The sequence below is a fragment of the Juglans microcarpa x Juglans regia genome, chromosome 1D (genome assembly GCF_004785595.1).
Source record: "Juglans microcarpa x Juglans regia isolate MS1-56 chromosome 1D, Jm3101_v1.0, whole genome shotgun sequence".
Classification (NCBI taxonomy): domain Eukaryota; kingdom Viridiplantae; phylum Streptophyta; class Magnoliopsida; order Fagales; family Juglandaceae; genus Juglans; species Juglans microcarpa x Juglans regia.
Genome location: NC_054594.1, coordinates 16,286,889 through 16,358,977, shown reverse-complemented (window position 1 = coordinate 16,358,977; position 72,089 = coordinate 16,286,889). Strand labels below are relative to the sequence as shown.

General features: G+C 36.5%; 4 protein-coding genes across 4 annotated transcripts; 2 read left to right on the top strand and 2 right to left on the bottom strand.

The window, feature by feature from the left end:
• The first annotated feature begins 15,391 nt into the window (after positions 1-15,391).
• Positions 15,392-17,876, top strand: LOC121248946 (putative F-box protein PP2-B12). Its single transcript, XM_041147576.1, has 3 exons — positions 15,392-15,793; positions 16,988-17,127; positions 17,270-17,876. The coding sequence occupies exons 1-3, from the start codon at positions 15,407-15,409 to the stop codon at positions 17,733-17,735; spliced, it is 993 nt and encodes a 330-aa protein (XP_041003510.1). The 5' UTR covers positions 15,392-15,406; the 3' UTR covers positions 17,736-17,876.
• A 26,158-nt stretch (positions 17,877-44,034) lies between these two features.
• On the bottom strand, positions 44,035-45,259 carry LOC121234711 (F-box protein At2g02240-like). Its single transcript, XM_041130813.1, has 3 exons — positions 44,897-45,259; positions 44,553-44,689; positions 44,035-44,458 (listed from the first exon to the last, which is right to left on the bottom strand). Exons 1-3 carry the CDS (start codon positions 45,164-45,166, stop codon positions 44,035-44,037), a joined length of 831 nt encoding a protein of 276 aa, XP_040986747.1. The 5' UTR covers positions 45,167-45,259.
• Positions 45,260-55,716: 10,457 nt separating this feature from the next.
• On the top strand, positions 55,717-58,823 carry LOC121234639 (phospho-2-dehydro-3-deoxyheptonate aldolase 2, chloroplastic-like). Its single transcript, XM_041130691.1, has 3 exons — positions 55,717-55,803; positions 57,563-58,168; positions 58,332-58,823. Exons 1-3 carry the CDS (start codon positions 55,717-55,719, stop codon positions 58,821-58,823), a joined length of 1,185 nt encoding a protein of 394 aa, XP_040986625.1.
• Positions 58,824-64,963: 6,140 nt separating this feature from the next.
• LOC121240878 (F-box protein At2g02240-like) lies at positions 64,964-66,429 on the bottom strand. The gene is made up of 3 exons (XM_041138404.1): positions 66,014-66,429; positions 65,670-65,806; positions 64,964-65,593 (listed from the first exon to the last, which is right to left on the bottom strand). Exons 1-3 carry the CDS (start codon positions 66,284-66,286, stop codon positions 65,170-65,172), a joined length of 834 nt encoding a protein of 277 aa, XP_040994338.1. The 5' UTR covers positions 66,287-66,429; the 3' UTR covers positions 64,964-65,169.
• Positions 66,430-72,089: the final 5,660 nt, after the last annotated feature.

Below are 72,089 nucleotides of genomic sequence, written 5' to 3'. Positions count from 1 at the left end.
CATTAAAAAAACTTACATTTATGAGCGGATATATTTTTAGATGTACCCTTATCAAACATGACATCATAAACTAAAATAATGCATTTGGAGCTCCACCAATACACTATTTTCTTTTGTGATTAGTTTGGTCGTCAATATTGCTAATAATCTCTACAAACAAACGTCCAAGAGACAATACTCTCTACCTAAATAGAGACTCAACCTCAACCTTCATAGAAAGAGAGGATTCAACCTCTACAGAAAAACATCTGAGAGACAAACTTTTTTTTTTAAATTAACAATAAGGAAACAAAAAAGGAAAGCAATAAGATAGATGCGAAAAAGAACGGATTACAGTCTAGACAAACTCTAGTAGACTTCAGAATCTGTGACGGCCTGTGAAGGCAACACACTTATCTCTTTTCAGCCACAAAGGTCATATCTGAAAGCACTGGTGGTGGCGAGTTCGGTGATGATTTAGTGCGTGTGTCGAGAAGAGCTGTCGGAAGGAATGGTACGTGGAGACCATGCGTGGTGATTTTTACAAAACCACCACTTTTCTCCGAACGTCTTTCGACTTATGAATTTGCTTATGCCGCTCATGTCTCTCGAGAGTTGCCGGAAAGGTATAGATATATCTTTTTCGATCTTGAAGAAAGTAAAATAAATTAAACAAAAGAAATCTTGATAGACAAGGTGGATGAATGGAGGAAGTAGGGAATGAGAGGGAGGAAGCCTCCTCCTCCGGCGAAAATCATATCTAAAACCCTTGATTTTTTATGAGAGAGAAAGAAGGGAAAGGAGGCACTTAAGGTTTTTTCACCGGAGGGGGAGGAGGCCTCCTATGATAGAAAATTTGTTTGTGTTTCTTTTTGCTTACAGTTTCACGTACCTACGATTTGGATTCTTCATGACCATATATACCCCACTCTGCATGCAGCATGCATTGCCTAGTTAGGGCTCTGGTGGGTTATCTTGCGCGGTTGCACCACCGCTAGCTTCTAGATCAGTTAAATTTGATGCTTTTGACTTCCAAACAAAGATATGTATTAGAGTGAATATCCTAATTAATTACCAACCGCTAGCTTTAAGTCCTCTTACATACATATAGTACTATCCTTAATTCCTGATTTGCCATGACTTTCAAGTTTACCTTTATTAACTATTCTTGGCAATCCTCTGATCATGGTGTTGCTAATCAAACCAATCCTTGCTATGTACCCCTTTCTTCATTACAAAAATAATAAGACTGGGACAACTAAATTAGTATTAATATACACATGCACACATTATATATGTGTATGTATTTTGTTAAAGTATATTCAGGAGGATTCAGATTGCTCAAATGGAGGCTTAACTAAAGGAGGACAACTCAACAATGCCTCAGATGGAGGCTTAATTAGTGGCTCGACTAAAGGCCAATTATAAGTTTGGAAAGACAAATCAAGATAACAAAGTGTCAACTGTCCTGCTGTATTAGTTAATCTATTCTTTAATTCTTTTCTTAATTTTAGATTGTATACTTTCCTTTTCAATGTAAAGCAACCCTGTCAATTAATCTTGTAATCCCATCAATTATGGGTGCACTTGTATATATACACAATGATGTAATGTAATGCACTGTCTGAGTGAATACAACATCTTTTGTTCAATTTATATTTTTGCATGGTATCAAAGCCCCTCGGGGGCTAACACCTACTTTATGTTCTTTCTTTCCAGTAACTATGTCAAACTCTAGTCAGTTCTCTAACACATCTTCATCCTCCTCCACACTATCTCTCCCAAGTATCACTCATTTCATTTCTATCAAACTTGACAACAACAAGTATCTCAATTGGGTATCACAGTTTCTACATGTGCCACGCAACCATGATCTCATGGGGATAGTTGATGGCATTGAGCAATGTCCACCAAAATTCCTCTTTGATGACTTAGGAAATTTAAGAACTGAGATCAATCCCAACTTTTTCTTATGGCAAAAGAAGGATCAATATCTTCTTAGTTGGTTCAATACTACTTTGTTTGACAGTGTGTTATCATCTGTCTATGGCCTACACACTTCTAGGCAAGTGTGGAATTCATTGGCCACAGGTCCAAAGTGGCTTATCTGAAGGGTACTTCAGTCCTTGAGTCAGGGTTCACAAACCTCCACTCAATACTTAGGGCAAGCTAAACTTCTAGCTTACCAACTCATGACAGCAGGAAAGGCTGTAGATAATGATGATCTGATTTCATATATTTTGGGAGGACTCAATCCAAATTACACTTCTTTTATTACCTCCTTTCATTTTGTTACTCGAAAGTCAGTCATGTCCTTTGAAGATTTTCAAGTTCAATTACTAAATCAAAATTCTTCTTGGAAATCAATATCATCAACAGAGCAATGAATCTGGTAATTTGGCTCTCTATACTCAAAAGCCTAAATCCTCTAATTACGAAGGGAGGAACTCTGGACAACAAAGGCATACTTTTCAATCTAAGAAACCAGAAGGACTGAAACCCAAAAGTGAGAATAATCAGATAGGACCTTGTCAAATCTATGGAAAAATGGGACACCAAGCTTTGGACTGCTATCATAGGATGAACGACTCCTATCAAGGGAGGCATCTTCCAGCTCAACTAGCTGCCATGGCTACTAGAATAAACTCAGTAGAATTTGAAGACCATCCTTGGTTTGTTGACAGTGGTGCAAACAACCATATCACTGCAGACCTGAACAACCTCACTATTCAAGAACCTTTCAAAGGAGATGAAGAAGTGGCTGTGGGAAATGGTGCAGGTTTACCTATTCTAAACACAGGCTCCTCAACCTCGTTTCATTCTCAAAAGTCTTTTAAGTTTAAAAATGTCCTTCACTATCCTAATGCTATAGCAAACTTGCTTTCCATTCAAAGATTTTGTGCTAATAATAGTTGTTGGTTTAAACTAACTGCCACTCATTTCTTTGTGAAGGACAACCTAACAGGGAGGACACTTATGTAAGGATAAAGTAAAGATGGCCTATATCTAATCCAACTTTCCAAGACAAATACTGTCAAGCACTTCATTAACTTTCTTGAAATCTCAGCCAATACAACTGTTTGGCATCGTAGATTAGGGCATCCGGCACCTCCTATCTTAGATAAAATTAGAAAATATGCTCATATTCCTGTACTTAAGTCTACTGAACATGTAGCAATGTGTGACGCATGCCAGTTAGCTAAGGCAAAAACTCTTCCATTTTCTGATTCTGTCAATGTAACCAAGGAACCTTTGGAAATAATTCACTCTGATTTATGGACCTCTCCTATCCTTTCTACAGCTGGGTTTAAATACTATGTTGTTTTCATTGACAATTCCTCTGGGTTCACTTGGATTTACCCTCTCAAGATAAAATCTGAAACATTTGACTGTTTGGTCAAGTTCAAATATTTGGTAGAAAATTTGCTCAGCAAGAAAATCAAGTCTTTTCAATCTGATGGTGGAGGTGAATTTCTCTCCAGCAAATTCAAAGAATTTCTCACTTCTAATGGAATAATTGATCAAATCTCATGTCCCTACACTGCTTAGTAAAATGGCCTTGCTGAGAGGAAACATAGGCACATAGTTGAGATGGGTCTTGCTCTTCTAGCACAGTCCAAACTCCCAACTACTTATTGTGTAGATGCCTTTAACACTTCTATCTATCTTATAAACAGACTCCCTAGTCCTATGTTGAATAATACTTGTCCTAACATTAAGCTACTTAATAAGGCACCTGACTACTCTTTCCTCAAAGTCTTTGGGTATACTTGTTATCCACTCCTCAAGCCATACAACACTCACAAACTCATTTACAAGTCCAAAAAGTGCGTCTTCCTAGGTTATTGTTCAAACTGTAGAGGTTATAGGTGTCTTGAACCTATAATTGGCAGAATTTTCATCAGTAGGAATGTTGTGTTTGATGAACATTCCTTCCCTGCTCGAGACTGGAAACCATCTCTACTGAAGTCCACTGCACAAAAGCCTCCTCTACATGTTAGTTCATCACTTTCAAATGATGTCATGTTACCTTTACACCACATTGCACCCACACAAGATTTTGAAAATTCTATCACTGATGTACCACAACACCATATCCATCCCACATCTCCTTTAGAACCTTTCCAAGTAGAACCAATGGATTCCACTGCATCCTCTCTACCTAAAATATCTCAAGCAGAGGGAACAACAACTTCTGCTGCACCTAATCCTGAACCCACAATAGTCCCTACTCATTGTATGATCACCAAATCAATGGATGGTTCCAGGAAAGCCAAAACCTTTTTAGATTACAAGGTGTACACAACCACCAAACATCCACTTATGGCCTTGCATACCACAAGCTCAAACGTTACACTTCCACCTACACCGCACATCTTCTCTCAGGCCATTAAGTCACCTCATTGGACTCGAGCCATGTAAGAGAAGTTTAAGGCTCTTGTAATCAACCATACCTGGATTTGTGCCCAAGGCCTCCTAACTAGAATGTTATTCCCAACAAATGGTTCTTCAAAGTTAAACAAAAAGCAGATGGTTCACTGGATAGATTTAAGGTTAGACTTCTAGCCAAGGGGTATGAGCAAAAAGATGGAATATACTACACTAAAACATTCAGTCCAGTAGTCAAGACTTCAACAATCAGAATTGTTCTGGCTCTTGCAGTTCACTACAACTAGCACTTGAGATACCTTGATGTCTCCAATGCCTTTCTACATGGGACACTCGAAGAGGAAGTCTATATGGAACAACAAACGGGTTTTAAAGATCAGAAGCATCCTGACTATGTTTGCAAACTTCAAAAATCTATCTATGGTCTTAAGTAGGCTCATCGAGCCTGGTTTAACAAGCTGGCCACAACTCTACTTGCATTTGGCTTCCAAGAATCCAAAGCGGATTACTCACTCTTTGTATTTCATCATGCTGACATTCACATGTTTCTATTGGTTTATATAGATGACATAATCCTCACAAGTAATCATGTGCCAACTACGAAAAATTTGATTCACTGCCTCAAGCACCACTTTGCCATATAGGACCTAGGCTCTGTCAGTTTCTTTGTTGGAATACATGCTCAACAATTGTCTAATGGCATGCTGCTCGCTCAGTCAAGTATACTCTGGATCTACTCTCTTGATTCAAGATGACTGAAGCAAAACTAGTAAAGACACCACTCCCAACAGGCTCTCAATTATCTCAAAATCATGGTGATGCTTTGGAAAATGCAACTGAGTATAGACAACTTGTTGGAGCCTTGCAATACCTCACTCTAACAAGGCCAGATATCAGCTTCCTTGTCAATCAATTGTGTCACTTCATGCTCAATCCTACATCTGCTCACTGGACATCAGCCAAAAGGGTATTAAGATACCTCAAAGGATCACTCAATCATGGCCTGTTGTTCACTAAAGAATCACTCACATTGAATGCATATAGTGACTCAGATTTGGCTGGGAGTCTAGATGATAGGAGGTCAACAACTGGTTATGCAATCTACCTAGGAGGCCCTTGTCTCATTAGTTGGTGTGTCAAGAAGCAAACTGTCGTGTCTAAATCCAGCATAGAGGCAGAGTCACTTGCAATCACCACAACTGAATTATACTAGCTTAGAATGCTAATAAAAGAACTTCAAGTGTCCTTAAATGCAGCTCCTATCCTCTGGTGTGACAATCTAGGAGCACTATCAGTGACAACTAATCTAGTTTTCCATGCGAGGAAAAAACACATAAAACTTGACTATTACTTCATCCGAGAGAAGGTTTTCAATGGGGAGATCATCACCAAGTACCTTCCCACTATTGATCAAGTAGCTAATATTTTCACAAAGGGGCTTACTTCAACACGTTTCTTTCTGTTAAGAGACACGCTAAAAGTGACTACCTCACCCATTAGCTTAGGGGGGATGTTAGAGTATATTTAGATGAGGATTCAGACTGCTCAAATGGAGGCTTAACTAAAGGAAGAAAACTCAACAATGCCTCAGATGGAGGCTTAATTAGTGGCTCTACTGAAGGCCAACTACAAGTTTTGAAGACAGATCAAGATAACAAAGTGTCAAGTGTCCTACTGTATTAGTCAATCTATTCTTTAATTCTTTTCTTAATTTTAGATTGTATACTTTCCTTTTCAATGTAAAGCAACCCTTTCAATTAATCTTGTAATCCCATCAATTATGGGTGCACTTGTATATATACACAATGCTGGAATGTAACGCATTATCTGAGTGAATACAACATCTTTTCTTCAATTTATATATTTGCATATTTATTATATAACTTTGGTTTTTTACAAGTTTGATATGCAACACATCATGATTGATTGATTACATACATAAAAAAGAGTTAAAAAGTACCAATACATTTTATGACTCTTTTTTATGCAAGCTGACATGACAGACTTCTACATCAACGGTGTTTGATGTTTTAATAATGAAATTTGCAAATTACACTACAATAGGAAAAGCTTTTTGCCACCACTATTTGCAATGATTTTTTTACCTTGCTAATAATAGTATTTTTTGCAATGAAAATGCCTTTCTCTTTGCAAATATATACAATTGCGACAAAATAATTTCCTTGCAAAATAATCATTGCAACTAACCTCAGATCTGGTATGCAAACTTAGTTAGCAACGATTACAAGAAAACAGCAATGAAATTTATGCTTTTCAAAAAGTTTTGTAATGCCAACGACTGACTACTCACTACGAAAAATGACAAATACCCAATTTCGTTGCAAATGTATCTTTCCTCATTAGCAATGGTATAATTTTGTTGCAAAAATATGTATTATATATCATTACCAATGAAAATGAATAGTAGCAAAAATTTCGGTTCCCTCATTAGCAATGATTTGAAATTCATGATTGCTAATTAAAATTTAATTCTCTCTCTCTATATATATCATTACCAACAATATAGTTTCATTGCAAATATATCTTTCATCATTAGCAATGATTTGAAATTCATTGCTAATTAAAAATTAATTTTATATAAATTTGGTACAATTACCAATGATTTGGACTCCTTTGCAAATATATATTCCCTTATTAGCAAAGATTTGAAATTCGTTGCTAATTAAAATTTATTTTTATATAAATATTTCTTTGATTACCAATGATTTGAACTCCGTTCAAATTATTACCAACGATATTGTTTCGTTGTAGAAAAACTTTCCTACCAATGATTTGAAATTTGTTGCAAACTACAAATTATATTTATATAAATTCCTTCGATTACCACCGATTTTGAATCATTGCAAATCGTAAAACTATGTTGCCAACGATATATATCTTCGTTGCAAATAAGCAAAACAAAAATAACAACTATTACCAAGGATGATGTTCTTGAGGAGTACTTAAAAGGTAGGATTGTTTGGATGAGGGATCGTTCTGACATACCGTTCGAACAACTCTGATTGATGGTCGGTTGAACATGTGTAACTTGGAATCATTCCGTTTGAAACTCAAATTTAAGAAAAAGTCACACCGTTTGGACAAAATACTGTTCGAAAGTCCATTTGAGTGTTTGTGTCGTTGAGGCATGAGAAACCACAACCATTTAAGTGTTCATTCATTTGCAACGATAGAAAACTCATTGCAAATAAATACAACGATAGATCTTTGTTGCGAATAATTATTTGCAACGAGATTGATAAATCGTTGCAAATAGGAGAAAATTACTACAACGACTTAGAATTTTGTTGCAAATAATTTTCTGATTCGTTACAAATGAATGAAATCTTATTTCTGCCCTTGGGTTAAAGTGGGAAATACATTTAAGGCTAGGATTACATTGCACAAACCATAAATTCCCTTCTCTCCTTCTGCTTCTTTCTCTCCCTTTCTCCCTCCTAGGGCCTTTTCCTTTTTCCTTAGATTTCTCTCTTGCCCTCCCCTGTGCCACACCGTCGTCGGTAACCCCACCTCCACTGTTGTGCCTCGCCTGCGATTACCCCTTCTCCTTCTTAGCCTCACCCTCATCCTCCCGCTCTCTATCCTCCCCATCTCGATTCCTTTTCTTCCTCCCCCAACCCTGCTTGCGGCAAGCAGTAGCAGCATCAACTCCTGCCACCGGTGTAAACACCCATAGCTGCACCACCTCTAGAATCAACCCCAAACCACCGAAACCCCAAAGCCTTTCTCCCTCTCTGTTTATCTCATCTCGAGCCTCAACCCCAAACTCATCGTCATTTTTCAGTGAGATGGTTCAAATACTAGATTCAAAGTCCCTTGAGATGCTATGCTGTTGCAAAGTTAAGAAATATTCAACTACCAAAGAAGTAAGTATCTCTAGCTCCAATATCAGTATGTTTTCTTGTTATTGCCATTCATAATTACAAACATGCTATTTTTTTCAAGTCAGTGAACATGCTTTCCTAATACCTTCATATCATAATCATGAACTTAGGAAACTGTAATATATTCATATGCAAGTATATTCATCCTAATTTTAGATTATGTTACCACTTATCTCTCTCTTTTTCTCTCTGTTTTTGCTTGTCAAGGCTGCTTCAATGTTGCTACCTTTTCCATCCATTAAACCTCCATTCTTGTAGGTCAAACCATTAATTGAATCGTATTTTTTTCTTATATGTAAAACTATTTCAAGCGGCATACATACATTCGTTGCAAATAGTTTCTTCCATTGAAGTATTTCATTGCAAATAATTATTTGCAACGAATGTAATTCATTGGTTTAGTACATTTGCACGAATATAATTCGTTGGTGAAGTATATTTACAATGGATGCAATTCGTTGCTTCAAAACATTTGCAACGTAGGGAATTAATTTGTTGGTCAATTACATTTGTAATGGATCAAATTCGTTGGAACTGTACATTTGCAACGAATAGAAATTGTTGTAAATGTATATGCAATGCGTCAAATTTGTTGCAAATATATATTTGCAACAACGAAATTCATTGCAAAAATGAAATATTTTGTTGGTGAAAAGCCAAGTGCATGGTTGCTCATATCAACTATATGGATATTAGCAACGAGAACGAAACAATCTCGTTGCTAAAAGTCATCATTTGCAAAGAATAAAATATTCATTTTTGTTGGTACCAATGCGGCAATTCTGAAAGTATGACAACGAATAATGTTTGTTGCAAATAGTTAGTTGCAACGAAATATTAGTTTTTGCAACTATATATGTTCCTTGCAACAAGCCTTTCCTTTCCTTTCCTGTTGTAGTGTATATATATATATATATATATTCTTCTAATATTAATATTCTTGATCACTGCCTTGCATTGTGTTTAGCTTGGTTAATTTTTGGTGGTGTACAAACACTACTTTCTCCTTCTGCACCCTGCTGGTTAATATTATATAAGACATCTCAAACTTGAAAGAAATTAATCTTAGGCATTCTACTCTTCCATAATTCATACGGTGGCTTGTCAGATCCCTTGAATAGTACTCTATTCCAGATAAAATAATATGCAAGTATTGCTTCCCCCTATCTCTGCTGAAGTAGGCCGGAACTAGAGAGCATACATGGGTGATATCCACCAAGTTTCTATTTTTCCTTTTAGCAACATCATTGGATTGAGGAGAATATGGAAGGTATTGTTTCCAACAGAATCGGGGAAAGCACCATATGAGCCTTTGGGTTAGTCGATTGTGGTTCTTCGTTTCTTCGGTTTCTTTTTCCTCTTTTTGTAGCGACAATTTTTAGCCAAGTAACCTAGTTTATGACAATTAAAATAGATGGGTCTCTTATCATCATTGTTGGTATGGGAATTTGGTTTCAAATTGTCCTACTCGTTTTACCCTTATTGAATTTGGACTTCTGGTGTAATGGGTTCCTAAGTGATCTTTAGTCTTCTACAATATTTGACTTAAACTAGAACTTAGAAACCAAAGATGGGATAGGATCATTTTCCAATTGTTGTTCTTGGATACTAATGGTGGAGATCAAGTGTTGTTCTTCAATCTTATATTTGAGAGATAGACCAAAATCTTTTCATAAAGGAGGCAACTTGTCTATTGTACTAGCAACTTAGGGACATTCAGTAATACTTATTTCCCATTGACTCAATTCATGGCAAATGATAGTTAACAAATGGGTTTGCACTACAATGGATTTGGAATCATCCATCTTAAAGTTGAGAAATTGGCTTATGGTGTACTTATTCATTCCGTTAGATACTATATTTCTTATCAAGAGCATTCCAAATTTCTTTGGCAAATTTAATGTGTAGGTAAACATCAAAAAGTGTATCACTTATATGATTTAAAATTCTGTATCTATACAAATTATCTTTTTCAATATAGACTTTCAGATCAACAAAATATGCGGGTTCATGCAAATCATTAGAAGGAGGATCATTTTCAATAATAAAATATAACGTAAGCATTGTAGTAAATATTTTCATATTTCCTTACCAACGCTTAAAATTGACTTCTCCAAATTTGTCAGGTGCAATAGGTTCGTTAAAAGTCATGATAATAACCAATTAATTAACATACAACTCTAGTTTAACAAAATGAGAAAATATTCTACACCAAGATTGTTGGAAAATATAGATATAAAATATATGTGCATACGCTTTGTAAAATAGAGAATAAATAAAAAAATAAGAACAATTTAGAAAGAGAACCCGATGTTGACGCATGTTGTGATGGGCTATTTTCAAGGCTTCTTGATAATCTACTTCCAAGATACGACAACGTAGGTTTCCGTTAATCTCATTTTCTAATGTACACAAAAGAAGATTTTTAAACTTGATATAAAATAGCCAAAACCCAAACAAAGAAAGACGCAAAATGAAGGAGAAAATGTTTCTCTTATTTTCTAGAGAATTTTTGGAGTATTATTCTTGGGTGGGGTTTCCTAATTATAGACAATGAAATGACACTTGTAAAAAGTCTCAACTTTACAATTCGTAGAAAACACATTTAAAAGATTTCTAATTCACCAAATGGCACAACCCTTCGTTTGGTGGCCTAACAGTTAAGGCTCCTATCCCCAATAGACATACATTGGTTCAAGTTGCCAATATCTATTGGCTCTTCCGATTAGCAATGCATCCTTTCATTTAAAATTTTGACCATCGAACCAACACATTGAACCATGACAATGGTTTGTATTATTTTTACTTTGCACTAAAAAATTTTAAGAGTACTGCTATTGAACCATTTGAAACTTACTGTTCAAAAGACCCTTTTGATGTTGCACTATGGCGTGGCACCACACGTGCTTTATTATAAAAAACCAAGGGCATCAAAAAACACAAAAAGATGAAAAGTACTGAGACTTAGGTTTATTCTACCACTTTTGTGTTTGTATTTTTTTTTTAATAAATCACGCGATGTCAAGACCAACTGAATAGTAAATTTCAAATCCTAAATAGTATTATTCATATTTTAATCATCCTAACTTGAAAAACCAATTGTTTTCATTGCCCACCATGCATCACATGCAGCAAAAAGTCTAATTTGTGGTGAATTTTACTGTCGCCTCAATGAAAAACAGCTATAGTAAAAAAAAAAATGCCAACTCTGACTAGTTTGGATCCCAAACCCATCTTAACTCATCATTACAACTTTTTCAAATTTCAACATAAAATATAATAAACAATTCAATTTTTTCAAATCTCAAAATAATAATAACATTAAAAAATAATAGTCTAACAATATTTTATCCTCTCAACTCAACTCAACTAAGTTCAATATCCAAACTTTCCTTGTCTAACAGCACAACTCAGTTCAATATTCTATTAATTCATTGTCTAACAGCACAACTTTCCTTGCTAGTTAAGGAGCAACACCATTTAACTCTCTCTTCACCTGCTGAATTTTCCAAGTAGAATTACCAAGAAGAGTTCTTATGTCTGAACAAAAGAAGTTAAGCTTCCCTACCCTAGCCTCCAACGATGAAGCTGCTTGGACCACCTGACTATAATCACCTTAAAAAATTAAGTAATCTAGACTTGATAGAATAAAATAGTAGTGATTAAGCTCTGGACTTCAGCAATTGTAGGATCAACACAATTAAACATACGCTTCATCAGACTTGCAAGAATCGAACCAAAACAATCACTTAGCACCACACCAACTCCAATTTTATTATGGTCAGCACAGATAGCCACATCCCAATTCACCTTAACCCAATTGGGAGGAGGAACTTCCTAATGTAATGTAGCACGTTCTATATTACTTCTAGTTACAGGTTGATGGTGCATTGCACCCCTAAGATCCTCAATAGCTTGGACCATTAGTTGATAAACAAAAGCAAGAGATTGAAAACAACATTCATGTATAAAAGTATTCCTTCATAACCATATACATCGAGCCAAGACAACAAACAATACCAGGTCCTGTTGCATCAGTTTATCATACATCTGTTCAAACACATTAAAAAGTCTATTGCTGTGATAGCAGCTTTTTGGAAAGCTTGTGAGCCTAGAAGCCACACATCCCTTCTGGAGGGATATATCCATAAAATATGGCCTGGGTCTCATCTTCAGCTAAACATATAGGGCATACTAAGTCAGTAACCACATTTCTCTTGTATAAATTGACTTTAGTAGGCAAAACCTCAGCATGCACACCAAAGGAACATCCTACAACATTAGTGGTTTGCAAGGACCAAAGCTTTCTCCATAGACTCCCATCCTGCCCTTGCTTAGAGGATTCACCAATAGACAACTTTAATGTTTGCCTATGCAAGTGATAGGCACTCCTTATAGAAAAAGAGCCAGTAACAATTCCCCTCGACATCAATTTGCCAGCAGAAGGCTATATTCTACCACCTAGTATGAGGATCAATTAGGTTAGCAAGCACAACATTCTTAGGAAGCACAGATACAGGAGATTGAATTTTGCAAGACAAATCCCTTGCAGCCACTTTTCCATCCAAACTCTGATATGAGTACCATCACCCACTCTCTAGATAAGACCCTCATTTAATAGAGGAATGGCTTGAACAATACTTCTCCATATGTAAGAGGTTTTAGAACCTAAAATAACCTACAAAAGGGTAGTGTGTGGGAAATATTTTGCTTTAAAAATCTTGGTTGGAAGGGAATCAGGCTCCATAAGAAATTTCCATGCTTGCTTGGCTAGAAGAGCTATGTTAATGCCATGCAAGTCTCTGAAACCATATCCTCCACAGGTTTTTCCAACACTTAATAGCTTCCAACCTTTCTAATGGATCTTAGATTGATTATCCTGATGACCCCACCAAAACTTAGCAAAAAGATAGTGTAATTGTGTACAGAAAGATTTAGGCAGCACGAACACACTTGTGTATTAGTTGGAATAGCTTGTAACACAGATTCAATTTGAATTTCTTTTCCAGATTGTGATAGAAACTTATTTTTCTAATTATCAAGGTTCTTACCCACCCTCTCCATAATATCTTTGAAAGCACTCAAACGAGATCTGCCGATAAGAGAGGGAAGGCCTAAGTTTTTCTCAAGGTTTGAACAGACAAATCTTGGCAGAGAAGTAATTTATTTTGCCGAGGAAAGTTCAAAATCGTTCGAACAGCAATTGTGGTATTTGAACGAGATAGATTTGGTGGCAAGATCTAGCGGGAAGGTCTCTAGACTGTTCGAACGGCACATATTTAGTTCAAACGTATAGTATTAATCTTTGTACTTAACTTAAAATATATAAAATATATATTATATATTATGATTTACTGTAAAATAAAATTTTTACGAATTCATAAATTAATTTTATGTAATTAATTTAAAAATATTTTAGTGATTTCTTTTATATTAAATAAGATTTTTAATTAAATAAATATTATCATCCATACACCACATAATATAAATCAAAAACTAATACAGAAAAGACAAAAAAAATTTAATTCATAACTAAAGCAAATCATTAAAACACCAGATATTGTCTTTAACAAAAACAAAAAACTATAAATAAAAGATAGAAATTACTGTGATGCGAGATCTCTACACACATCCTCGACTACAGTTAATCATCTTTCTACCTGTATTAATCGAGTACTGAGCGTGAGCTGAGTTGCATTACTGTCATGAATCTCTGTACGTAACTCAGAGATGCTAGCATTAATCTCTGTACGCAACTCAGAGATGCTAATAGTAATCTCTGTACGCAACTTAGACATAGTAGTATTCATTGCATCGATCGTCGCTGATGTGTGTATGTCGATCTTAGCACGTAGTATGTCGGCCATCTCCCCGCGAGTAGATGTGCGTGATGCCTCAGCATGTCTAAATGCCTCAGCATGTCTAAATGCCTCATCAGTTGATACTCCAGGATCTCTCTTAACTGTGCATCTCTCTGAATATCAATCTGGTCAGGATCAGGTCTACGAAAACGAAGTCTCGAGTGTCCCCTACTCCGTGACAGAATGGTACTATTGATCAGTCCAATCGGCTCCCCTCCTTGCTTGCACTTTTGACTCTCTCTTTTGACCCTACTTTTCAGTTTGGTCTTGTGGATGAAACTTTCCCTTCAAAACCGGGGTGGCACGCTTCCTGTTGAACACCTTTGGGCAGTTCAGTCGAATTCCATTCATGTGTGACCTTGCAATGTACAAAGAGAATTCTCCCGGGCGACACCTTTCCATCGATCACTTTCGTATTTTGATCAACGTGTGGGCAACACTAACCAATATCGGCAATGCGCGTGGCTCCCAGCCCGCTAGCTATGACCCACAGTCATGACATGAACTGGAGGAATTATTTTCCAGTCAGGAAAAAAAATAATGGAATCGTAATCATCAAATTTTTGTGACGAAAATGACAATTTTTACAAAAACTTGCCTAGAAAAAGTATATTTGTTGTACTGTGCAGAGTTTGGGTAAACAGACAAAGTCCATGTATATAGCAGTGAGGTTAGCGGCCCAGCTGCAAAGGAAAGCTTTACAAATTATTAATTAAATTGTATACATGATGCTAAATCGTTAAATCAAGAGTGCGGCCCCGTAGCATAGCTGGGCGTGCCCTTTAAGCCAAATTTTTCTTTTTAATTTTTTTTTATTTATATTTTTTTAATATTTTTAAGTAATATATAAAAAAATATTAATACATTAATAATCAGTTTCTTAATCAATAAGAAAAATTAAAAAATTAAATACGTAAGAGGTTAAAATGAGGGAGAGAAATGGGACGGTATAGTAACATTTTTTCTTATGTTAAATTCAAGGGTCATATTAATTTATTAAAAAAAAACCGTTTGTATAATCAATTTGCATGGAATTATGTGTTGGTGCTCGATCGGAAAAAAGAAAGAAAAGGAAAAAACAGATCATCAGGAGTAATTAATATTGTCTAAGCTATTCTTATCATGTATGGGTCGTTCATATATAGGACATTCTCGGACTTGCCTTGCATGTGTGCACACGTACGGAAACTTTTCAAGTCTTTCCTATAAACAGGATCCCATTCATTCAATTCGCCTTGAAATTATCGAAGGTGCTTCTATTATATATATGTAATGCCCGTTCGAGTCTTCCTCACACATTTTCCGTCGATACAACGTCTTTCATCCACACAGAAAACTTGCAAGAGAGGAATTAGGAAGGGAGAAATGGAAACGGATATGACAAGGATTCTGCCCGAAGAGTGCATCGCCAACATTATCTCCAACACAAGTCCTCGCGATGCATGTAGAGTGTCGCTGGTTTCTCGAGCCTTCAAAACAGCTGCGGCTTCCAATCTCGTGTGGGAGAGGTTTCTGCCACCGGATTATCGTAACATCATTTTCCCATCAGTTTCGTCAGAGGCGGCGTCATCGTCATCATCATCCTTGAATATGTTGCCCAAGAAGGATCTTTATTTCCATCTCTGCAACAATCCCACCCTCATTGGCAACGGCAACAGGGTGAGCAAAACACGCTACCTAGTACTTATTTAATTATGTTTACTTCGTCTTATTTAGTTAGGAAAGGATGCGTTTCTTATATTCAATCAGAGGGGAGTAACCCCTTCTGCAAAATTAGAGGCTTAGCGGTATGGGTCCTTATTACATTGATTGATATTTTCCGAAACAGAAAAGATTATTTTGGAAAATAACATGCAACATATCATATATAGCTATGACGAAGAGCTCTCGAGAAAATGATTAACGGACACGTCGATGTTTGATGTTTGAAAAATCGTACACATAACTTGTTGGAATATTCTCTGAACTAGATATATAGAGCACAGATCAGGAATTAAGCAATATGTAGATCAGGAGGGACTTCCCATTAAAGAGAGATTAATATGTAACTCCTGGAAAGGCCAGGATTATTTTCCCACTAACAAGTGTGGGGGGAAATACACTAATTACTACAATGACGATCGATTAATGGTTCCAGATAAGATTGGATGAGTTTTGATACATGTTTAGTTGCATGCATATATTATATATATATATATATAGTCTAATGCGTATCCAGCATGAATATGCAAAAGTGACACAGCTAATTATATTAGTAGAGTGCGTAAAGAGTATGCAAAAAGTGACTGCACATAGAATTTTTATTTCGAGAATTACTATTCTAATCTGGAAATGTGAGAAAAATTGATTCTCCTATTGAAAGTCACTATCCAATCTATCTTTACGAGCTGGCTTGATATTTCTGACATGAGATTTTTCTATCATATGTGAATTTTAAACCCTCTATATATAATTGTCTTTATTCTTAATATGTTATTAAATCTAAACTTAATTTAGTGGTATCGGATATTTGGGGAGATAAAATGCATTACTCTTGTCAAAATTATATTCGCAAGCTTGTGCGAATGACATATATTTCACACTGTTAACATGATAATATTTAATTTTTAAGATAATTTAATTTTATACTATTCATGCAAATAAAATCATAGTTCATCAACAGTGTGGAGAGTACTGCATATGTTTGTCAATTTTGAAAGCTTTGGGTGCAGAATATATGAAATTGTTTTGAAGATTTTTCAACTTTTCAACCCTCTTTTTGTTCTTGAAGTTCCAAATGTATAGTTTCTCTATTCTTCCGTCCATACTCTGTTTTGGTGGTTTGCATGACGGGCATAGTGATTCAACGCACAGACTTTTGCAATAAACAAGTGGAGTGGGAAAAAATGTTATATGCTGGGAGCGAGGGAGTTATCCATATCATGGGGAGATACTGAATATTACTGGCAATGGATTTCTTCAGCTGATCAGTCGCCAGATTTACCCAAGTCCAGGTCTCTCTCTCTCTCTCTCTCTCTCTGCGCGCGCTAGCTTGTGCACACCTGCTTCTTTATAAATTACCCTTTTTTATAGCAATGATATACATATGCATACACACACCCATAGGGTGTTATTATGAGTTTATAAAATGTGCAGATTCTCAGAGGTTGCTCATCTTTGGCTTGTGTGGTGGCTTGAGATAAGAGGCAGTGTCGAGACTAAAATCCTATCCCCAAATACAACATATGGCGCATACTTTATTTACACCATTGCACCGATGCCCAAAAACAGTATGCACTACCGTGCGATCACAAGTCCCCTAGGGCTTTCCCACCCAGTGAAGGTGTCTCTTAGCATTGAAAACGAGATTGAAGGTGAAACTACGAATATTGCTTATCTGCAACCAAGAACATCGAGAGACAGACCTCCTGGACATGATGATGGACGGCTTCCATGCAAGAGGGAGGACATGTGGATGGAGATTGAGATTGGGGAGTTCTTCAATGGAGATGAGAATAACGTGTTACAGATGCACTTGTGGGAGACTGAAGCCGGTCAATGTAAATCTGGCCTTGTTGTCCATGGCATTGAGCTTCGGCCAAAAGAAGAAAAAAATTATTAGTAGAATTAATTAATTTTGTTATGGATTCCTAATTCTTCCTTTTTATCATCTAGAGTACTCTAGAATCTTGAAGTTGGTAACGGGAAGTTTTGCATGCATGAATTAAACATTTTAATTTATTGCTCAATTGATTTGAAGATTTGAATCTTTCATTCAAGACACTCTTCGCGATTTTAAGGCTTTAGAATGAAGTTTACTAATGGAAATGATGCATATGCTTGATTTCAGTTGAGATATGCGTGCATGGTATTAATTTCCAAAAATAAATCTCCTTTATTTGTTTGTTTGTTTTTTAGTCTTTTTCCATTCACAAAATAATATAAAATGGGGAAAGCACGCCAGGTTATTATGTAAAATTAAAATACAGCACATCCAAATCTGTATTATAATTTATCGTGATCGTAGAATATCTATAACCTGATTATCTAATACCACATATTAAATATTTTAATATGAAATTTTAATTTCTAAAAAGATTTTCGATCTTCTATGATCCACGATATTAAATACAATGATATAAGTTAGAAATGTACCTCTTTCCATTGCAGCTGGATGAAAAATTTGACATGACAATGAGAGAATGATTATCCCAACAACTTTGCCTTTGAATGTATTCCGATGTCTAAAAACAAAATTATATTATAGGTAAGAACTCTTAACTCTCTTCGTGCTTAAACAGACTTCAGAAGTGTTATTTTTCCAAAAAAGCGAACGATCCATTGGGAGAAAATGAAGAAAATGATTTTCAAATTCAGTTGAGTTTTTTCTTTAATCAAAAAAATGCCATCTTGATATTAATCACAATGTTTTCCATCATCCATTACAATAGATTGAATACAATTAGCCACAATCTATATGTATTAATTCATAATTGTCTAATAGCACAGCTTTCCTTGCTAGTTGATGAGCAACACCAATTAACTCACTCCTCACTTGCTGAATTTTCCAAGTAGAATTACCAAGAAAAGTTTTTATGTCTGAACAAAAGAAGTTAAACTTCCCTGCCCTGGCCTCCAACGATGAAGCTGCTTGGACCACTTGACTATAATCACCTTAAAAAATTAAGTAATCTAGGCTTGACAGAATAAAATAGCAGTGATTAAACTTTGGGCTTCAACAATCGTAGTATCAACACAATTAAACATATGCTTCATCAAACTTGCAAGAATCAAACCAGAATAATCACTTAACACCACACCAACTACAATTTTATTATAGTCAGCACAAATAGCCACATCCCAATTCACCTTAACCCAACTGGGAGGAGGAACTTCCCAATGTAATGCAGTAGGTTCTGTATTACTTTTAGTCACAGCTTGATGGTGCATTGCATCCCTAAGATCCTCAATAGCTTGGACAACTTGTTGATAAAGAAAAACAGGAGATTGAAAATGACCTTCATGTATAAAAGTATTCCTTCAGAACCATATACATCGAGCCAAGACAACAAACAATACCAGGTCCTGTTGCATCAGTTTATCATACATTTGTTCAAACACATTAAAAAAGTCTACTGCTATGACAGTAGCTTTTTGGAGAGCTCATGAGCCCAGAAGCCTCACATCCCTTCTGGAGGGGTATGTCCATAAAATATGGCTTGGGATCTTATCTTCAGCTAAACAGATATGGCATACAGAGTTAGTAACCACATGTCTCTTGTATAAATTGACTTTAGTAGGCAAAGCATCAATGCATGCACGCCATAGGAACATCCTACAACATTAGTGGTTTGCAAGGACCAAAGCTTTCTCCAAAAACTCCCATCTTGCCCTTGCTTAGAAGATTCACCAATAGACAATTTTAATGTTTGTCTATGCAAGTGACAGGCACTTCGTACAGAAAAGGAGCCAGTAGCAGTTTCCCTCGACATCAATTTGTCAGCGGAAGGCTATATTCAACCACCTAGTATGGGGATCAATGAGGTCAGCAACCATAGCATTCTCAGGAAGCACAGATACAAAAGACTGAATTTTGCAAGAAAAATCCCTTGCAGCCACTTGTCCTTCCAAGCGCTGATTTGAGTACCATCACCCACTCTCCGAATAAGGCCCTCATTTAATAGTGGAATGGCTTGGAAAATACTTCTCCATATGTAAGAGGGCTTAGAACCTAACTCGGCCTACAAAAGGGTAGTGCGTGGGGAATATTTTGCTTTATAAATCTTGCTTGGAAGGGAATCAGAGTCCATAAGAAATCTCCAAGCTTGCTTGGCCAGAAGAGCTATGTTAATGCCATGCAAGTCTTTGAAACCAAGTCCACCACAGGTTATTCCAACACTTAATAGCTCCCAACGTTTCTAATGGATCTTAGATTGATTATCCTGATGACCCCACTAGAACTTAGCAAAAAGATAGTGTAATTGTCTATAGAAAGATTTAGGCAGCAAGAACACTCTCATGTATAAGTTGGAATAGCTTGTAACACAAATTTAATACGAATTTCTTTTCTAGATTGTGATAGAAACTTATTTTTCCAATTACCAAGCCTCTTACCCACCCTCTCCATAATACCTTTGAAAGCACTCAAACGAGATCTACCAATAAGAAAGGGAAGGCCTAAGTATTTCTCATGGTTAAAAGAAGCTTTTAATCCTGCCACCTCCATAATGTACTGCTTGGTTATTGGCTTAGTGTTTCTACTGAAAAACAAAGAAGTCTTGTCTCTATTAAGTTGTTGTCTTGATGCTTCTTCATAGGCAACAAGAATCTGGTTTAAATTGGTCCATTCCTGCATAATAGTTTGACAAAATAGGAGGCTATCATTTGCACAAAAATAGATGACTCATTCTAATCTTTCCCTTAGCAATTGGAACACCAGTGAGAAGTTTTTCTTGTTCTGCAGCACTTAGTTGAGAGCTCAATACTTTAACACAGAGAATAAATAGGTATGGTGATAAAGGACAGTTTTGCCTTAATCCCCTTTGAGGTTTTGAACCTTTGCTGAGGAACACCATTCAACATAATAGAAAATGAAGAAGTAGTAACACAGTTTAAGATCATATCAATCCACTTGGATGCAAAACGCAATTTAGCCATCACAGCTCTTAGAAATTCTCATTCTACCCTGTCATATGCATTACTCATATCCAATTTCAAAGTCATATACCCCTTGTTACCATGAAGTTGCATGTGCATAGTGTGCAAAGTTTCATAGGCAGCCAAAATGTTATCTGTAATTAATCTACCAGGGACAAAAGCACACTAATTTGGTAGAATGAGTGAAGGCAAAATTAATTTCAGTCTGTTAGTAAGCATCTTTCTAATGATTTTGTATGTAACATTACATAGACTAAACACTCCTTGGATTTTTGGTTTTTGGAATCAGCACCAAATATGTGAAGTTGATGGCCTCAATATTAACATTGGAGTTTAAGAATGAAAATACAGTATGAAAGACCACACTACCAACCACAAATCAATGATTTTGGTAGAAACATGGACCAAACCCATCAAGATTATGAGCTTTGTGGGGTCCCATTTGAAAGATAGCAACTTTAACTTCTTCCATAGTGAATTCCTATTGCAATCATTCATTTCTATAGATACTTTTTGGGTTAAAGCATTTAAACAAGCATCAATAGTATCAGTATGAGTGTCCCCATGTTCATTAACCACTTGCAAAATCTTGTTCCTCCTTGTTCTTTGACAAACACACAGATGGTAGAACTTTGTGTGCATTTTAGCACACTGTTTCTATTTCAGATGTAACCTTTCATGAAGACAGCTTATTTCTCTTTGAAGTTGCTCTGCTTCAAATTAGTCTGAATGGCCTCTAACTTTGTGAATTTTTCTTGCAGGGTTTGATCAGTAATTGGAGCTCTATTACGGACCCACCTTTTTTAAGGATTTCATACAACTACCAAGTTTTTCAGAAATAGTAGTAAGACTACTAGAAGATGAACCTACCTGCTGCCAAGCATTTTGAACTACTTATGTGCAATCATAAGTGGACCCATGGGCTTCATATCTACTTGCTCTACAAGTAGGAGTAGAGCGACAAAGTCTTTGTTCCACAGTCAATAAGATAGGAGAGTGATCAGAAGTCACTAAAGTACGCACCATAATCTCCCCATCCCCAAATTCATCACACCATGCAGTAGAGGCCACTGCTCTATCAAGCTTTTCTTTGGTAAAATTACCATTTGTCCTATTATTTGACTAGGTCAATTTCCTTTTAGAAAACCCCAGAATATTAGGTTGACAATCATGCAAGACATCACTAAACATTGCAATATGTTTATCACTTCTTCTAGAAACCACCATACTTCTCACTATGAAATAATATTTCATTGAAATTACCAAGACAAAGCCACATCTAAGGTTGCAAAGAATGCAGATGGTGCAATATATTATAGCCTTCCTCTCTCTTTTTAGTGATTGGGTGCCCATAAAAGCATGCGAGCATCCATATGGGTTTGGAGGATGTAGTTGCCATCCAACAGTTAATGTGAAAAATTGTGTATCTCAAGTGGAATGTCATCTTTCCACAATAATGCTAGACCACCACCATGACCAACACCATCTATAGTAAATAGACAATGAAACTCCAAGAAATGTTTCAATTTTCCAAGCTTAGTTTTGTGTACCTTAGTTTCCGTTAAAAATAAAATCCTAGGCTTTTTATCCTTAACCATAAGTTTAAGGTCATGAATTGTTTGAGGGTTTTCAAGCCCTCGACAGTGGCAACCCTCGGATAGTTTCAACATAAAAGTCTCGTTTCTCCCGACGAGGCTGGGTACCAGCCTCCACCAATACATTCAAGGATGAGCAAAGGAAACTTTGTTGTCTTGTCATTCTCAGTTTATTAGTATTAAGAGGGGCACCAACAAGTAAAGAGTTCTTCTTACGATTAGCAATAATAGATGCATGAAAAGGTACAATCTCAATAGCAACAGAATTTTGAAACTTGGCTTTCAACTTTTGCAGGAAACTATGTGGCATTGAAGCCTCCTGATTTAATTAATTCAACCAATGTCTCATATTTGAACCCCTCATCAGTGATGAGGATAGCATTAGGATTTGGAGCATCTTCCATGGCAAGTGGCAAACCAATGTGCAGAGTAGGGATAATCAAATCAGATGGAGCAAGTACATCAGTTGCAGTTATGACAGTTTCCTTATAAGAGGAGCAACCAATCATATTCACTTGTGTAGGAATATCACCATGCCACATGTTATTAACCAATGAGGCAATCACATAACTGTCATGATAGTTTCTGAATAATTGAATGGGGATAACTCCTCACTAGAAGGGAGATTGGATGGTTGTTCGGATCGACCACCAAGATGTTTACCCACACCTCCACGTGTAGCAGAAGTCGCAACCCTCAACTAGGAGCCATATTGTGGATTAGAAGTGGTAAAAGTAGAAGAAGGACCAAATTTAACCAAACATCCATAATCACCATGCATGATAACACCACAAAAGAAACAAAAATGTGGCAAATGTTCATATTGAAAAGACACAAAAACTTGGTGTTCCTTTAGAGATAGCATAGTCCCTCGTACAAAAGGTTTCAGTAGATCAACATCAACAAGAACCCGCAGATACTTGTTCCAACCATTACTAGTTTCATCCACATCCACATTCACATGTACATCTTTACCAATCATGTTGCCAATCCGAGTCTCAATAATAGAATTCATACAACCAAAAGGCAAATTGCATAATTGGACCCAGAAATGAGAACGAGTAAATACCAAACCATAGGGAAAAGTAAAGCCATCAAAGAATTTCAAATAAATCAAATTTTGATAAAATAGCCATGGTTGACCCTCCCAAATATTGTGACAATCTTGATCAGAACAAAATTCAAAGAGAAACGTATTGGCCCCAACTTCAATGATGTTAACTTCTGGTAGAAATTTTCATGTTTTATGCATAGTATATTTAAAGGTCTCTCTGACAATCTTCTTTTTAACCATAATCTTACCCACCAAACAAAAGAGGCCTTTGGACATAGTATGTTCAACATCATTCTCGACTACTACAACGCCCTCTTTCTCTGTGTCAGTAAGACATAGTTTAGTCCACAAATTTGTAAGTTTTTCAGCCATTAAGACAACCAAATAGAAAGACAAACTACATAAGCAAGGGAAGACAAAAATTTTGCACAAAACAGCATTGCCTATGGCAAGAAAAACACCTTCAACTCAAGAGTGAAGGCAGGAGAATTCCTCCTCAAAGAACCAGGGGAGAGCCTTGAGAGGAAATGAAGACACCCTACTAGACTTCTACAAATTCAGTTGAGTTGAAGTGAATAAAATTGTTGAGGAAGTGTTAGTTTTTATAGTGGAAGAATATCATCGTTAAAGAAATATAGCTGTTAAGAAAATATATCCATCGGAAGAATATGTTGGAAAAATATGACCGATGGAAAAAAAATATCCGTTGGAAGAATATGACCATTTGAAAAATAAGACTGTTAAGAAAATTATATCCATTGGAATAATTTGAACATTAGAAAACATGACTGTTAAAAAAATATATCCATTAGAAAAATATGACATTTAAAAGAATATATCCGTTGGAAGAATATGTTAGAAAAATATGACCATTGCAAAAATATATCCGTTGGAAAAATGTGTTGGAAAAATATGACTGTTGAAAAAATATATCTGTTGAAAGAATATGTTAAAAAAATATGACAAAATATATCCGTTGGAAGAATAAGACCGTTAGAAAAATATATCCATTGGATGAATAAAGCAGTTGGAAAAATAAGACCGTTAGAAAATTATATCCAATGGAATAATTTGCACGCTCGAAAATTAATATGAACTTTTTTAAAAACGAATAAATATTTTAATTACCATTAGAAATAAACAAAGGAAAAAATAAAAATCAATATTTTAATAGAATAATGATAGATTTAAAGAGTTTGTTATTTGATATTGTTGAAAATTAAAGTGACAAGCTAAATTAGAAAAAGTGAATCTACTAGTCAAATTTTGGTTAAAGAATGGCTAGACCACTACTAATGCTCTAAGAGGACCTATTTAAAGGCAAAAAATAAATGAAATAAGAAATTAAATAAATATAAGATCTCCTAATCAATGCACTATTCTAATAAGAGAAGTGTACATGTCTGTTAACAAAACCCAAAACTTTCAATTCGGTGTACGATGGATGCGTTAATTCATGGAGGGTCCATGGTGGAAATTAAACCTTGTTTTTGGTAAAATATTGTTTTGGAATTAACCCAGTACTACGGGTGGGACTAATCACAATGTTAAGTTTTCTTAAAATTATGAGGTCAGGTTGTAATCTGATTATTTAAAATTGAATTTTGGTTTGCTTGCCCAGCTTCTTGAATCGAAATTTTGCTAGTATATATGTACATGGTTCAAGGATGGGGTTCAAAATTCCATCTAGGCTATGCTTAGGTCCTGATTGTATGTTGACCTGACTTGAGATAAGTTGAGTTCGTTATAAATAGTAATGAGTTAAAATAGTGGAGTGAGTTTTATGGAACCCACCTAAGATGAGTTTAGATGTGTTTGAATGTTAAGATGAGTTTAGATATATTTATAGAAAATTGAAAAAGGTTATCGGTCCCGTGTGTAAAAAAGTGTTGAGTTAAAAAATGTTGTGAGCTCCACCTGTAAATAGGTTTTGAGTTGAGATGAGTTTAGTGATTTAAGAGTTGGATGTTTAAATATTACACTTAACTAAAAAGGAAAACTTCCAAACGGCCTTAGAGCACTAGCATTAGCTTAGCCAAATGCCAGTGAAAGTTAAAATTTAACTAATGTCCCTCAAATTTCATCTACATTGGATTAGTCAAACAAAAGTTATCTACCATATTAGCTATAGTATATCTATCCCTCAAGTCATATATGACAACAACTATAGCTAAGTCAAATGAATTGTTTATGATTTCCTACCAACCCAGTCCCACACGGCTCATTCCCCTTCTCCTCCCCTCTGCTCGTTCTCCTTCTTCCCACCCTCTCTCCCGCATGGTTGTCTTTTTCTCTTCTACACGTCTCTTTTCGATGGCCACTGCTTCACCTTAGCAATTTCTCGCAACTCCATCTCCGTCGCTTTCTCCAGATCTAATCCCAACAACAGGGTAAAATTACCTACCGTAGCACTCGATCTTTGTTCCTTTTTGCTCGATTTGTTTGGGTTCCAATCACATTTTTTTATTTTGGTCATATCTAATTTCTTCTCCTCTATTGTTTTTGGACTATGGTAGAGTGTGATCAGAAATTTTTCTTACTTTCGTTTAGTTGGTGTTGCTTCATTGTGGAATTATGTTACGAGCATAAAGGAAATGGAAAGCAAGTGGAATGGAAGGAGAAGCTGGTGGCAGTGAAGGAAGTAGATGCAGAAATGGGAAATGAAAAAGGGTTGTTATTTTGTTATGTGTAATATTAGTTTGTTAGTTGAATCTGGTGAAATGTTGTCGTTAAGAGTAGTCTAGATTAGTGAGGAAAGGAATAAAACAATACGGTGTCATTTGAGTTAGTAAGAGATTCACTAAAACTTTGACGTTATAAGTTATGAATGTTTGCATTCAAAGACGATACGGTGCATTTAATACATTGCTATAAAAAGAAATGTAAGAGCTGGGCAAAACCAACTCTGAAATTCAATTAACTTTCCCTCCTGTTCTCTTCCTTTCTCTTCTCGAATTCTCCTCTCTTTCCTTCTCTAGGTCTTCATTTCTGGAGGTCGACTTCCTCAAAACAGTCAGGTTACAAGGGCTCATTATAATTGGTATTAGTTGTTAGTGTGCCATGGCAGAAGGTACATGATCCTATGCTCAAGTGGTGGATGCTATTACTCATTTGAGGCAACAACATGAATGGCATCAAAAGCAATTAGAGGGTACAAGCGTATCTTGATTCAACAACAAGAAGCGGCTCGGCATGACAGGGAGGATCAGGACAAGAGATTTTTTAAATTAGTGCAACAAATCTCGAGCCTTTCTGCTAGTAGTTTTGACGGCCATGTTCAATTGCCTCAAAAATTTCAAGAGGAGTGTCCTAAAGGTGATAATAATGAAGTCGTGAATGAAGTGCAGCATCAGGAGTTTGGCGATCGAAGTTTTCATAGAGGCATTAAACTAGATTTTCCATGGTTTGGGAGAAAAATCCTTCTCCATGGATTTATAAGGCGAATCAATATTTCCTTTATCATCAAGGTCCTCCTGGTCAGAGAATTTTCTTCGCCTCTTTTCACATGGATGAGGAGGCTTTGATCTAGTTCTAGGATGCGAGTGATGCTGGGCTTTCCATTCATGGGAGGAGTTTGCTAGACAAGTGTAGGTGCGATTTGGATCATCTGCTTATAGTGATCCAATGGAGGCTTTAACAGGATTAGGGTAGGTCAGTTCTGTAACAACTTATAAATCAGAATTTGAATTGTTATCCAATCAAATTAAAGGTGTGTCCAAAAGAAACAAATTAAGTTGTTTCTTGAGTGGCTTACGGGATGACATTAGATTATCAGGGAGGATGTTGAATCTTCCTTCTCTCAATGATGCTTTTGGATTGGCAAAAATCCAATAGCAGTATATTTGGAGTACAAACGAGTCCTGGAAGGGTGGGTTTATCAATTCACACCAAAGTTCTGTTAAGGGATCTTGTTCTAGAAGTGGTCCTATGGGATCCATCTTGGGCACACCTAAGTCTTTACCTACAACAAAACTTCCTTATCAAAAATTTCTCAGGTGAAAATGAAGGAAGGAAGGAAGGAAGGTTTTTGTTATTTTTGTGATGATAAGTGGCAACCAAGCCACAAATGTGCCAAACCTAGGTTGTATTTAATGGAAGGTATGGAGCTTTTTAGCAGCCTAGAAAATGAAGAAGTGGAGGATGTGGTTAATTTGGATGATATTGTGGAGGAGGTTGTAGTTGATATTACCTCTATTTCCTTACAAGCCATGGTTGGTGCACCAAATCCTAAGACCATGCGGGTATTGGGGCATATTAATAAGAGAAGAGTGGTCATTTTGATTGACACTAGTAGTACCCACAATTTTATGGATACTGCACTTCTATCTTGTTGTAATTTGTCTGTAATAACAGAAAAAACTATTCATGTGAGAGTGGCTAATGGAGAATTATTAACTAGTAAGGGCACAATTTCAAGAGTTGGGGTTACAACACAAGGCACTGTATTTTCAGTTGATTTCTTTGCCTTGAAATTTGGAGGATGTGATGTAGTTGGGCATTCAATGGCTACTTTCCTTGGGCGCTGTGCTTTGGGATTTTGTGGCATTAAAAATGAGTCTTTCTTATAGTGGGAAGCAGATGTGTCTCCAAAGTCTTATGTGTGCTATTGATTTGGTGGATAATAAAGAGCTTTCAGCCATTACTAAAGTGGGTAGTAAAGAAGTTTGGTTACAATTGTTAGCTTCTAAAAATAGTTTACCTTAACCTATTATGGCAGAGGAAGTCCTTGAGCTTTTAAAGAGGTATAACAAGGTTTTTAAGGAGCCTAAAGGGCTGCCTCCACAAAGATCTAAGGATCATCAGATTGTCCTTAATGAAGAATCAATGACAGTCAGTGTTCAACCTTATAGGCATCCAAACTTTCAAAAGACAGAAATAGAAAGGATAGTTGCTGAGTTGCTGCAGTCTAGAGTGATTAGGCCAAGTCAATCCCCATTTTCATCTCTAGTTTTGTTGGTTAGAAAGTCTGATGGGTCGTGGAGAATGTGCATTGATTACAAGGTTCTAAATGAGGTCACCATAAATGATAAGTACCTTATTCCAGTTGTGGATGAACTTTTAGATGAGTTGTTTGGTTTTACTGTGTTCTCCAAGCTTGACCTCAGATCAGGCTACCATCAAATTAGAATGAAAGCTCCAGATGTTCATAAAATAGCTTTTAGAACACATGAGGGCCATTATGAGTTCTTTTTTTTTTATGCAATTTGGACTTCAAATTACCTAAGTACCCCTGTAGTTAGATCACACGCTTCACCACACAAATAATTAAATTGATTAGTCTCTTTGTTATATGATAATCTGATAAATACTCAAATACATATAGTAATAAAAGTGCTTAAGATCAATTTTGATTTCGAAGGGAAACCCTTTGAAGAACTCTTCAAAGGTAAAATCCTATAGGGCAGCCAAACCCAGGAAAGTCAATCTTATTATTTGAAAATCATTTACAAGTAACTCTCAATTACAAAACTTTTGTAATTTGACTCTCTTACTTGACCAGACAAACGACCCGTTTGTTTTCTATCGCAGTAGCAGTCAGAACCTCTGGCGATCTTCTAACTATTAACTTCCCTCCTGAAACTCCAGTGGCTGAACTTGATCACCTTAACTCCAACCCGGAGTATGCACGCACTTCAAAGAGACAAAAAACACTGAAAAATTCTCAAGAGAATTTTTCTCACACTAAAACTCTTGGATCTCATGTGAATCACCAAACACATTCAAAATTCACTGCACAAGCAAGTTACGTCCTCAGCCGAAGATCATCAATTAAATAAACTACCCTGCATTTGATCTGTACTAGAACTTTATTGGTGGGCTGAGTATGTTAGGAATTTCAGGTGCTATAGAATCTGTTGGAGAGATAATTGTGCGGACAGTTTGCTAACAGCTAGCGCTGAAACTTCATTAGATAATTGCTTTAGATAACTTTTAGACAGTTCGAAATTCTTACTTGCTCGATATCTTCTTTCTGAGTCTTCTATCCAAATCACTTGATATCTCCTATCTTTTCGAACCTTCAATTAAAATCAAAAAGTCTTTTGAGTCTTTATCTATTCAACCACTTATCTTCGAATTCAATTTTTCATAGATAAAGATAAAGACAAATCGTTATCTATTAATATACTTTATCTTTGAATTTAGATATTCATAGGTAAAGATGAATGCAAATTACATTCATCCAATAAATCAAATAGATCATAGTCATCTAATCCTAGCCAACAAACTTTTACATCAACAATCTCCCCCTTTGCCGAATTGATGACAAAACTCTTGTTTGATGAATGAAGTATGTACCTGAAACATAAACAGCCAGTAGACCAAGATCTCATGAAGCATCATAAATTAAAGTTCAACGTTCAGTTCACACCATTCACTTTAACCTTTATATTGTTTGATTATAGGTTACTCCAAATATAAGAAAACAACTAAATTAGTCTTGTATATGAGTTAACCACATTTAACAAATCATGAAAAATATTTAGCCAAAAAATTTCAGTTGCACTTCTTTACTAGTGCTGCCCCCCCCCCCCCTCTAGTCTTCTACTGCTGTTGTGCTGATCTCCCCCTTTTTGTCAACAATGTGTCAAAGAGTTGTTATTCAGCATTAGAATCCAAAACACACCCCATGACCTGCTGCACATCCAAAGATAATTGTACTAATCTGTCACTAATTTGCATCCCATCTATTCGTAGTGCTGTTATTAGCTACTCCATCTTGGTTTGTCCAACTTCCACTTTCTCTGCAAATGAATCAATATTTTGAGAGAGAAGATTGATTTGTTCTAGCACCCTAGAGAGAGGAACTATAGGCTCGGGAGGAGAAGAGGTTAACTCAGTATGTGGTCTTTTCTTGCTCAGGACAGCTTCTGATTTGATCACAGTAAGAGCCGAAATAGACCCATGCAGTTTCATGGTGGGTTCATTGGTCTTAATGTGGCTCTCATAGCCAGCTTGGTAATTAGACCACCAAATAGGAGACTTAACTCTTTTTCCACATGTGAACGATGAATAATATCAATCACATGCCAAGAAAAATCTATGGATACACCTGTAGCCAAAGCAAACATAAATTGGGCCCTCTCTAAAGGTAGTTCAGTGTGTTGACTGATTGGCCATAAATTTGTCAACGCTATTTTGGCCAACATCCTGTAGGGTGGAAGAATTACATGCATAGGCAGCCTATGAACCCTTGGATTCCATTTTGGCCCTTGAGGCCCAGAAAATAGGTTGCGCATGCCAATCTTTGTTAGGGCTCCCATTCCCTTGTAGGGATATCTAGGGTTTACAATTTCAATTAGGTCATACAGATCCCTTATTATTTGAGGAGAAATATCAATTTTAACTCCCCTTACTGTAGAGGAGATACTATGATCATCAATGTTAAAATGGGCAAGGTGGGAGTAAAACTCACGCACTACCTCAACCCATGGCATGGGTGAGGGAAGGGTGAGTTTTTCCCAATGTCGCTTAGTAAATATGCGACTGATGATACCAAAGGATGTGTCAGGAAAGTCATGGATGCTTATCTCTCTCTCACCCACGATTTCCTCAGCGTGGGAAGTCTCTGGAATATATTCTCTCTCACTTGCTGCACTGGTAGGTGAGCTAGGCTCAACCATCTTCTTTCGTTTGGATTTTTCTTTAAACCTCATCTAAAAGACACATGCATAAGAAAGTACTTTAGTAGGATCATTCAACTATTCTCATAAACAATACAAGTGACTTACTAGGCATTTATAGGAACCTGTAGACTCAATAAAGATTAATCAGATAGTAGAAAGAATAAGATGCCATGCGTTATATGTGCAGAATTTAAACCAAATTGCAAAGAAGCATTTGTGTGAGACATAAACTCGAACACTTGGTGGGCAGTGCTTCGAAATCAAGTGATGGACTCACGGAACCCATCAAGATCCTTCCTTAATATAACTCAACTGTAAATTCCTACTCAGATAATCCAATGTTCCATAAATCGCGACAACAACAACTTATCAACCTTATCTATTTTGCAATACCCAATCGAAAATCCCGTGCCCTAGACTTTGGAAGACAAAAAAATAAAGGAGAGTTTTATGGGATACTTACCTCGAATCGTAGTAAGGTAAATGTAGAGACCTTGAGACGAGAACTCAAATAGTGGAAAAATATCCACCCAAGATGTGAGGGAAGGGAATGTACGAAAAGGTCTGTGAAAGTCGTGCGAAGTGAGGAGTCAAGAAAGAATTGAGGCCTTATGTTCCTGTGCGAGTGACTTAAGTCACTTAGGAAATAAACCGTGCTAGGCACAAGACTCCCCCTTTTGCTTTAAATAAGGACAGCCTTACTAAGGTTTAGTCAAGTTTCCAATGTGTCCCAGAGTCCCATTGAGACTGCAATGTTCTTTGAGAAAAAAAGAGACATAACTAAATTTTTTTTTATTCTTTTATATATATATATATATTTATAAATAGAACTCATAACACCAACCAAAACAAAGAAAACAAAAAAAAAAAAAAAAAAAAAAAAACATTGACAACGAGTATTATTTTACTCACAGACATAGCTTCCTTCACAAGGCCGAATTTTGAGCCTTTAGTGTAGCCTCGACCAAACATCATTCTCCTCACCCTATCCCCCATATAGGAGATTCACTTTCTCAATTGTAGCCATCACATGGTGTCTTGTACCTCATTAGTAAAGATCACGTGAGAGTGTGAGGGAGGATTTTTTTTCCCCCTCTTTGAGATACTCCTTGGGGATGCTCTTTTTCCTTAAAAGTCAAACTTTATGCTAGGGCCTAGATACGTGACAAAAATATCTTCTCCAAGCATAAGGTGTTTGGAATTCTATTTATCCATGATTGAATTACTCATCTTTTTCCACAATGATTAGAGCAATGATTTTTTCTATAAGGACTTCATAGATCATATCCGTTTTAAGTGTTTGTCTTTTTCCACAATGATGAAACACTTGACTTTTTCTATATGGATCCACTATTATGCTTGGCAAGAGAAGATCTTTTTCATTTTAGTACTAGGTTCAACTAGTATTAGTCAATTTAAGGAAAAGACTTCTCCCTTTCTATTGAGTATCATAGCCAATTAGAAGATAGGTTTAGATTCCTCATAGTGAATGGACAAAGGTCCTTGATTGATCAACCATATGATTTTCAAACCCATGATAGAATGCTTAACCAAGTCATAGTGCTTCCCTCCAAAACAGAGCTGATATGGTGAGGGTTAGAATGCTCAATCACTTGGCAAACACCTTAAGCTCAGATTTTGCTCAATGTTGGTTCCATTAAATCTGTGAGAAAAACAAGCTCAAAATTACATTTAATCAAAATCTGAACAACAAAAAATAATAATACAGAAATTTAAATGCAAGAAGGTGTTGAACCTTTTTAATGCATATCACACACACCAATGGCTTTTCTTAAAAATTAAAACCTTAACCCATCTAAGGGTTTTGTAAATAGATCATCCAATTGATGTTCAGTAGCCACATGCTCCAAGGACACTAATTTTGACTCAACCAGGTCTCGAATAAAATGATGCCTAATGTCTATATGCTTAGTTCTTGAGTGCTGAACATAATTTTTTGAGATACTAATGGCACTAGAATTATCACAATAGACTGTCATAGTATTTTCAGAGAAACCATAGTCCTCATTTCCATCCAAAGAAGTTGTGTACAACAACTTCCTACTGCAATGTATTCGACTTCAGTTGTAGATAAGGAGAAGGAATTTTGCTTTTTACTCATCTATGCAACTAGATTTCCACCTATGTAAAAGCACCCTCCAGATGTGCTTTTTTTGTCATCAGCATTCCCAGCCTAATCAGCATTGAATATCCAACTAAAATCAAGTTAGAATCTTTAGAATACCAAATCCCATAATCGACAGTAGCATTTAGATTTTTAAGAATTCTTTTTACTATAGTGAGGTGTGATTCCTTAGGATTAGCTTAAAATCTAGCACATACACCAACACTAAAAGAAATATCAAGTCTACTTGTTGTAATATACAACAATCTCCCTATCTTACTTCTATAAAGTGTAGGATCAATGTTCTTACCTATGGGATCTGTGCTGATTTTTACTGAAATGCTCATAGGAGTACGAGCATGAGTCTTTCCATCCATTCCAAACTTCTTAACGAGATCTTTAGCATACTTAGATTGAGAAATAAAAATTTCTTCTTTTGTTTGTTTAACTTGAATGCCCAAGAAAAAATTCAGTTCACCAATCATACTCATTTCAAATTCAGATTTCATTTCATTTGCAAACTCATAAGAAAGTGAGTCGAGAGTTGCTCCAAACACAATGTCATCTACATAAATTTGAGCAATAAGAAATTGTTTACCAGTTTTTCTTAAGAAAAGAGTTCTATCAGCTTGTCCTCTAGTGAACCCATGCTCAAGTAGATAAGTTGTCAACCTTTCATACCAAGCCCGTGGTGCTTGCTTTAATTCATAGAGTGTCTTCTTCAACTTGTACACATGATCAGGTACAAATGGTTAATGAATCCTTTAGGTTGCTCAACATATACTTCTTCTTGTAACACACCATTTAAAAATACACTCTTAATGTCCATTTGATATAGTTTAAAATTTAAATGACAAGCTATAGCAAGCAATATGCAGATGGATTTTAAACATGCAACCAGGGCAAAAGTTTCATCAAAATCAATCCCTTCTACTTGTGTGTATCCTTGTGCAACAAGTCTTGCTTTATTTCTAACTATAGTGCCATGCTCATCGGACTTATTCTTGAAGATCTACTTGGTTCCAATGACATTGTAATTTTTTAGGTCTCGGCACCAACTCCCATACTTCATTTCTTGTGAATTGATGAAGTTTCTCATGCATAGCATTCACCCAACTTTCATCACTCAAGGCTTCTTCAACTTTCTTGGGTTTTACCTATGACAAATAACACAAAAGAATCTAAATTTAGTACTCTTTTTCTAAGTCTCATTCCTTCATCTAGCTTACTAAGAATGTTTTCTTTTGGATGATTATGACTAATTCTCGAAAATGGCTCTTTGTCCCGTAAGGAATGAGAATTTGGAGGAGTTTTCTCTTCACGGTCTGCATCACTTTCTTATTCAGATTTTTCTTCTTTTCCTTGAGTTGACTCACTCATGCTTTGAAGTTCTCTTTTTGTAGTCTCGGCTGAGTCATCATCTATGACCACATTGATTGATTCCATCACAGTTCTTGTATGAAGATTATAGACTCTATATGCTTTGATATTTGAAGAGTAGCCAAGAAATATCCCTTCATCACTCTTGCTGTCAAATTTATGTGGATTTTCTCGACCATGCAAGATATAACATCTACTCCCAAAGACTTTAAAATGCTTGACAATGGGCTTTTTATCTTTCCACAACTCATAAGGGGTGTGCCTAGTACCTGGTCTAAGTACAACTCGATTTAGAATATAACCTTTTGTGTTGACAGCTTCTTCCCAAAAATATAAAGCCATATGTTTGCTGCTCTCAGCATAGTCCGAGCCATCTCTTTGATTGCTCTATTTTTTTCTTTCAAATACTCCATTTTGTTGAGGTGTGATTGGAGCATAAAACTCTTGATGTAGGCCTTGTTCATCAAAATAGAAGAGAAATTAGAATTTTCAAATTCCTTACCATGATCACTATGAATTCTAGAGATAGACAAGTCTTTCTCTATTAATAGTCTCTTAAATAATTTCTTGGCAAAATCAAAAGCTTCAAATTTTTGTCTTAGTAGTATGGTCCAGGTAAATCTTGAAAAATCATCCAAAATGACCATAATATATTTCTTTCCACCAAAGCTCTCGGTTTGTGTTGGACCCATTAAGTCCATGTGAAGTAGCTCAAGAGGCCGAGATGTGAGTATGTCAGAAATTTTCTTATGGTGGGATCTTGTTTGCTTTCCTTCTTGGCATGCTCCACACACCATCTTTTTCACTTTTAGGGACTTTGGTAACCCAGTTATAGCTTCCTTTTTGGATAGTTTTGATAGGCCTCTTAGATTGATGTAACCAAGACGTTGATGCCAAAGCTAGGCTTCATCCAATAGTACTCTAAGACAACATATATATGGAGAGATTCCATAGCAATTGTCCGACATTCTAGTGCCCTTCAAAATCCATTTCTCAACTTGATTATATACATTGCATTCATCCTTTGAAAAATGTACAAAAAGATTTTCATCACAAAATTGACTAATGCTAAGTAATTTGCCTTGAAGCCATTAACAAATAAAACATTATGAAGAGTAGGTATTCCAGGAATTTCTATACTTCCCTTTCCTTCAACGATGGCCTTGCTTCCATCACCAAATGTCATGGTTCCTCCACTAGTGAATTCAATTTTCTTGAATAAACTCTTGTCACCTGTCATATGTCTTGAGCATGCACTATCCAAGTACCATAAGCAATTTTCCATTGTCCTAAGTGTTGTATATGCAATTAGGCACACGGCATCTTCCTTAATTACCCACTTGGTTTTGAGTTTTGTCTTGTTTTCATTTCTTAATAGTTGTACACTTGGAAGACAAAAATCTACTATCTCACCAAGTTTACGGCCTATGATAATGATTTGATGACTCAAATTATCAACCTTGGTTTCTAAGTTTCTTTCTTTTCTTGAAACTTTTCTTTTTCCCTCTTTTTCCTACATTTTTATTAAATTAAAGCAGTGCGGTCTTATATGACCAATCATATCACAAAAATGACAAGTAGGAGTATACTTACCTTCAGGCTTACCTTGATTGGGCCTTTTTTCCTTTGATCTATCATGTGAGACATGAGTTTTAGGCACGACCTTCTTTGGAATTTCCTCATCTTGACTTCTTTTAACAAAAATTATACCTTTTGATGAGGTGGCAGCGTATGGTGAGGCCTTAAATTCCATACATTGGGAAGTCATGTGCCCCAAGCCCGTGCTATCACAAATAGATTTTTGAAAACTCAACATCTTGTCAAGTTTCTGAGTTGCAATTCTTTCTTTGAACTCTTGAATTTTTTTTTAACTCCTTCTCAAGAAAACATTGCTGAGCTTGTAGCCTTGATACTTCAATTTCAGATTTTTTTAGTACCTCTGATAGATTACTCTTCTCATCCTCAACAACTATGAGTTTTTTATATAGCTTTTTATTTAATTTCTTCAGCTTGACCACTTCTTCACATAGAACAATTTAGGCTTCTTGTAAACTTAGCTCATGATCAACCACAACTAGGGCAACCTCTGAATCACTATCATGATCATCACTTTCAGATTTGGTTAAACTAACATCAGGAAATTTATGAACAATAGTAGAAAAAGCGATAAATGAAATTTTATCCATAGATGATGAACTGAAATATTCAGATTTAGATTCATCACTAAGAGTGACATTAAGAGCTTTACCTTTGTTTCTTTTAAAATTTGGATACTCAATTCTTATGTGACCATACCTTGAACACTCATAACACTTAACTTTATCTTTTTGCTCAGATTTATCTTTGTTCCATTTTTCAGAATCATTTTTTTTAGCAGGAAATTCCTTAACTTTCTTTTGTCTTCCATTTGCTCTCTTGTTAAACATGAATTTCGTAAATTTTCTAGCAATAAGTGTTATGTCTTCATCATTTAAATTTTCTTCATCAAAAAACTCTTCACGTTCTTCTTTTATAGTTTTTAATGCAATAGGCTTACCCTTTTTCAATTGAGGAAGTGAAGATTCATAAGTTTGTAGGGAACCTACTGGTTCTTCGACTTTGATTGCATCCAAGTCTTTGCTTTCCTCTATAGCAATTACTTTTGGGCAAAATATTTTAGGTAGAGATCTTAGAATCTCTCTCACAAATCTTGAATCTCCCACATTTTCCCCTAGATTCAACTTGGAATTCACAATTTCATTTAGTTTTGCATAAAAATTATTAAAATTTTCATCTTTCAGTATTCTAATTTCCTCAAACTTTGAAGTTAGCAATTGTAAATTGGAAGTTTTTACAATCTTGGTTCCCTCATGTGTGACTTCCAAGATCTCCCAAGCTTCTTTGGCCACTTCACACATGGAAATTCTCTTAAATGTTTTAGGAGAGACTGCTATGAAAATAGCATTAAGTCCTTTACTATTCTAATTACAGATGTTAACCTCATCTTTTGTCCATGCATCAATAGCAGTCACGGGTCTAGTCCATCCCTTTTCTACAGTGTGCCAAACCCGCTCATCCAATGATTTGAGAAACATCATCATCCAAACTTTCCAGTACGCATAGTTTCCACTATTAAAGTGTGGTGGAGCTGATAATGATGACATAATCAACAGGGGAGCGGATCACACTCGGATGAGTGAACCACAGTTTGATACCAATTAAAATTATCCAAGTACCCTTGTAGTTAGATCACACGCTTCACCACACAAATAATTAAATTGATTAGTCTCTTTGTTATACGATAATCTGATAAATACTCAAATACTTAAAGTAATAAAAGTGTTTAAGATCAATTTTGGTTTTGAAGGGAAACCCTTTGAAAAACTCTTTAATGCTAAAACCCTACGGGGAAGCCAAACCCAGAAAAGTCAATCTTATTATTCGAAAATCATTTACAATTAACTCTCAATTACAAAACCTGTGTAACTTGACTCTCTTACTTGACCAGACAAATGACCCGTTTGTCTTCTACCGCAGTAACAGTCAGAACCTCTGGCGATCTTCAAACAATTGACTTCCCTCCTAGAACTCTAGTGACTGAACTTGATCACCTTAACTCCGACCCGGTGTATGCACGCACTTCAAAAAGACAAAAACACTGGAAAATTCTCAAGAGAATTTTTCTCACACGAAAACTCTTGGATCTCGTGTGGATCACCAAGCATACTCAAAATTCACTGCACAAGCAAGTTACATCCTTAGCCGAAGATCATCAATTAAATAAATTGCCCGGTATTTGATCTATACTAGAACTCTGCTAACGGACTGAGTCTGTTAGGAATTTCAGGTACAGTAGGAATCTGTTGGCGAGATAATTGTGCTGATAGTTTGCTAATAGCCAATGCTGAAATTTCATTAGATAACTGCTTTAGATAACTTTTAGATAGCTCGAAATTCTTCCTTGCTCGATATCTTCTTTCTAAGTCTTCTATCCAAATCACTTGATATCTCCTATCTTTTCGAACCTTCAATTTAGATCAAAAAGTCTTTTAAATCTTTATATATGCAACCACTTATCTTCGAATTCAATTTTTCATAGATAAAGATAAACATAAACATTTATCTATTAATCTACTTTATCTTTGAATTTAAATATTCATAGATAAAGACAAACACAAATTAAATTCATCCAATAAATCAAATAGATCATAGTCATCTAATATCCATCAAACTTTTACATCAACAGGGCTTACTACTGCCCCTTCACATTTCAGTCACTCATGAATGAAATGTTTAGGTCATTTTTTAGATACTTTGTCATTGTTTTCTTTGATGATATTCTGGTCTACATTAGGGATTGGCAGTCTCATTTACCAATTGTGCTGAGAACTTTGGAGAAGAACCAGTTTTTTGCTAAGCAGTCAAAATGTCAGTTTGCTTGCACTAAAATTGATTACTTGGGCCATTTGATTTCTAAGGTTGGTGTTAAGGTTGATCCTATGAAGTTGTGAGCTATGTTAACTTGGCCTGTTCCAAAAATTGTGAAGTCTTTGAGGGGTTTTTTGGGGCTAACTGGGTACTACAAGAAGTTTATATAGAGTTATGGCCAAATAGTAGCCCCTTTAACTTCTTTGTTGAAGAAAGAAGCTTTCCATTGGTCTGCAGCAATAGCAGAAGCATTTTAGCAGTTCAAGAAGGTTGTAACAAGCCCTCCAGTATTAGCCTTACTTGACTTTCCACAAAAATTTGTCATTGAGTGTGATGCTTGCAGAGTGGGTGTGGGTGCAGTGTTGATGCAAAACCAACAACCTATAGCTTTTTTAAGTCAGACCTTGAAGGGGAAGAACTTACTCCTTTCCACATATGAAAATGAGTTATTGGATTTGGTTATGGCTGTAAGAAAGTGGCAACCCTATTTGCTTGGAACTGCATTTGTGGTCAGAACAGATCACCATAGTTTAAAGAACCCTTTGGAACAAAAGGTGGGAACTACTACACAACAAAAATGAATCTCAAAGTTGCTTAGTTATGAGTTTTCCATTGAATTTAAGAAGGGAGTGGATAATAGAGTTGTTGATGCATTATCCAGGATGGCAATTTCTGATGAATGTGGCCCATTAGCTATTATTTCTTTTCCTACTCCAACTTGGTTGGAGGAAATCAAGCAAGCTTATATGTTTGATGATGTGGCCTAGCAACATCTCAAGTCAGTGCAAGATGGATTGCCTTCTACTTCTGCCTTCTTTCTTCGACATGGTCTCTTGTTTAAGAAGGGTAGGATATATGTTCCTAACAGTCATGAGCTTAAGGCTAAGATTTTGGATTTCATCCATGCTTTTCCTAGTGCTGGACACTCAGGCTTTCAGAAGTCTCTCCAACGTGCTGGGCATGATTTTTATTGGTCTGGTTTGAAGATAGAAGTTAAGCATTACATTCAAGAATGTGATACTTGTAAGAGAAATAATGTAGAAAATATTCGTCTCGCTGGTCTTCTTCAACCTCTGCCTATTCCTCAACACATATGGTCTGATTTGTCTATAGATTTCATAGAAAGGTTACCAAATTCTAAAGGGTACTCTTCTATTATGGTGGTGGTTCATAGGTTAACAAAATATTCTCATTTCATGCCTTTGAAACACCCTTTCACAACTATTAAGGTAACTTCATTGTTCTTTGACAATGTCTTTAAACCCATGGCATGCCACAGACCAGAGTGTCTGATAGAGCTGCTACATTTGCTAGTTCCTTTTGGAGAGAACTCTTTAGATTGCAGGGGGTCACACTTTCATATTCATCTGCTTACCATCCTCAAAGCGATGGATAAACTGAAGATGTCAATAAGTGTGTTGAACATTTTTTAACGATTTTTTCTAGTGAGAAGCCTAGACAGTGGGCTGAGTGGCTAACTCTTGTTGAATGGTGGTATAATACTACTTTTCATGCATCAACTAAATTGACCCCTTATGAGGCAGTGTATGGCAAGCCTCCTAGAAAACTCCACCATTACATTCTAGGCATTATAGCTAACCAAGCAGTTGAAGACTTATTGAAGTCCAGCGATCAAATTCTCTTGATTCACAAGCAGAACTTAGTTGAAGCTCAAGGCAGAATGAAGGCTCAATATGATAAAGCTCATACTGAAAGGGAGTTCTTAGTTAGTGATTGGGTGTATTTGAGATTGCAGCCTTATAGACAGCAACCTTTGGCTGTTAGGCGAAATTTCAAATTATCTCCCAGATTTTTCGGCCATTTTAAGGTATTCTAAAGGATTGGCTTAGTTGCTTACAAGCTCAGTTGCTTACAAGTTGGATCTTCCTCAGCAAACCACAATTCACCCAGTTTTTCATGTTTCTTGTTTGAAGAAAAAATTGGGTCAACATATTTCACCTCTTTCTAAACTTCCTCCAGTTGACATACATGGTGAATTACTACCAGAGCCTGAACTTATCTTACAAAGAAGGTCCAGAAACTGTATCGACGGACCTCTAGTGGAGCTGCTTGTTCAATGGCAAGGGGCTTCCATAGAAGATTCAACCTGAAAATCATATTGGAAGTTGAGAGAGAAGTTTCCTAACCTTGTGGGCAAGGTGTTCTACAAGGGAGGGGTATGTTACGAGCATCAAGGAAATGGAAAGCAAAAGGAATGGAAGGAGAAGCTGGTACCAGTGAAAGAAGTAGATGCAAAAATGGGAAGTGAAGAAGGGTCATTATTTTGTTAAGTAATATTAGTCTGTTAGTTGAATATGGGTGAAACGTTGTCGTTAAGAGTAGTCTGGTTAGTGAGGAAAGGACTAAAACAATACGGTGTCACCTGAGTAAGTAAGTGATTCACTAAAATGTTGTCGTTATATGTTAGGAATGTTTGTATTCAAAGACGATACAATGCGTTTAATACATTGCTATAAAAAGAAACGTAAGAGCTGGGTAGAACTAACTCTAAAATTTAGTTAACTTTCCTTCCTATTCTCTCCCTTTCTTTTCTCAAATTCTCCTCTCTTTCCTTCTCTAGGTCTTCATTTCTAGAGGTTGACTTCCTCGAAACAGTCAGGTTACAAGGGCTCATTACAAATAAAAAGATAGTGGATCTATTTTTGTTAGAGCTATTTTCGATGGTGTTGGTTTGCTTGGATTTAGTTTGGTTGGTGTTGCTTCACTGTGTAATCAAAATGATAGTGGAATGGCTCTTATTTGAGCTATGTTCGTTGGTGTTGCTCTGCTTTTATTTGATTTGGTTGGTGTTGCTTCACTGTGGAATCAAAATGATAGTGGAATGGTTATTGTTTGAGCCATTTTCGTTGGTTGGTGTTGCTTTGCTTTGATTTGGGCTTTAGGTGCATGTTACTTTGAGTTATTTTGAGATTTATGGTTTTTGAAGTTTCTGGTATTTGGGAGTTTCTGGTACTTGAAGTTCTGGTACTCGTTGAGGCAGTTTTTGTAGCCATGCATGTACCTTTTGAATTTGTGAAATTTGGGTAAACACAATGAGTAAGATTTGGGATATTGTTTGTTTATCTCAATTCTGCTGCATCAGTCCTGAGCATTATCTTGCTCTCATGAATTATTGATAAGCTTGAAATCACCATTATATTGTGCACAATGTATTCATATGTTGATGTTCACATTGGGATGTTATTTTTAGAATACTGCGTGTTTTTTTATTAGGGATTGCACAGGCTATTTTTAGATTACTGCATATGTTTTTAGATTAGGGATTACACAGGTTGTGATAATGTGGGCAACAACTGTATGTTAAAGGAGGTTCTTGTTTGCCTCCGCTTTCCAAGATTACATGTGATATGGTTGTTCACTGAATTAATATTTGCCTCTGCTTTCCAACTGGTCTTGTGTATATGAGAGATAGTTGTCTTGCAAGAATAGTTTTTGAAAGGAAAAGTCTTATTGCAAGCGAGTTCACGCACCAAACCGTAAACCGATACTTACATGTAAGGCATTCATTTAATGAAAATGTGCGAATTGAAGACAAATAATTTTCGTGAGACAGAGGACCTTCTTCTTCTCTCAAAAGTTTTTTTTTGTTTTAATAAAAAAAGTCATGTCAGCGTTAATACGCGGTTTGGTGCGCCAAATTACTTGTACCTTGCAAGTCTCTTTCTGAAAATGGTTTTTGAAAATAGTTGTACTAATGTTGCATTGCAAACCAAAATTGAAAACCATTTGTTTGCAAACCAGTATCACACATTTAAAATTAAAACACCATGTGTCACCCTGTATCACACACACTTGGTACTTGGTAATGGTCTGGTATAATATTTTCCTACTGGCATGAATTAGGCCTGTGCAAAAAAGGGCTTGGCCCTAATCAATCCAAAAACTTTCTTCCAATTTCACAACCCAAAAGTTGTACCTGGATACAAGAGCTACTAACACCAAAGATTTTCAGCCATTTTCTAAATATTCAGATTTATTTTTTTACAATGGTGAAGAGAAGAGCTAAACATGAAGACGAGGTCGGCCACGAGGGACCCAGACAATGAAGCTGTGGAGCACATCCACGAGTTGAAGCCGTGGAGACAAAGGCTTCGAATGAGAAGGGTTGAAGGTGAAGTGTGAGATGTAGTTGGTTTTTATGAGATTGAAGCGGTTTGTTTAACCCGATATTTTTAACCCAACCCGAATGTACCAGGTCGGATCGCATTTATTACTACTTCCGAGTCGAGTCGGTTCGGACCCAAAATATCTTTGGACGGGCCGGGATGCAGGCCTAGTATGAATGCTCCACCTTGGATAATGGAGAGTTGGAGATTATGAAAATAAAAATAAAAAAAATTAAAGAAATAAAAAAATTGTATTAAAAAATATATTTAAAAAATAATAATATTTTATTATTATAAAAAATGAGATAGCTAATCCAATATGGAGTTTAAGTTTTAAGTTACTAATGAAAAGTCAAAAAACCACATATTAGCTAAATTTTAACTGTGAGATGACTAATCTAATATCAAGGCTCTTCAGGTTCAATGTTGGGAATAAAGTTAGAAGATCTCATCTGTAATAAAAAAGGAAGAAAAGTCGAACAGCAATGAAAGGACCAAACTTAAAAGCTGGCAGGGGACAAAAAGCTAAGGGGCACAAGAAGGCAAATTAAAAATGGACTTCACTTTACCTTCTTCACCTCCTTTCATGGTTTCTTTTTCTCCACTGTAATAGAGTACTTTTTTTTTTTTTTTTTTTGAAACTGTAATAGAGAGTACTTGAGAGATCGAAGACGAGAGAATTTGATTCATATTTGACTTCATCATCACTTCTCCAAGACTCGTACGTGTACGAAAAATTCAGTGTTGAACCACATTAGATATATGTTCATCTATCTTTATTTTCTGCATTTATTTCACTGCGAAAGCCATAGATGTACACCACTAGCACAGCCTCTATCGGTGGTACTGCACAAAACATCTTAACAAAAGTAAACAAACCCAACAAGAAAAAAAGAAAATACAAACCCATAAAAAGCCATGCACATCGATCTCTTTATATTAGATATGCTATTATCTTAAATCTTTTGGTCGAACCTCAATGCCATGGATCACAAGGCCAGACTTCCAGTTGAGGACTTCACTCTCCCTCAAGTGCATTTCGACCACTCTATCTACCTGGTCATGATTGAAGAATTCCCCCAACTCAATCTCCATCCACATGTCCTCTCTGTCTCTTGGAAATCGTGCATCCTCTTCCTCGGGTGCATCATCCATGGATGTTCTTGATAGCAAATAAGCATTGATAAAATCACATCTAATCTCATCTAGAAATCTAACCCACAACTTCACTGGCTTGTCAAGCCCATGGGATTGATCCCCAATAGTGTAGATAAGGTATGCTCCGTATCTCGTATTTGGGGACAGAAATTTGGTCTCAATGTTGCCCCGTACGTCAAGCCAACACACATCCAAAAGATGAGCAACCTCCGTAAATCTGCACATGATTCTTATAATGTCAACCGTAACAAAGCATGCTGTGTAAATTCACATAAACATTGATATAGAAATAGAGAGTTGGGGAGAGTGACCTGGATTTAGGTAAAAATGGCGACTCGGCAAGAGAAGACCATTTCCAGTATTGTGAAGCGTCTCCCCATACTACCTCTAACTCCCTCGCACCCAGCATGTAACTCTTTTTCCCACTCCATTCATGTATTGTAAAACTCTGTTGAATCAGTTTACTCTTTGATGTCAAGGATATATAATTCTTCAATCAAAATCAATAAAGAAAATTGTATCTTCCTTTGAAACCTACCTTTTTTTCCCAAAATATAAAAGTTCCCTTTTTCCAATATTCAAACTGTGCAGTGCTTCTAACAACTTATAACAACTTAAGCAGACAAAACTAGAGGGAAATTCTACATATGCCTACCCTGTTACCGTTGCCGATGAGGATCGGATTGTCGCAGAGGCTGAAATAAAGATCTTTCTTGGACAGCATACTCAATGATGACGACGACGAAACCGATTCAGAAATGATTTGCTGATGATCGGGAGGCAGAAGCGCCTCCCACACGAGATTGGAAGCAGCAGCTGAGCTGAATGTCCGGGAAACCAACGACATCCTGCATGCATCAGGAGGGGATGTCTTAGAAATTATGTTGGCGATGCACTCGTACGGTAGTTTGCTTGTAATATCCATAATTTCGGAAATCTCTCTCTTCTTTATCTTCGTTTACGCGATATCTACCGACTCATTTGAGTGCGTGCATATGAATTTATCTATAGAGCGAGAGAGACAAAGAAGAGTCAAAGGAAGACTTACCCGGGCCTAGTCCATCATGTAATGAAACAGCATAAAATTAAACGTCGACTTTCTATGCAAGTAGATAGACACGACATAGAAGCTACATGGAAATTAATGTTTGAGAGAGGTTTTTGCAAATATGCAAAACTTGACAAGTAAATAGCTAAAGCTAAATAAAATAATTCATTTGACTAATCTATTTAATTATATAAAAGCCATGTTTTAATTGATGACTTGGCCTTCTCTCTGCAATATTCGGCTGTCTACTTCAAGCGGTAGTTGCCAAATATTAAAACCGTGCAACGGTTTGTCCCACAAAAGTTTCATTAGAACCGACGGTTTGAATTAAAACCTCAAGCAATCATATGTGAATCTGATCTTTTATTCATTTAAGGTGCGTTTCCGGATATTCAATATAAAATATTTCCATCAAATAATAATAATAAATTGTTATGATTTTGAGGCATTGTTTTCATAAATAATTACAAAACATGACCAAAGTTAAATATTCATGAAGAATTAAAACCGTCGAATACCCAAGTTGAGATGAGGTAGCACAAAAAAAACACAAAATCATGAAAAATTACAAATTCTGAAGCAGTGCAAAATGGCAACCGAAAAAAGGAGTAGTGTTCTGCTTTTCTAAAAGAAACCGCAGGCTAATTTTATATTCACTCTTTCGGTTGAAAATTGCTCTCTATTCTTGCACTTTCTTCTTTGCTCTCTCTCTCTCTCTCAAATAAACTGAGGCCAGGCCACTGTACTTTTTGCATTCAAGTGCTTCTCTGGTGTGGAGGTGTTGAAGTTCAAAGGAAAATAAAACAGGTCAGTATGACTGTCTTTTGTGTGTTTATGGTATATATAGTCTATTTATGTATTGCACATGTTTGTTTATAGCCCTAAGAAATGAAGTAACTGATACAATAAATTCTGGAAATTCATAAAAGCTCGCAAGTTTCAGATATGGTGGTTGAAAAATAGGGACACCATCAATCTAAAACAATATAAACATTGTTGAAACATAAACAAACAAAATACTGTATACTTACCAAAGATAATGTTTGTCTTCATTTGTTCTTCATTTAGATTGCTTTCCCACATGATCAGTTTCCATAAATCTCAACCAAAAAATTCCTCACTAACAGTCTATAGGAATGAAAACATAAAATGTCTATAGGTGAAGACATAACATGTATTAGTTCTGAAATGCATACTACCATGCATTAACCTTCTTTGTTTTATATCAAAACTTACCTTCAAAAATCATATAAATAATTACCAAGGTTATCCCAAGATAGATTATTAAATGATGAACACTATTCATCATATACAAACAAGCTTACCACATGTCTCTCTTCATTATATATTCCAAAAGGCTTAAGCAATAATATAAGAAAACAACACCATCCAATTACTAAATTTTAAAACAGAAAGGAAAAAAAAAAAAAAGCATAAATAGCAGGCACAAAAGCAATGAATCCACCTTTGTGCGCAAAATACGTTAAAATTAACACTATCAACACTACCATGGTGTAGAACATTACTTAAGACTCGCTTAACCCTTAAATATATAAAAAATAGAAGAAGTAACATTTTACACAGAAATCTTATGAACATAAGTCTCCAACAAAAAAAAAAATCACATTTCCAACCTTACAAACTTTTGCAAGATTCTTAAAAGCACAACTTACACCCAAAATCATAAGGAAACCAAATCTTAACAGGTACCATTTCCTGATACGTATAGAGTTTCACATATAATTAACAATAAAAAACCCCCAAACCAACATTTGGAGATATTCATACAAAACTATGAATAATAATAGCCAAGAGATATCTAAGTTGGCACATTTTCCACCATGAACTTTCCATAGTTCCTCTATCCATGGTACAACCATTAAATTCATTATACGGCGCCAATTTTAAGACCCACAAAGCAACTTTTAAAAGTGGTATGGGTGTAAATCAGGCACAAATACAAATTTAGGCAGAAAAAATAACACTTTGAAAACCCACCCCCAACCCTAAGAAAGCTCACACAACAAAAAGAAAGAAGCATGAAAGACCCTTCTTTCAAGAGGGAGGTAGAAAAAAGAAAGAAAGCAGCCAAATCAATCAGTAATAATTAACTACTCTGGTAAAGACTCTGAGATTTATACCTTTAAGCTAAACGAAATACATCAAGTAACAATGATGAGACTAAGGCTAACAGTCCATGCCGTAGAACATTACTTAAGACTCGCTTAACCTTTAAATATATGAAAAATAGATGAAGTAACATTTTACATAGAAACCTTATGAACATTAGTCTCCAACAAAAAAAAAAAAGAAAATTACATTTCCAACCTTATAAACTTTTGTAAGATTCTTAAAAGCACAACTTACACCCAAAATCATAAGGAAACCAAATCTTAACAGGTACCATTACCTGGAACATATAGAGTTTCACATATAATTAACAATAAAAAAACCCCAAAAAATTCACATCAGTTTCAAAAATTCTCAACCAAAAAATTCCTCACTAATAGGGGATTCCAAGAAACAATTATAACATAAGTCACTCAATGAACTTAAATAAAAAAGAAAAAGTTTATGAAATCTGAACTAAATCCAGCAATAAGCATATGAAATTATGAATTCCATCGCCAAAGTTTGAACATCTCTTTAATTTTAATAATTTTGGGAATTTTAATTTGATAGAAAATGCTTTGCAGTTTTAAGAAAACCCAAAACATTCAAGCAACTAGATCATTAACATACCAATGACTTGGTAGAAAACGTTTAGATGATTTAAGGGTCGAGAATGACCTGAGGAAGGTTAGATCTAAATACTTGAAACCTAAACAGAGTATAGAAAGTGGATACAATCACAATCTTGATTCAACAACAAGAAGGAGCTCGGCATGACAAGGAGGCTCAGGACATGAGATTTTCTAAATTAGTGCAGCAGATCTCGAGACTTTCTGCTAGTAGTTCTAATGGCCATGTTCAATTGCCTCAGAACTTTCAGAAGGAGTGTCCTAATGGTGAGGATAATGAAGTTGTGAATGAAGTGCAGCATCGGGAGTTTGGCGATCGAAGTTTTCATAGAGGCATTAAACTGGATTTTCCAAGGTTTGGGGGAAAAAATCCTTCTGCATGGATTTATAGGGCGAATCAGTATTTCCTTTATCATCAAGTTCCTCCTGGTTAGAGGACTTTCTTCGCCTCTTTTCACATGGATGATGAGGCTTTCATCTGGTTCCAAAATGCGAGTGATGCTGGAGCTTTCCATTCATGGGAGGAGTTTGCTAGAGCAGTGCAGGTGTGATTTGGATCATCTGTTTATGATGATCCAATGGAGGCATTAACATGATTAAGGCAAGTCAGTTTTGTAACAGCTTATAAATCAGAATTTGAATTGTTGTCCAATCGAATTAAAAGTGTGTCAGAAAGAAACAAATTAAGTCGTTTCTTGAGTGGTTCACAGGATGACATTAGATTGCCAGGGGGATGTTGAATCCTCCTTCTCTCAATGATGCTTTTGGGTTGGCAAAATTTCAAGAGCAGTATATTTGGAGTACAAAGAAGTCCTGGAAGGGTGGGTTTATCAATTCACACCAAAGTTCTATTGAGGGATCTGGCTCTAGAAGTGGTCCGATGGGATCCATCTTGGGCACACCTAAGTCCTTACCTATAGGAAAACTTTCTTATCAAAAAATTTTTGAGGTGCAAATGCAGGAAAGAATGAAGAAATGGCTTTGTTATTTTTGTGATGACAAGTGGCAACCAGGCCACAAATGTGCCAAACCTAGGTTGTACTTAATAGAAGGTATGGAGCTTTTTAGTAGCCTAGAAAATGAAGAAGTGGAGAATGTGGTTAATTTGGATGATACTGTGGAGGAGGTTATAGCTGATATTGCCTCTATTTCCTTACAAGCCATGATTAGTGCCCCAAATCCTAAGACCATGCGAATAGTGGGGCATATTAATAAGAGAAGAGTGGTCATTTTGGTTGACACTGTTAGTACCCACAATTTTGTGTATACTGCACTTCTAGCTCATTGTAATTTGTCTATAATAACATAAAAACCTATTCATGTGAGAGTGGCCAATGGAGAATTGTTAACTAGTAAGGGCACAATTTCAGGAATTGGGGTTACAATACAAGGCACTGTACTTTCAGTTGATTTCTTTGCCTTGGAAATGAGAGGATGTGATGTAGTGTTGGGCATTCAATGGCTACTTTCCTTAGGCCATGTGCTTTGAGATTTTGTGGCATTAAAAATGAGTTTTTCTTATGGTTTAAAGCAGATGTGTCTCCAGGGTCTTATGTGTGCTATTGACTTGGTGGATAATAAGGAGCTTTCAACCATTACTAAAGTGGGTAGTAAAGGAGTTTGGTTTCAATTGTTAGCTTTTGAAAACAATATACCTCAACTTGTTATGGCATAGGAAGTCCCTGAGCTTTTAAAGAGGTATAACAAGGATTTTGAGAAGCCTAAAGGGATGCCTCCAAAAGATCTAAGGATCATCAGATTGTCCTTAAGGAAGAATCAATGCCAGTCAGTTTCAACCTTATAGGTATCCATACTTCCAAAATACAGAAATTTAAAGGATAGTTGTTGAGTTGCTGCAGTCTGGAGTGATTAGGCCAAGTCAGTCCCCATTTTCATCTACAGTTTTGTTGATTAGAAAGTCTGATGGGTCGTGGAGAATGTGCGTTGATTACTGGATTCTAAATGAGGCCACCATAAAAGATAAGTACCCTATTCCAGTTGTGGATGAACTTTTAGATTAGTTGTTTGGTTCTACTGTGTTCTCCAAGCTCGACCTCATATCAGACTACCATCAAATTAGAATGAAAGCTGCAAATGTTCATAAAAACACTTTTAGAATATATGAGAGCCATTATGAGTTCCTTGTTATGCCATTTGGACTCACTAGTGCCCCCTCCACATTTCAGTCACTCATGAATGATGTGTTCAGGTAATTTTTTAGATACTTTCTCATTGTTTTATTTGATGATATTATGGTCTATAGTAGGGATTGTCAGTCTCATTTATATCATTTAGCAACTGTGTTGGAAACTTTGGAAAAGAACCAGTTGTTTGCTAAGTAGTCAAAATGTAGGTTTGCTTGCACTGAAATTGAATACTTGGGCCATTTGATTTCTAAGGATGGTGTTAAGGCTGATCCTAAGAAGTTGTCGACTATGTTAACTTGGCCTGTTCCAAAAAATGTGAAGTCTTTGAGGGGTTTTTTGGGGCTAATTTGGTACTACAAGAAGTTTATCAGGAGTTATGGCCAAATAGTAGCCCCTTTAACTTCTTTGTTGAAGAAAGAAGCTTTCCATTGGTCTGTGGCAGCAACAGAAGCATTTGAGCAGTTCAAGAAGGTTGTAACAAGCCATCCAGTAGTAGCCTTACTTGACTTTTCACATAAATTTGTCATTGAGTGTGATGCGTGTGGACTGGTTGTGGGTGCACTATTGATGTAAAACTAATAACCTATAGCTTTTTTAAGTCAGGCCTTGAAGGAGAAGAACTTACTCCTTTGCACATATGAAAAGGAGTTATTGGATTTAGTTATTGTTGTAAGAAAGTGTCAGCCCTATTTGCTTGGAACTTCATTTGTGGTCAGAACATATCACCATAGTTTAAAGTACCTTTTGGAACAAAAGGTGGGAACTGCTACACAACAAAAATGGATCTCAAAATTGCTTAGTTATGAGTTTTCCATTGAATTTAAGAAGAGAGTGGATAATAGAATTGTTGATGCATTATCCAGGGTGGCAATTTCTGATGAATGTGGCTCATTAGCTGTTATTTCTTTTCCTACTCCAACTTGGTTGGAGGAAATCAAGGAAGCTTATATGCTTGATGATGTGGCCCAGCAGCAGCTCAAGTCATTGCAGGATGGATTGTCTTCTACTTCTGCCTTCTCTCTTAGACATGGTCTCTTGTTTAAGAAGGGTAGGATATATGTTCCTAATAGCCGTGAGCTTTAGGCTTAGATTTTGGATTTCATCCATGCTTCTCCTAGTGTTGGACACTCAGGCTTTCATAAGTCTCTCCAACGTGCTAGGCATGATTTTTATTGGCCTGGTTTGAAGACAGAAGTAAAGCATTACATTCGAGAATGTGATACTTGTCAGAGGAATAAAGTAGAAAATGTTCATCCTGCTGGTCTTCTTCAACCTCTGCCTATTCCTCAACATATATGGTCAGATTTGTATATAGATTTCATAGAAGTGTTACCTAATTCTAAAGCGTACTCCTGTATTAAGGTGGTGGTTGATAGGTTATCAAAATATTATCATTTCATGCTTTGAAACACCATTTCACAACTATTAAGGTAGCTTCATTGTTCTTTAACAATGTCTTTAAGACCCATGCCACGCCACAGACCATAGTGTCTGATAGAGGTGCTACATTTACTAGTTCCTTCTAGAGAGAACTCTTTAGATTGCAGGGGGTCACACTTTCCTATTCATCTGCTTACCATCCTCAAAACGATGGACAAACTGAAGCTGTCAATAAGTGTGTTGAACATTTTTTAATGATTTTTTCTGGTGACAAGCGTAAATAGTGGGCTGAGTGGCTAACTCTTGCTGAATTGTGGTATAATACTACTTTTCTTGCTTCAACTAAATTGACCCCTTATGAGGCAGTGTATGGCAAGCGTCCTACAAAACTCCACCATTACAGTCCAGGCATTACAGCTAACCAAGCAGTTGAGGACTTACTGAAGTCTAGAGATCAGATTCTCTTGATTCTCAAGCAATACTTAGGTTAAGCTCAAGACAAAATGAAGGCTCAATATGATAAAGCACATACTGAAAGGGAGTTCTCAGTTGGAGATTGGGTGTATTTGAGATTGCAGCCATATAGACAGCAGTCTTTGGCTGTTAGGTGAAATTTCAAATTATCTCCCAGATTTTTTGGCCCTTTTCAGGTATTCCAAAGGATTGGCTTAGTTACTTACAAGTTGGATCTTCCTCAGCAAATCACAACTCACCTAGTTTTTCATGTTTCTTGTTTGAAGAAAAATTTGGGTCAACACATTTCTCCTCTTTCTACACTTCCTCTAGTTGACATACATGGTGAATTACTACCAGAGCCTAAACTCATTTTACAAGGAAGCACCAGAAGCAGTAATAACAGACCTCTGGTGGAGGTGCTTGTTCAATGGCAAGGGCTTCCACAGAAGATGCAACCTGGGAATCATATTGGAAGTTGAGCAAGGAGTTTCCTCACCTTGTGGGCAAGGTGTTCTGAAGGGGACGGGTATGTTACGAGCATAAAGGAAATTGAAAGCAAAAAGAATGGAAGGAGAAGTTGGTAGTAGTGAAGGAAGTAGATGCAGAAATGGGAAGTGAAGAAGGGTCGTTATTTTGTTATGTGTAATATTAGTCTGTTAGTTGAATATGGGTGAAATGTTGACGCTAAGAGTAGTCTAGATTAGTGAGGAAAGGAATAAAACAATACGGTGTCGTTTGAGTTAGTAAGTGATTCACTAAAACATTGCCATTATATGTTAGGAATGTTTGTATTCAAAGACATTACAGTGTGTTTAATACATTGCTATAAAAAGAAACGTAAGAGCTGGGCAGAACCAACTCTGAAATTCAATTAACTTTCCCTCCTATTCTCTCCCTTTCTCTTCTCAAATTCTCCTCTCTTTCCTTCTATAGGTCTTCATTTCTGGATGTCGAATACCTCGAAACAAATAAAAAAGAGAGTGGATCTATTTTTGTTTGAGCTATTTTCATTGGTGTTGCTTTGCTTTGATTTAGTTTGGTTGGTGTTGCTTCACTGTGTAATCAAAATGATAGTGGAATGGTTCTTGTCTGAGCTATTTTCGTTGGTAAAGCTCTGCTTTTATTTGATTTGGTTGGCGTTGCTTCACTGTGGAATCAAAATGATAGTGGAATGGTTATTGTTTGAGCCATTTTCATTGGTTGGTGTTGCTTTGCTTTGATTTGGGCTCTAAGTGCATGTTACTTTAAGTTATTTTGAGATTTCTAGTTTTTGAAGTTTCTTGTATTTGGGAGTTTATGGTACTTGAAGTTTCTGGTACTCGTTGAGGCAGTTTTTGTAGCCTTGCAGTCCCTTCTGAATTTGTGAAATTTGGGTAAACACAATGAGTAGGATTTGGGATGCTGCTTGTTTATCTCAATTTTGTTGCATCAGTCTTGAGCATTTTCATGCTCTCATGAACTATTGACAAGCTTGAAATCACCATTATATTGTGCACAATGTATTCATATGTCGATGTTAACATTGGGATACTAATTTTAGATTACTGCATTTTTTTATTAGGCATTGCACAAGCTAGTTTTAGATTACAGCGTATGTTGTTAGATTAGGGATTGCACAGGCTGTGATAATGTGGGCAACAACTATATGTTAAAGGAGCTTCTTGTTTGCCTCTGTTTTCCAAGACTACATGTGATCTAGTTGTTCATTGAATTAATATTTGCCTTTGTTTTCCAAGTGGTCCTGTGTATATGAGCGATAGTTGTCTTGCGAAAATAGTTTTTGAAAGGAAAAGTCTTCTTGCAAGCGAGTTCGCACACCAAACTGCACACGGATGCTGACAGATAAGGCATTCATTTAATGAAACGGTGCGAATTGAAGACGAAAATGATTTTCGTGAGACAGAGAACCTTCTTCTTCTCTCAATTTTTTTTTTCTTTGAATAAAAAAAATCATGTTAGTGTCAGTACGCAGTTTGGTGCGCCAAACTGCTTGTACCTAACATGGCCCTTTTTGAAAATGGTTTCTGAAAATAGTTGTACTAATGTTTCATTGCAAACCAGAATTGAAAACCATTTGTTTGCAAACGTGTATCACACACTTAAAATTAAAACACCATATATCACACTGTATCACACACTTGGTACTTGGGTAATGGTCTGGCATAAGATTTTCCTACCGGCATGAAGCCTGCTCCATCCTTGGGTAATGGAGAGTTGGAGATTATGAAAATGAAAATAAAAAAAATTAAGGAAATAAAAAATTGTATTAAAAATATATTTAAAAAATAATAACATTTTATTATTATAGAGAATGAAATGACTAATACAATGTGGAGTTTAAATTTTGAGTCATAATGAAAAGCCTAAAAATCACATATTAGCCAAATTTTAACTGTGAGATAACTAATCCAATATCAGTGCTATTAAGCTTCAATGTTGGGAATAAAGTTAGAAGATCTCATCTGTAATAAAGAAGGAAGAAACGTCAAACAGCAATGAAAGGACCGAACTTAAAAGCTGGTAGGGGACAAAAGGCAAAGGGGCACAACAAGGCTGGCAAATTAAAAATGGACTTCACATTAGCTTCTTCACCTTCTTTCATGGTTTCTTCTTCTCCACTGCAATAGAGAGTACTTAAGAGATCGAAGACGAGAGAATTTGATTCATATTTGACTTCATCATCACTTTTCCAAGACTCGTACGTGTACGTAAAATTCAGTGTTGATCCATCATCTATCTTTATTTTCTGCATTTATTTCACTGCAAAAGCCATAGATGCACACCACTAGCACAGCCTCTATCGGTGGTACTGCACAAAACATCTTAACAAAAGCAAACAAACCCAACAAGAAAAAAAGAAAATACAAACCCATAACAAAGCCACATCGATCTCTTTATATTATATATGTTATTATCTTAAATCTTTTGGTCGAACCTCAATGCCATGGATCACAAGGCCAGATTTCCAGTTGAGGACTTCAGTCTCCCTCAATTCCATTTCGACCACTCTATCTACCTGGTCATGATTGAAGAATTCCCCCATCTCAATCTCCATCCACATGTCCTCTCTGTCTCTTGGAAATCGTGCATCGTCTTCCTCGGGTGCATCATCCATGGATGTTCCTGATAGCAAATAAGCATTGATAAAATCATATCTGATCTCATCTAGAAATCTAACCGACAACTTCACTGGCTTCTCAAGCCCATTAATTGATCCCCAATAGTGTAGATAAGGTATGCTCCGTATCTGGTATTTGGGGACAGAATTTTGGTCTCAATGTTGCCCCATACATGAAGTCAACACACTTCCACAAGATGAGCAACCTCCGAAAATCTGCACATGATTCTAATAATGTAAACCGTAATTCACATACACATTGATATAGAAATAGAGAGCTGGGGAGAGTTACCTGGATTTGGGTAACAATGGTAACTCGGGAAGAGAAGACCATTTCCAGTATTGTGAAGCGTCTCCCCTTATTACCCCTAACTCCCTCGCACCCAGCATGTAACTCTTTTTCCCACTCCATTTATGTATTGTAAAACTCTGTTGAATCAGTTTACTCTTTGATGTCAAGGATATACAATCTTTCAAGCAAAATCATTAAAGAAAATTGAATCATCCTTGGAAACCGGGCCTAGTCGTGTCTATCAACTTTCGGTGCAAGTAGACAGACACTACCTAGAAGCTGCATGGAAATTAATGTTTGAGACACGTTTTTGCAGAGGAAAAAACTGCTTTTTCCATCCACTTGTACCGCTTAACTTGACTGTTTCGCTTAATTTGACTGTTTGTTAATTTATTTTTTACATAATAATTAAGAAATTGATTTTAAGTATATTATTATATTTTTTTATTTTTTTTAAATATTTAAATATATTAAAAAATATTAAACAAAAAATGAAGAAAAAAAAGGGGTGACGCTGCGTACAGTCCAATTTATTGGACTCCTTTGCAATCCAAACATAGGAATGGACAAAAAAAACCCCACTTTACCATTGACTTGACCAAAACACACTAAATCAAGGAGCACAAAATTTGAAAGTGCATTTCAGTTTCCCGCTCCCACTCTATGTCGTGCAGCTCCTTGCCTTCTCCACCATTGACAACTCCTTGAGACCTCGGGCATATAAAGGTACTGGAAATAATCTATAGAAGCATCATTTTAAGTTTAAAATAAGTTGATCGACTCATTTTGTTGCAGTTCTTGTCATTGCTACATATCATCTTGATCTTGTATTTTACCGTTATGCAAGGATAATAACACGAACAACTCTCTCCACAAATATCATCCCCAGCAATCGGGCACCTAAAGCTACTTACACGTAGATAGTCTCAAGTTCTTAAATACCTAAAGCACTTGTTTTTCTTTTCAAAAGGACTTCTCTGCATGTTAATTTTTAATTTTTAATGTTTGATTATGTTAATTAGCTAAAAAAATATTTGCAAAAGCCGATATTTGCAAGGGTGAAAACATTGATCATCAAGAGAACCCAAGTTGCAGCAAAGGCTTTTCGTTGCCCATAAAATTGGAAAGAACTGCCCCCATGGCCTGATTGCCGAATGCCCAATACCCGGAGATTGCAACGCTGAGAAAGGTCGTGGCTATAACATCATCACAGACGCATGAACCTTTGAACACCTTGCCCTTTACTGGAGGAGCTATGGTTGCCTGCATTAATTTAATATGGAAGAATCTAATTAAGTCAATTTAATTAGTTGATCTCTCGGTAACATATAATGAATAGCATTAATTAACTACTACTGATGTAGGATCTAAAGGTTGTTAAAAGCACATGATCAGTGGAGCCAATATTAAGATATTAGCTGATTTGTCCATAGAATTAAAAATGTCAAATTAAAGAATGAATGTGTTATAGCGGAGTTGACAATAGATTAATATCATTGTTCCTATTTAAAAAAGAGGACTTTCACATTTGAAAGGACAAATGAAATTTGTGTACTAAATGTTCTGAGATTTTTTTGAGTTCTTGTTTTTGTACAATAATTTGAAAATTATTGTTGAAACTGTTTTGGAAATTATGTGTTTGTTTGTTTACATAACCAGTACTAACTTATTTAATTTTTTTGATTTCATGTTGTGCGAAAATCTATAAAGATTGTTCTTGATGGAGAAAAAGGAAGAAAGCACATCTAGTAGGCGATCACTATTTTTTCCTGAAATCAGTAATCACTACAAGAAATTTGGCCTTTTTCAGCGATTTTAAAATCGTCACAAAAAAATTTGCTGCAAATAAAGGTTATTTCCGGCAATTTTAAGTCGCCGCTTAATTTTCGTTGCGAAGTTGGGAAATCACTGAGGAAAAATGTATAATTCATTATTGTGGCGACATTTATACCTTTTGCGGCGATTTTTATCGTCGCAATAAAATTATTAACTAATTTTCCATCGATTAAAGAAAATCGCCGTAGTATTTACTATTTGCGGCGAAAATTGTCGCTGTAAAAGCACATGCTCCCATTTTAACTTATTAGCGGCGATTCAAAAGCGCCGGAAAAGCTCATTAAATTATATCCCCCGCGTTAGGTTTTCTCATCTCGTTCCCTCCGGTCATCTCTCCCCCATCCCCCTTTCTCTCCGCAGTCCCTCTTCTCCCTCAACCCTCCGCCGCGCACAGCCCATCGCCAACGGCCCCAGCAGGCCACTGCGACCTCACCTCGACGGCCACCCCCTCCTTTTCACCCCCATCACCAACCCACTTACTCTCTGGTTCCCACTTCCGCCAAAGCGTACGACACCAAGCCCCTGATCACTCGCATCTCGGCTGTCCATGCTGCCGAGCCCTTGACCAAGCAGTCTACGCTGCCCGTCGCGGCATCGAATTTGAAATGGACGGTGGAGACCTGGAAGTCCAAGACTGCGCTGCAGCTCCCGGAGTACCCGGACCAGAAGGAGCTGGACTCGGTGCTCCAGACCATCGAGGCCTTCCCTCCCATCGTTTTCGCTGGCGAGGCGAGGCACCTGGAGGAGAAGCTGGCCGAGGCGGCCGTGGGCAATGCGTTTCTCTTGCAAGGAAGGGACTGCGCCAAGAGTTTCAAGGAGTTCAGTGCGAATAACATAAGGGACACCTTCAGGGTGCTTCTTCAGATGGGTGCGGTTCTTATGTTTGGTGGTCAAATGCCTATCATTAGGGTCTGTATTGCTTCTCTTGGGTTGTTTGTGTAATAGATGTTGAAATGATCTATATTTGTTTTTTCTCTCGGTGCTAACCACATGAACATATTTAGATGTGATGATTTCAATATTTGGATTTTTGAATTATGATTGAGAATCGTGGTGGGTTGATCTGTTTTAGGTTGGGAGAATGGCGGGTCAGTTTGCGAAACCCAGATCGGCTCCATTTGAGGAGAGGGATGGTGTGAAACTGCCGAGTTACAAAGGAGACAACATAAATGGAGATGCTTTTAACGAGAAATCAAGGATTCCAGACCCCCAGAGATTGATAAGGGCTTATTGCCAATCCGCGGCGACTCTGAACCTTCTTAGGGCCTTCGCCACTGGAGGATATGCTGCAATGCAGAGGATTAGCGAATGGAATCTTGATTTTGCTGAGCACAGTGAGCAGGGAGATAGGTATGCTTTCTTAAACCTATCTTGGTTTCATTTCTCCACACTAAATGTGAGCTTGTCAAGTTTTAACTTTTGGTACTTGACAATATTCAACGAGCCTGGATCATTGCGTGAAAATTTGAAGCATAGCCTAGAACGTGTGTACCCAAAAAACAGGAGAAAAGATATCATTGTGCTTGTTCATAGTCTGGTGTTTTGTGAGTACCATGCCTATTAGATAGAAACAGGAGAAAAGATATCAATTCAGTACTGAATTGATCATTTTCTTAGTAATTTGGAGGTTACTTAATTTTATTGCCCTCTAGAAGGAAATAGATTGCTATTTTCAAGGGCCTAGAGTGTTTTTCAAAGCTGGAGAATTGAAGGAGATAGGTGCATGCTGGGGGGTTTTGGTTATTTGGGAGATGGAAATAGTGGAGAAAGGTGGGTAGAGATCATGAGAGAATGCACAGCATGCATGCTGGCAAACGATTAATTAATTAAGTTAGGTGTTATATATATATATATATATATATATATATATATATATATTGTAATCTTCTAAATTCATGACCGATTGAGAGACTAAGATATCAAATGGGGCATGCATTTTGCTTTCTCAAATTGTTTTAGATTATAAAACTGTTGGTGGGGAAGTTCTGACGACCACGAGTGTGTGTGTGTGTGTGTGTATATATATATATGATATAATTAATACACGTTAATGGGAGGGCAAACCAAGAAGATTAGGTAGCTCATGATCAAATGACAAGTACTCTGCATAATTTGTTGCAAAATAATTAATTCCTTTTCCCACTAATAATTTATAGAGACAAGTGTAAAGTAGCTAGCTAGGAATTGCATATGAAAGCTGATGAGATGCTATCCAAGCTTGAAAGTAAATTGGTCTCTCCTTTGGATGCCTGCAACTTTATTATTCAGTTCTTCAACTGTGAGTTTCTCGACTTTGTCTTATTGCATTTCCCTCTTATGTTTTCATATGGTACACTGATCTTGGGACCTCAATTTAATATTTGGAAGATCATTCTGGATCATGAATACTGCATGTTACAAAAGAAAAAAAAAAAAAAAAAGGTTTTCTTTATTATCTGCTACTCCCATTATGCGCCACTCTGATTCATATATAAGGTTTTTGGTTTTAGTCTCTGGTTATGAGTTTTACTTTTTAATGAAGAAGTACCTATTGTTTTCTTCTTGTAATGGCTTCTTCGAAACTGAGGACTTATTATCTGCCATAAATAAAGTGAATAATAACATAGGGCAAAGGAGTCTGACACCAAATCGACTTGGTGCAGTAGCAGAATAATATTTTTAGGGCACCATGACCAGTTCCAGATCACTTAAGCAGGCTGCTTTTTAATTATTGTGGTTCTCAGATTTATAGTAGTTTGACTTTGTTATAATTTATTTATTTATCTTCATATTAGTGATTTTGAGGTTTTAAGAGTGTGAATAATGGTTGGATTACAGTGGAAATTAGAGACGCAAGAAGTTGATAGATGTAGGCAATACATCTGGTTTTCTTAAGCATCAAACACGTGTGTTTTGGGCGTCACACCTTGGTGAATATTCCATTGTTTTTAATCTGGAACAAAGCATGGTTAGCTTTAGAAATTTTAGCAAATGCTTAACCCAAAAGCCTTGACTTTAATGCATTTCAGCTAGTTGTCACGTACTAAGCTCAGAATTTTCATGTGTGTTACTCCATATATATATATATATATATATATATATATAAGCATGTGTGTTAAGCATCAAACACGTGTGTTAACGGAACATGCCTTTTATTTTTTATAACTGATTGTTTTTCTAATTCACCTTAATTTTTATGAAACTTTCAGGATCCATCCTCTTCAGTAGCATCTGAATGTTTAAATTACACATTCTCATCCCAGTATTGGTTTAAATTCCATCTTAACACATTTCTTTCTCTTGCACCCTAGTGGCATTACCTTCAAAAGGGAATTTCCCGAGGGAGAGGAACTTCCACTCTGTAATTTGCTGTAATTTCTTTTTCTGTTCTGAAGCTACTTCTTTGTGTAATTTTTTTTGATAAGTTACTTTGTGTAATTAGGACCTTGTAGAATACAGGTACTTTGTCGTTGTTTAATTAATTAACTTACGTTGCCAAATGCACAATTATTTTGTGGATTCTAACAAGCCCTTAAAATGAATATTGTCAGTATATACAAGCTGAGAATTTGGGTTTTGAGAACTTTTGGTTGAAATTGATTTGAACTTTATAATTCTTTTTGTTATTTGTTTTGCTTGTTGTTTTTATGCTATGTCTACCCATAAATTATGCTTATTACTTTGTTGTGTTGTTCAATGTTTTATTTTTAGCAAGCAGTAAATGAAATATGGTTCCAAGAAGTGGATGTGGAACATGGAAAATTGAGTCTTTTACCTGGAATAGGTGAAATAATGAGGATTAGATAAGTGGTAGGTTCCAGTCGTTTTTCACCTAATAAGCGCATCTGAAAATGGTGCCCCCACCCCCAACCCTCCCCTCTCTCCTTTCCCTTTGGCTGCATGTTTCTAATTGACTCAGATGAATTATTTGGGAAAGTAGAAATGAAAAATGTAACGTGATTTCTAGTTTGCGAGTGCCATTCCCTTTTTTAAATGCTAACTTTGTTACAAGTTTATATATGGTGTCTTTAAAACTATATATTTTATATTTTGAAAGAGGGTGAGTTTGTTTTGTTATATGTATTTGCTATGTTCATACAGGAAACTGGCTCAACCTTGAGTTTTTATTTGTTTGATATACAATGGAATTATCAGAGTTAATACCCGGGGTGCGTTTAAATTTTATATTTATGATTTAAGGGAGAAGATAATTTGTGTATCATTCTTATGTTTTTTTTTTTCATTCTCTTACTTCTCTGTAATCTAAGGAAAGAAAGGGAGGGTTTTTTTTTTTTTTTTATTTGGATGGGGGGGGGGGGGGGGGGAACAGGTATTGTGGCAGAGAGACATTGAGCTTTGACTCTTCAGCTATGTTTCTTCATGCATTTGTCAAGTCTACCTGCAATTCACGTGTGTTTTTCATGGAAGCTCTTTCCTCCGCCCTCTTCTGGGCTTATGCTACTGTGCATTAAGATAGGATTTAGGCGGGAGTATTGCTGGGAGAGGTTACCAAATAAAGACATCTATGGGTTCCATGATGCAGCTGTCTATTACATTGCAGTTTCTTGTTAAACGGCACCTAAAATCATCTCTTGCCAATTTAAAAAAATGGGGAATAAAAAGATTATCAATATCGTTAAAGGTGTTTGCTCTTTGTTTAAGTAATTACCCCATATAACTTGAAGATGACAAGTGTGTTATATTAACCTTAGGTTTTTTAACAGATCGATATGCTTTGTTCATTTCTTGTTTGTTGTTTTTGTAAGTTTGTCATTTATATTTATTTGTTTGTTGTTTCCTGTTTCAAGTTTGATGTGAGGAACAGAGTAAATTTGTGAGTCTGTGTTGAACTTGGTGTGATGATTGGGAGCACCAAATGTTATGTTGTCATGTGTTGGTATAGTTAAAGTTGAAGTTGGTGTCATGAAATTCTGCTAATGAAATTCAGTTTGTTCTTGCAGGCATAGCTGAAGTTGGTGTGATGATTGGAAGCACCACTTTGGTGACACTTGTTATTGGTTTTGTGTCTCTACTTGTGCAAAACCTTACACATTTATTTTGGATGATACTAATTATATATGCATGATTTCTTTCTATAATTCATGATCATCAGTACACATTCATTCTCAGGTTCAAGCTATGCACACAAACAACAATCATGTTTTGCTTTTTCTTGAATTTCTGCTACTGTCAACCTTTTTTAAGTAGTGAGTTTCACCTTCCATTTGAAACTGTTTAGCTCGAATCTCATTATTTTCTCTATTTGAAACTTATAGATGGCAAAGAAGAATAAGGAAATGTATTTGCAAGAAATGGAAGCATCCAAGTAGAAAAAAGATGAAGAAATTGTCAACCTTATAAAGGAAGAGGTAGAGCAGATGAAACATCATAGGCATGAGGCCTTTCAGCTTCTGAAAAGTGAAGAAGAAGGAGAAAACTGAGAATATAATCAAGGTACGTTAACAAAGAATTGTAATTTTTTTTTTTTTTTTTGTCTTTAAGTGCGAAGACTTTTACTGCTGCTAATATAGTTCTCCAATGTGCATAAAACGAAAGAAAATCGATAGAAGGAGCAGCAGCAGAAGTAAGACAAGAAGTCTAACTCTTGATTATATTTAATGAGATTTTCTCCATATATAATGCATTTTTTAGATTTATGCACCTGTTTTGCTCTCACTTGAGTCTTTCAGGTTGCTCTTGATGTTAAAGAAATGCAATCTTTTATTTTTTTTGTCTTAATCTTATATTTTATTGTGACATCAACTTGTTTAGAGTGTAGTTGAACAAAGACCATTAGGTTAAAATATTGTGACTTGAGTAGGTTGAACAAAGATCATTAGTTGAACAAAGTCATGAAGTACCTGACTTGAGTTAAAATATTGTGAACTTGGGTTCTTGATTTTGCTTCCTATAAATCGCTGTGCAAATATATAGGTTAAGTAGACTATATGATTTTTTTATAGTTATCAAACTTTAAAACTCCTCATTTCAAGCATTCTAAAGGAATTCATGAAAATAACTAATAGCATGCTTGCTGTCCAATAAAGGCCATTGAGTTTTCTACATGAAAGATATATGAAGATCGTGGGTTAAGAATGTACAAATGATAGGAATTTACTTAGAAATGGAAGAGAACAAGGAAGTATAAAAAATCGCTGAAATTTCATCGTTAAAATGGCATTTGACAGCTTTTTACTAACTTGTTGGAACCAAATTAAATGAAGAGCTAAAGCTTAAAGATTGCTGGTTTTTGTCCCTTGTTTTCAATAGTTTTTCATACAAACAAATAACTTTGGTTGAGCAAAAGATGCAAAAGCCATTGGCACTCACCCTTTGAACACACTATCAATGGCCGGAAGTTTGATCTTGAGGTGCACATGGTACATGAGAGTTCCGATGGAAAAGTTGCTGTGGTTTGAATTATGTACAGCCCTGATTCTTTCTTGTGATCATCAGTAAATATATAAAAATCAAAGACTCTCTCTCTCTCTCTCTCTCTCTCTCCCCCCCCCCCCCCCCCCCTCTAGACTCTCTCTAATGGCTTGTGTTGTGTATGTTTGTGTTGGGATTTATATTGTGAGATTTTGTGCATTATTTCTGTATGCCAAGTTGATGATTGTACCTTTATTGTTGGGCTAGTTTCAATTAGTTTTTGCTCCTGTCATTTAATGAGTTCCTGTGTTCATTTAATTTGTGGATTTTTTTTTTATTTTGTGAAATATCTTTTCCGGCGATTAAAATTCGCCGGAAATAATTTTTTACACTAAACTTATTATTTTCGGCGACTATATATCGCAGGAAATAATTTTTACGGGCATTTTAGAGTATTTGCGGCGAATATTACAAGTTTTTCCAACCATTTTAATAAGCGGCAATTTATTTTATTTTTTGTAACGACTGCAATTTGCCGGTATTGATCAATCCCAGCGATGTAATGATCGCTGGAACTGAGTTCACAAAATCAATAACTCAATTGCAACGTTTTAAAAATCGCTGGTATTGATGTATACCGGTAAATTTTTATCGCCGCAATTGTTATTTCAAAACCATTTAGTCTATTGCGGCGATTTAAGAAATCGCTGGGAAATGGTATTTCCGGCAATTTTTCATCTTTTAGCGACAATATTAAATCGTTGGAATTGAACTTTCCCAACGATTAACAACTGAATTGTACCTTGCAATTGTGACGATAAATGATCATATTTGCGGCGAATTTTATTCGCCGGTAAAGAAAATATTTCCTGGCATTCTTGGCTTCCGTTGGAGTAGATCAAAAGTGGGGCTTTAATATCGGCGAACATTCAGCGATTTATAAATCGCTGGGAAAGATGATAGGCAGCGATTTTACTACTTTTTCCAACGAAAGTGAATCGCTGGGAAAGGTGATTCCCCTTGTAGTGAATTATATGGATACCCCAAATGTGAGAGATGATGAGAAAGTAATTGATGATCATAGGGTTTTATAGCCAACACTAGGAAATGATGATGATGAGATTTTAGAGCCAACTCTTGATAGTAATGATGATGATGATGATGGAGTTTCAGAGCCAACTTCACAAAATGATGACAATGAGATTTCAGAGCCAACAGTTGGGATATTTTTTAAAAATGGACTTCACATTAGCTTCTTCTTCTCCACTGCAATAGTGAGTACTTAAGAGATCGAAGACGAGAGAATTTGATTCATATTTGACTTCATCATCACTTCTCCAAGACTCGTACGTGTACGTAAAATTCAGTGTTGAACCATCATCTATCTTTATTTTCTGCATTTATTTCACTGCAAAAGCCATAGATGCACACCACTAGCACAGCCTCTATCGGTGGTACTGCACAAAACATCTTAACAAAAGCAAACAAACCCAACAAGAAAAAAAGAAAATACAAACCCATAACAAAGCCACATCGATCTCTTTATATTATATATGTTATTATCTTAAATCTTTTGGTCGAACCTCAATGCCATGGATCACAAGGCCAGATTTCCAGTTGAGGACTTCAGTCTCCCTCAATTCCATTTCGACCACTCTATCTACCTGGTCATGATTGAAGAATTCCCCCATCTCAATCTCCATCCACATGTCCTCTCTGTCTCTTGGAAATTGTGCATCCTCTTCCTCGGGTGCATCATCCATGGATGTTCTTGATAGCAAATAAGCATTGATAAAATCACATCTGATCTCATCTAGAAATCTAACCGACAACTTCACTGGCTTCTCAAGCCCATTGAATTGATCCCCAATAGTGTAGATAAGGTATGCTCCGTATCTGGTATTTGGGGACAGAATTTTGGTCTCAATGTTGCCCCATACATGAAGCCAACACACTTCCACAAGATGAGCAACCTCCGAAAATCTGCACATGATTCTTATAATTTAAACCGTAATTCACATACACATTGATATAGAAATAGAGAGCTGGGGAGAGTTACCTGGATTTGGGTAACAATGGTGACTCGGCAAGAGAAGACCATTTCCAGTATTGTGAAGCGTCTCCCCATATTACCCCTAACTCCCTCGCACCCAGCATGTAACTCTTTTTCCCACTCCATTTATGTATTGTAAAACTCTGTTGAATCAGTTTACTCTTTGATGTCAAGGATATACAATTTTTCAAGCAAAATCAATAAAGAAAATTGAATCATCCTTGGAAACCTACCTTTTTTTCCCAAAATATAAAAGTTCCCTCTTTCCAATATTCAAACTGTGCAGTGCTTCAAACAACTTATAACAACTTAAGCAGACAAAACTAGAGGGAAATTCTAAATATGCCTACCCTGTTACCGTTGCCGATGAGGATCGGATTGTCGCAGAGGCTGAAATAAAGATCTTTCTTGGACAGCATAGTACTCAGTGATGACGACGACGAAACCGATTCAGAAATGATTTGCTGATGATCGGGAGGCAGAAGCGCCTCCCACACGAGATTGGAAGCAGCAGCTGAGCTGAATGTCCGGGAAACCAACGACATCCTGCATGCATCATGAGGGGATGTCTTAGAAATTATGTTGGCGATGCACTCGTCCGGCAGTTCGCTTGTAATATCCATAATTTCCGAAATCTCTCACTTCTTCATCTTCGTTTACGCGATATCTACAGACTCATTTGAGTGCGTGCATATGAATTTATCTAGAGAGAGAGATAAAGAAAAGTCAAAGGAAGACTTAACCGGGCCTAGTCGTGTCTATCGACTTTCGGTGCAAGCAGACGGACACGACCTAGAGCTGCATGGAAATTGATGTTTGAGACACGTTTTTGCAGAGGAAAAAACTGCTTTTTCCATCCACTTGTACCGCTTAACTTGACTGTTTCGCTTAATTTGACTGTTTGTTAATTTATTTTTTATATAATAATTAAGAAATTGATTTTAAGTATATTATTATATTTTTTTATTTTTTTAAAATATTTAAATATATTAAAAAATATTAAACAAAAAATGAAGAAAAAAAAGGGGTGACGCTGCGTACAGTCCAATTTATTGGACTCCTTTGCAATCCAAACATAAGAATGGACAAAAAAACCCCCACTTTACCATTGGCTTGACCAAAACACCCTAAATCAAGAAGGAGCACAAAATTTGAAAGTGCATTTCAGTTTCCCGCTCCCACTCTACGTCGTGCAGCTCCTTGCCTTCTCCACCATTGACAACTCATTGAGACCTCGGGCATATAAAGGTACTGGAAATAATCTATAGAAGCATCATTTTAAGTTTAAGAATAAGTTGATCGACTCCATTGTTGCAGTTCTTGTCATTGCTACATATCATCTTGATCTTGTATTTTACCGTTATGCAAGGATAATAACACGAACAACTCTCTCCACAAATATCATCCCCAGCAGTCGGGCACCTAAAGCTACTTACACGTAGATAGTCTCAAGTTCTTAAATACCTAAAGCACTTGTTTTTCTTTTCAAAAGGACTTCTCCGCACGTTAATTTTTAATTTTTAATGTTTGATTATGTTAATTAGCAAAAAAAATATTTGCAAAAGCCGATATTTGCAAGGGTGAAAACATTGATCATCAAGAGAAACCAAGTTGGGAGCAAAGGCTTTTCGTTGCCCATAAAATTGGAAAGAACTGTCCCCATGGCCTGATTGCCGAATGCCCAATACCCGGAGATTGCAACGCTGAGAAAAGTTCATGCTTCAAAGGACAGAGCTGTGCATATAAAACAAAACTTCATGCTTCAAAATTTTCTCTCTGCTGAGTTGCCATCCAGTGCTGATGTGGGTGAGAGTGATTGTGTTCTTGCCTTTCCAACTCAGCAGCTCCATTGCTCTTCAACACCCCCCCCCCCCACCCCCCCGGCAAGATGGAGAGTAGATATCTGCTACTCCCATCTTGAGCATGCAATAATAGAAGCTTTGGGAGTCCAAAGCTTTGGTAAGTATGTCTGTCATTTGTGATTTACTAGATACATGTTTTGTAACAATGCTTCCTTCTTGTATCTTGTCTCGAATTAGGTGGCAATCAAGCTCTATATGCTTGGTTCTTTCATGGAAGACAGGGTTGGTGGCTAGGTATAAAGTTGACTTGTTATCACAGTAAAGGAACGCAGCTTGGAAATGTTCAACTTGTAAGTCCTCGAACAAATATTTGAGCCATGTCAATTCACAACATAGATTAGCTATAGCCCTATACTCTGCCTCTGAGGATGATCTGGATACAACATGTTGTTTCTTGGACTTCCAAGACACTAGTGATTCACCAATTAACACATAATACCCTGTCACAGACCTCCTGCTATCTGGACATCTCCCCAGTCTGAATCACTGTACCCATGTAGCTGTAGCTTTGAATTTCTTGGATAAAATAACCCTTGGCCTGGTGCCCTTTTGATGTATCTTAGGATCTTGTGTGATGTATGTAGATGTAGGACCCGAGGGCTATCCATGAATTGACTTAATACCTGGACTGCATATGAAATATCAGGCCTAGTTATTGTCAAGTATAGCAATCGACCAACTAGCCTTCTGTAAATTGTTGGTTCTGGGAGCATCTCTCCTTCCTCCTTGCTCAACTTCATGTTTTGATCCATAGGGATTTTAGCAGGTGTAGACCCAATGGTGCCTGAGTCACTTAGAATGTCTAGAGCATACTTCCTCTGGCATATATGAAATCCCATCTTCAGACCTGGCCACTTCAATTCCAAGGAAAAATTTCAGCTTGCCTAAGTCTTTGATTTTGAATTTTTCGTGAAGGGTGGTTTTGAGATAGTTAATGCTTTCAATGCAATCACCAGCCACTATAATATCATCCACATATACCAAAATGGCTGTGAATGAACTTTTAGTGCTCTTGGTAAACAAGCTGTAATCATCTTTAGACTGTGTGAATCCTTGTTCAACAATAAAATTGGAAAGCTTAGAGTACCATTGCCGTGATGCTTGTTTCAATCCATATAAACTCTTATTTAATTTGCACACTTTTTTACCATCATCATTGGAATAACCAGGAGGAAGTTCCATATACACCTCCTCATCTAAGTCATTATACAAAAATGCATTGTTTACATCAAATTAGAAAAGGCCCCATCCCCTTATTGCTGCTACAACCAAGAGGGTTCTGACAGTGACAAGTTTAGCCACAGGTGAGAAGGTCTCATGGTAGTCTAGTCCTTCTTGTTGGGTATATCCCTTTGCTACTAGTCTTCCTTTAAGCCTCTCTACAATCCCATCAACTTTAAACTTAACCTTATAAACCCATTTACACCCAATTGCTTCCTTATCCGGTGGTAAATCAACTAAGGCCTAAGTGTTATTAAGTTCAAGAGCTTCTATTTCAGCTCTCATGGTTGTGCACCATTCAGGTGAATTTTTGGCTTCTTGATAAGTTCTAGGTTCAGGTTGGGATGTAATTGAGGCAACAAAAGCTCTATGCAAATTGGACAACTTTTCATATGAAACACTATCACTGAGTGGATAAGCCTTACCTGAGGGATTCTTGCCTTTTTGTTTGTCCAACATTTGAGATGGGTGAAGAGAGATCACCTGCTAACATATGAAATCCTGCAAGTGGGAAGGTGCTCTTCGAACCCTTGTTGACCTCCTAGGCAAGTGACTGATAGGTATGGTATTTGATGCATAGTCATGAGTAGCAGAATATTGAGGGTTGGTTTCTGACTCAATTTGAGTGAAAGTATCAAGAACTTCCTGTTCAGAGATGATATTCTGAGAGTTTGCTTCAGTTTCTTGAGGAATGTTTGAGGTAGTGGTGACAGATTCTATAAAAATTGTAGGGATTTGAGTAAAACTGATATTGCTTTGGTTTGATTCCACATGAGTGTCAGTGAGGATTTTATTTTTGTAAGGGAAAACATTTTCATAGAAAACCACATTTCTAGAAACAAATATTCTCTTGGTTTCAAGGTCCAGCAAAGTATATCCTTTAATCCCAAAGGGGTATCCCATAAACACACACCTCTTTGCTCTAGGGTCAAATTTATGCCTTCCATTAACAATAGTTGTAGCAAAAGCTAGACAGCCAAAAACTTTAAGGTGTGTGTAACTGGGTTTCTTTTTTAACAGAATCTGATAAGGGCTTTTATTGCTCAACTTAGGTGAAGGTGTCCTGTTTATGATATGCACAGCAGTTAAAATACAATGATTCCAATATTTTAAGGGAATGCTACTTTGAAATCTTAATGCCCTAGCTGTATTTAAAATATGTTGGTGTTTTCTTTCCACCACAGCATTTTGTTGTGGTGTCTCAACACAACTTCTTTGATGTATGATGCCCTTTTTGAGATAAAAATCATTCATGTTAAATTCCCCTCCATTATCACTCCAAATGATTTTTATTTTAGTCTCAAATTAAGTCTCTATCATAGTACAAAAGCTTTGAAGGGTGGTGGTGGCATCAGATTTTAGTTTCAACATATAAGTCCAAGTGCATCTACTAAAATCATCTACAATAGTTAAGAAGTATTTTGAACCATCATTGCCAGTTTCATTGCAAGGACCCCAAATGTCACAATGTAATAATTCAAAACACTTTTCTGTTTTGTGTGTGCTTATAGGAAAGGGTAGTTTGTGCAGCTTGGCTAAAGGACATATGGAGGAAAGTTTTTCACTAGGAGTTTTTGAAATATGAACATCACCATCTATGTTTGAAACTGAGTAAGAAGAATGTCCTAGTCTATAATGCCAAACATCAAAATTTTGGTGACTGAAGCAGAAATTGGGAGTGAAGATAGTGGACTCATTTTGCCCAAGGCATCTGACAAGGCTGAGGGAGAGACTTCCCTTTGCAGCATATGGTACAGCCTTTGCCTCACTTCACCGATTCCAATCGTCCTCCAAACTGAAAGGTCCTGTATGTAGCAAAAATGAGGAAAGAAAATCAAACAACAATGAAGTGTTTTAGTTAGTTTTCTAGCAGAAATCAAGTTGAAAGTGAAGCTAGGAACACAAAAAGCATCCTAAAGGGTTAGAGAGTTTGTAATTCTTACTGTTCCTATGTGAGTAACAGCAGCTATATTACCATTAGGTAGAGCAACAGAATGAGAAGCTTGTGATTGAATTGAAGAGAACAATGAGGGAGAACAGATCATGTGATCTGTTGCTCCTGTGTCAATGATCCAAGGCACATTCAATTTGTTTGAAGGCTTGGAATTAAAAATAGACATACATAAAGACATACCAGAAATTTGATGAACATTTCCATCAGAAGATGAGGAAGCAAAAATGCTTTGAACATTGTTGGCAGAGGGGTTTAAGTGTAAGGGACTTATAGCTGGCTTGAGCAAAGCCAGGAGCTGTGAGTATTGTTCTTGGCTTAAGGACAATTGAAACTTGTCATTTACCAAATCCTGTGCAGAAGTTGGAGATGCAGTGGCTTGGTTTGCTGAAGATCTGTTCATCCCATCAAACTTGTGAGTTGATGGGTATCCATGAAGCTTAAAACACTTGTCTGCAGTATGACATGGAATTTGACAGTGAGAACAAACTGGTTTGCTTGGGTTAGCCTTAAAGCATCTTTTTAGAGAGTATCCTAATATTTTGCAAAAGGAACAATAATATCGATCCCTCTTTTGTGTAGAAATGTTTGGTTTACCACCCTCCTTGTAGTTTCCTTGAGTAAACATTGCCATGGAGTCATGCACAGGTCCCTCAGTAGATATTTCCCTTCTTTTCTCTTCTTGTTGTATTATGGAATAAACCTCATTAAGACTAGGGAAGGGTTTGATTAAGAGGATTTGAGCTTTGATTCCCTTATAAGAATCATTCAAGCCCATTAAAAATTTCATAACCTAGTCCCTTTGTTGATTTTGTACAACTGTTTTTAGGCCTCCACAACTGCAACTAGGAATGGCCTTGTAGTTCAAAAGTTCATCCAGCAAAGTTTTGAGTTTGGAAAAATAAATACTTACATCATCTTGGTTCTGCATTAGCATGGTTATAGCATGCTTAATCTCAAAAATCCGAGGAGCATTTTGTTGAGCAAAACGTTGTTCTAACTCAAGCCAAAGTTGGTGTGTTGTTTCTGCATACACTGTGCTGCACTTGATGTCAACAGCCATGATATTTTGCATCCAAGTAATCACAATGTCATTACAACGCAGCCAATGTTCCATGAGAGGGTCATTTGGATCAGTGGGTTCACATAGACTTCCATCAATGAAGCTGAGCTTATTTTTTATTCTTAATGCTCTCTTCATTGATCGAGCCCATGAGTAATAGTTACTGGCATCCAAGCTATGAGTAACAAGCATGGAGCCAGTACCATCATTGGTGCCAATGTAGTATGGACTGCTTGGGTGAGTAGGGTCTTTGTTGGGATTGGGGTTTTGATTTTGGTTTTGGGTTTCTAAGTTGCTATCTTCCATAACCTTGCTCTGGTTTTGGGTTT

Coding starts and splice junctions, on each gene's coding strand:
- LOC121234639 (XM_041130691.1), top strand. CDS start 55,717: ATGTTTGAGACACGTTTTTGCAGAGGAAAAAACTGCTTTTTCCATCCA. Junction 55,804..57,562: donor CTGTTTCGCTTAATTTGACT/GTTTGTTAATTT, acceptor CCCCCGCGTTAG/GTTTTCTCATCTCGTTCCCT. Junction 58,169..58,331: donor GTCAAATGCCTATCATTAGG/GTCTGTATTGCT, acceptor GATCTGTTTTAG/GTTGGGAGAATGGCGGGTCA.
- LOC121240878 (XM_041138404.1), bottom strand. CDS start 66,286: ATGGATATTACAAGCGAACTGCCGGACGAGTGCATCGCCAACATAATT. Junction 65,807..66,013: donor TCATCGGCAACGGTAACAGG/GTAGGCATATTT, acceptor CTGATTCAACAG/AGTTTTACAATACATAAATG. Junction 65,594..65,669: donor CCATTGTTACCCAAATCCAG/GTAACTCTCCCC, acceptor AATCATGTGCAG/ATTTTCGGAGGTTGCTCATC.
- LOC121248946 (XM_041147576.1), top strand. CDS start 15,407: ATGCCCGTTCGAGTCTTCCTCACACATTTTCCGTCGATACAACGTCTT. Junction 15,794..16,987: donor TCATTGGCAACGGCAACAGG/GTGAGCAAAACA, acceptor TTCAACGCACAG/ACTTTTGCAATAAACAAGTG. Junction 17,128..17,269: donor CCAGATTTACCCAAGTCCAG/GTCTCTCTCTCT, acceptor TAAAATGTGCAG/ATTCTCAGAGGTTGCTCATC.
- LOC121234711 (XM_041130813.1), bottom strand. CDS start 45,166: ATGGATATTACAAGCAAACTACCGTACGAGTGCATCGCCAACATAATT. Junction 44,690..44,896: donor TCATCGGCAACGGTAACAGG/GTAGGCATATGT, acceptor CTGATTCAACAG/AGTTTTACAATACATGAATG. Junction 44,459..44,552: donor CCATTTTTACCTAAATCCAG/GTCACTCTCCCC, acceptor AATCATGTGCAG/ATTTACGGAGGTTGCTCATC.